This window comes from Solanum dulcamara, chromosome 1, assembly GCF_947179165.1.
Source record: "Solanum dulcamara chromosome 1, daSolDulc1.2, whole genome shotgun sequence".
Classification (NCBI taxonomy): Eukaryota; Viridiplantae; Streptophyta; class Magnoliopsida; order Solanales; family Solanaceae; genus Solanum; species Solanum dulcamara.
Window position 1 is genome coordinate 73,164,157 of NC_077237.1, and position 60,948 is coordinate 73,225,104.

At 34.0% G+C, this 60,948-nt stretch overlaps 2 protein-coding genes and 1 pseudogene across 2 annotated transcripts; 1 reads left to right on the forward strand and 2 right to left on the reverse strand.

Annotated features, from left to right (window-relative positions):
• Nucleotides 1-2,631: 2,631 nt before the first annotated feature.
• On the reverse strand, nt 2,632-3,470 carry LOC129888797 (fructose-1,6-bisphosphatase, chloroplastic-like; annotated as a pseudogene).
• A 36,088-nt stretch (nt 3,471-39,558) lies between these two features.
• On the forward strand, nt 39,559-40,509 carry LOC129888807 (dehydration-responsive element-binding protein 3-like). Its single transcript, XM_055963826.1, has one exon. The coding sequence runs from the start codon at nt 39,721-39,723 to the stop codon at nt 40,372-40,374; it is 654 nt and encodes a 217-aa protein (XP_055819801.1). The 5' UTR covers nt 39,559-39,720; the 3' UTR covers nt 40,375-40,509.
• A 17,636-nt stretch (nt 40,510-58,145) lies between these two features.
• On the reverse strand, nt 58,146-58,978 carry LOC129894046 (uncharacterized). The gene is made up of 2 exons (XM_055969543.1): nt 58,295-58,978; nt 58,146-58,232 (listed from the first exon to the last, which is right to left on the reverse strand). Exons 1-2 carry the CDS (start codon nt 58,976-58,978, stop codon nt 58,146-58,148), a joined length of 771 nt encoding a protein of 256 aa, XP_055825518.1.
• Nucleotides 58,979-60,948: the final 1,970 nt, after the last annotated feature.

The following is a 60,948-nucleotide window of genomic DNA, read 5'->3' on the forward strand; positions in this document are numbered from 1 at the left end:
AATTTCAAGATTGATAGACATAGGGTTATGTATAAAAAATAACCCTAAGTTTGTGAATGATCCTAGTTGAATGTATCTAGTACCAAATTTTACTTTAATTTGAAGAATATGTATCTAGTATAGAATCATACCCATGATACATGAAAATTTATGATTCAAAAGCTTAAAATTATGTATCAAAAATAATATTTGAACACGATCCATTATATTATAAGTTGTAATGTATCATAACGCTAAAAAGTACAGATTATACATGATTTAAAAAGTAAGAAATCACTAGATACATTAGAAATCAAAACCTTTGGTGACTCCAACTTTTCTAACCTTTTTTTTTCCACATTAAGTTTAGAAGAAGAAGATACATCCTTCTTCGACTTCTCCTTATCAACATTCAGATTCGCCATTGCCAATTGATGTGATTTATCATGCACTTGTTTGGATCTATTTTCTGCCCAACTATCGTCATTAGAATCATAAACACGATCAATGTTAGCTACGTTTAACTGGGTAATACCAATGCTAAAAGGAACATCATCCATATGTATCATGACTTTGAATATGCCAAAAAAAAAAAAACCATAAGTTGAAGAAAATGAAAAACTACCTATTGAGAAAGTTGATATAGATTGATTGGAGAGAATACTAATTTGAATTTCAAACTTGTAATTAACTGCTAAGATTGTGGGAGTGAAAATAGGAAGAAATTGGAGGAGTGGAATGGAATTGGATTTTGAATTAAAAGGAGTGATTTTTGAAATATTTTGATATGGTAAGAAATAGTAAAAAATATGATAAATAAAGATGTGAACATAGGTAATTTTTCCTTAAAATTAATTATACTATATGTCCGTATTAATATAAATATGAAATATAAATAGGATAAGTTTCATTAAAATCACATACATACGTCTAATATTAATTGTCTTATTTTGGTACCAAAATAGCATCCCTGTGCCTTTTTAGTAAATTTAATTTACAGAACATATAGAAACAAACTTAGTCCACGCCGATTTGCCATTATTTTGGTTGAAAATTTTATTTTCATAAGGTAAATTAAATACACTTCTTATCTGAAACATGTTACGTTATTTCTCTAAAAGTTTGTACTTAATAATCTATCTATATGAGAGTTAAAAACGCTTATGTCTCAATACTACAAAAAACAGAATCTATGAATTATTAAAATTAATTTAAATTTTTTTTAAAAAAATTGCAAACACTATAAAAAAAACTAAAAAAATTGAACTATTTTGTTCCTAATAAAATGCTAATTGTCTTCTGTTTTTAAACTTGAAACCAAAAAAACTGAAATTAGAAAATATTAAAAATAAAAAATAAAAATCACACACGTTGCTACACCTAAAATCAGTTCCAGGGACAAATTTTGTGAAACTGTCAAGTGTCATCCTTTTTAATATCTTAATAGTAATTTTTCATACTTTTTAATTTTTTTCTATTTTTTCATCTCTTTTTGTATTTTTATTTTTTAAAATTATCAATACAATGATAATAGTATGTTGGATGTGGATAAAGATAAAAATTAAAAAGATATTTACTTTTGAATTATTAAGGATAACGTTTAGAAGTTATAACTATTTTGAACTAGAGATTTTCCAGTCGAAATTAACATGGACTTGTATTACTCGTCAATCTTCTATTACAAGGAGGGCCTTGTTCCACTTCCAACATTATCAATCTACATTACTCAAGAAATAAGAAAATTCTCAGATCTTTGATATTTAGAAATTACTGATTGATTGATCTTTTTTTTACTTATTGGCAATAGGTTGTATTAGTTCAAATTATTATTTTTCACCATTTTCTTTTGTTTGTGGGATCTTCTTTTAATGAATCAGGGAGTAGATATTGTAATTTAATAAGAGCTGTAGAATTTCTAGGTTTAGCCACATATTTTTCCTTCCTAATTCTCAATCCACAATTTCTTTTGAGACCTCTGATCTTTGTCTTCTCTAGTCTTTATGCAACCAAAAATAGTCTCATCTTCCATTACAAGTTAAGTCTTTGTTCCACTTCCCCATACCATCAACAATGTATGTTCTAATAAATATTGCTCTTTTTAAACATCAATCCACACTACTCAAGCGATCGATCAATTATTAGCAGATAATTAGTTATCTTGGATGTCAAACTCCATCATCTCATCCTGATGATGATGAATTATAGCTCTATCCACCCTGCTTGTTTAACATATGTACTTAATTAAGCAAAAGATCCAAGGTACTATTGTGTATACTCATCATTAGCAGTAAAGAACATATTGATTGCACATAACATTGTGATAAGCAAACCTGAGGATGAAAAATCAGTAGATGCTTAGTCCTGTTTAGTTGTAATTTTATTGGATGTTTACACATAAATTTATGCTCAACATCAAAAGTATTAGTGAATCCACCATCTCATACCTTCATTCACCCTGCTTGTTTAGCATGTGTTACACTTTCACATGCAACCTCTGAACTACGGTAAATTTATAAATGTTTAAGGTGCTCTGAAGATGTGTACGAAGTTCATATTTACTAGCTAAGAACTGCTTCAAGCAAAAATTTACATGTTAAAGACAGATGAGTTGAACAAAATTAAGTCCAAATTGTATGAAAGAGGACGAAGGCATTAAAGATCGTAACCAGGGTTTACTTTCTACTAAACATCTCCATAACTCTGTAATTCTTCTATATCCTCCAGACTACCCAAAAATAGAGGAAGTCTTTGGTGTAGCTTGATAGGCTGAATGGATAAAATTTGATTTTTACCATCTGAACCTCTACCTCCAGACTTTTCCACCAAAAAACTCAAGGAATTTGCTGCATAAACAAGTCGAAGGTGTTCCCTTGGATTCATTGCTACCCCACCATATAACAGAGTCCAATGAAAATCTGCCACTAGAGAACATATATATCGGGCTGAGTACTTCTTAGGATGTTTCCCCTTCCCTTGTCTTATGGTGTTAATAAACTACCTTAATCTTTCAGGCCAGTCAAAATACCGAGCATCATTAACTGAATAAATTTGCCCTACCATAAAATGTTGACGATGTAATTATCAGTTTAGAATGTGTAATATGCAACGGATTTTGAGGAAGGAACTTATGAAATAACAATACCTCGAGAAGGAATATTGATGCTAGGATGTGTCATGAGGAAATCTCCGGTTGTATGATCCAATGTGAATGCATGTGTTCCAGAACCAAAACTAGCACAGAGTATTGTGGCTGACGAATAGAGAAAATAAGTTGCATCAACAAGCTTTGATACACCCTGAAGTTAATTTAGCAAAGCCTTTTCCTCCACTAGCAGATGATCAATTTCCACAAAACGTCTGTAAATCCCAAATATCATCCCTGTGGGTATTGAGGCGTGAATATTTTGGGAAACATCTAAGGGATCCATGACTACCAAAAATGGGCCATCATCATTTATCCACATAGCTCCATCATCTTCTTCCGAGGCCATTACAACATCTTTTCCGAGACCATCCTCAGAAAAAGATGATGGTCCTGTGTGGATAACTGATGATGGCCGTTTGTGGTAGTCATAGACCCCTTAGATGGTTCCTGAAATATTGACACCTCAATACCCACAGGGACGATATTTGGGATTTACAGACGTCTTGTGGAAATTGATCATCTTCCAGTGGAGGAAAAGGCTTTGCTAAATTTCCTTTAGAGCGGATCAAAGCTTGTTGCTGCACCTTATGCTCTCTATCCGCCAGCCTTAATACTCTTTGCTAGTTTTGGTTCTGGAACATATGCATTCACGTTGGATCATACAACCGGAGATTTCCTCATGGCACATCCTAACATCAACATTCCCCCTCAAGGTATAGCTATTTCATAAGTTCCTTCCTCAAAATCTGTTGCATATTACACATTCTAAGTTGATAATTACATCGTCAACTTTTTATGATAGGGAAAATTTATTCAGTTAATGATGATCGGTATTTTGATTGGCCTGAAGGATTAAGGCAGTGTTATACCCCAAAAAAATTCAAGCTAAGATCCGAGCCATTCATCTTATGCGTATAGGCCCGATCTCGATGACTCCTAATTGTATATATGTTTTAGGATCAATTTCTAAGTATTTGAATTGTATTAGAGGTAAATTAAGTTCATGGGGAACCTCTAGTACTAAGTCGAGTTCAAAGATCCCTTACTGATTGAGTTTTCATATAAGATTATATAAGGATCAACTTCAAACCACCATAACTTTCATAACATTATCAAATTAAAGGTCTTTGATTCCTCTTTCTAATGCCACCAAGTTTGCCTTATTTCGAGTTAGGAGTAAAACGTTATGACCATTTTACCAAAGACTAGTGCTGCAGTAGTTTCGGGTCTGGCGCGGCGTGCCAGTAGTGCGCCCAAAGCATGTTGTAGTAGTTTGGGGGCAGGGGCGGCGCGCCAGCAGTGCGCCCAATCCTGTTTTTCAGATATTTTCTTAATAAGGGCATTCCGGACCTTTTTCCACCCCTCCTATACCTAACCCACGTCCTTTTGGATCTAAAATCCTCCCATATTAATTTTTAATGTTAGTTTTCTCTCATTAACGCTTAAAAACTTTTGAGAAAAGAGATTAGAAAGAAGGAGAAACGCTAGGGTTCAAGATTTTCAAGCGAGATCTTTGATTTTTGGCGAGATATTCTTCATTTCAGGTATCTATGGCTAACCTAAAACATGGATTGAGTTCTTTCATATGCCCCATAGATGTGATAGGTTGAATTGTGAATTGATTGGAGCCTTCTATAAATGTTTTCTTTGAATTTTTCCTAAACCCTTGAATAATTTCACATGTTATTAAATGATTGAAGGTTTTCATGATTTAGTTTCTTGAACAAATGATTTACATATTTTATTTCATAAACCGTAGTTATATATTGACTGTGAATGATTATGTATATGTATTGATTAGAATGAAAAGAATAAAATTGGATAGATATGAATGTGAATGACATGAAATATGAACGAAACCTAGGTGGAACTAGAATGTCCTTTGTGTCTTCATAAATTGAACCCAAATAATTGAGCATAACTGATTGTTGTCATAAAAATATATCTAAACTACTCTTGAAAAATGTGATTTGGGGTTTGATTGGATAGTATGATTGGTTGAGAGGTTTGACTGTGATAGAATTGATGAATTGATAAGGGTCCAAATGAGACTTGTCAAAATGAATAGATTGAGCTGATTGGAAAGAGTTTTATGAGCATTGAGTCTTGGGAGGAGTATTGAGCACCGATTTGGTTAAGAGTATAGTTACAACTCAAATTCCATGAACCACGTAGCCAGCATAGGATGGAGGGTTAAACCTCTTAAGTTCCAAAACGATGGACCTTGATTGATTATGGATCCAATGATAATAATTTGTCCCTTACCCTAGCAAAGTATTGGATGGGTGTGGCAACGACACCGCTTCGTTGTACATCACCGGCTCATAGGTGATGGTTGTCGGTTAGAGAAACTCCCAAGTAGGATATGATCTTGCCTGATCGGATTGTTTGATTGATGTTGTGGGTGATTGAGTCGATTTTGAAAAACTTCGCAATATTATAAATTTGCATATCTTTTGAGTTGAGTCCTTTGAGTTGATTGATGAGATTGAGATAAGTGTTCTTGATTGTTTCTCCTTGCCCTTTTACATACTCGTACTTCCACGACTCAAAATGGGCCATGAGTGGCACCACACTTAACCTCCTAGGTGGGAGAACCAATGTCACAAACCCCAACTTACATTAGCTATTCAACTTATGAAATACGATAATAAATGCGGACGATCAAACTTATAAAAATAAGAAATAACACAATCCACCAAAGTCTATTACATAGCATTACCCAAAATCTGAAAGTCATTTCTTCAAGGACATCTAATTCTAAAATACTAAGTCGGAAAATATCAAATACCAGAATAAATAATAACATAATTTGTTTGAAGACTAAGGACATCATGCCATGCCCGAGAGAATCCAACATGAGCTAGAAGGTATAGCTCACACTGGAACCTGATGTGCTGGACATTGGCTAGAGCTGAGGTCGAGTTGAAGTTGATGGAACACTCGCTGCACTCCACAAAATAAAAATAAAAAATATAAGTAGGGGTCAGTACAGGACAATATGTATTGAGTAGGTATCATCGGTTGACTCAAAATAGAAATCAATATGCATAATCAGTTAACAATATCAAGATCACACATAAGGACTCACACCTCCATATCAAGCTTTTTTGGAAAATGAGTTATTTGAGATTGGGTAGCATTAAGTCATTTAATTTGTTTTTCTTTAATATTATTGTGCCGAAACGTGACACCCGATCCAAATATATTGTATCGACTTGTGAAACCTGATCCAAATATATCATGTTAGCTTGTGGCACCCGATTCAAATATACTTTGTCAAAATATGACACCCGATCCAATAATACTGTGTCAAAATATGACACCCAATCCAAATATATTAAGTCGGAACGTGACATCCAATCTAAATATACCGTGTTAAAACGTAACATTTGATCCAAATATAATTAATTTATCATTCTTTATTATCACATTATACTTCATTAATAATATTTCGTCAAACTTTCTTTATTCAGTGCATGATTTTTGATAGGGAAAGTTCAAGATTATGAATTTCACGGTTTTGTGATTACAGACCAATCACAACAACATATCAACCATCCAAACCACAATAATTAAACGCATAGTAAACTTCACACATTACTCAATGACAATCATTCACTATTAAGAGTCTATCTATGATATAAAATAAATCATAACCTACCTCAACCGAGGAACTAAAATCAAGTAAGCTAATTCACCGATAATTTTCCTTTCTTCGATGCCTCAGAACATTTCCAATCCAACAAGTATACAATATTCGTAAGTAAACGAGTCCATAGACACTCATATTACTATATATCTAGCTTAGACCCAAAAACTCACCTAAATCTATAATTAATTTCCTAAATTTCATGCCTAGAGTTAAGTCTTAATTCCTCCAAATAACCTAAATCTAATGATATTCATATAATAAAATAAAAAGATTACAGGTAATATTACTTCAAAAATATAAATATATACAAATTTTTTTGTATAAAACTAACTACACTGAATTCAACCTATTGTCCTTAATGATTAACTAAAAGGCACCTTTACATATAAGACAAATTTAGAACTTACAGAAAATAAGAGATTACCAAAAATACACAGTTTAGAAATATTATTGGTTGATGGAAAGTGTATCTCTATGTAAAGCTTGTAGAATCAGTAGTACTAGTCTACTGTATCATCATCTAGAAACTAAAGGTGAATCTCCTTTACATATTTTCTTAATAACAAGATTGGTCACTGCCTTATAGTTTAGAAGGAAAAGATATAGCATCTGACACATACACTAACAAGATCAAATTGCTGCAATTGTTTATGAACCTATCAAACTAATACACATTCAGATGATAAAAACAATTTGAAGCACTTACCTCACGCACCGTGCTCGCGTCTCAAAGTCGCAGGTAAGTTTCTATCTCTCTTTGTTTTTTTTAATTAAGTAGGACAACTAATCATGAATTAATTAATAAATAAAAGTTAAATCCCACTAATATATTCTTATATGTATTGAACAAGTGATATAGGATATTAAATAAATTACCACTTTAGCCCATTAACTAAATTATTTATCTAAAGTTATTCCTCAAGTAGATAACTATAGTTATCGAATAGTCAAAATACCCATCAAAATTTTATGAGATGAGTCTTTTATGAAATAAAATAGTTGTAGTACTCAAAATAACATAATAGGTCGTTATAACAGATATCAATTTACCCACCGTTCGTACTTGAATGGTCAAAAGAAGAGCGACTATAGAAAATGATACCTGACTTGACGAACAAATGTGCATAGGTTCCACGCATATCCTCAATAGGACGATTCCTCCATTGGACCTTCACAGATTCAATCTCCCTTGACCTCAACTTGCGGACCTCTCTATTAAGAATAGCTACAGGCTCCTCCTCATAAGATAAATTCTCATCAAGCAATACCAAATCCCAGTGAATAATGTAGTTTTTATCACCATGATATTTCTTTAGCATAGAAACATGAAAGGCTGGGTGCACTCCGGACAAACCTGGGGGTAAGGCCGATTCATAGGACACCTTTCCAACACGCTTAAGAACTTCAAACGGCTTAATATACCTCACACTAAGCTTACCTCTCTTACTAAATCTCACTGCACCTTTCATGGGTGAAATCTTCAATAACACTTGCTCTCCCTCTATAAACTCCATGTCCCTAGCATTTCGGTCTGCATACTCCTTCTGCCTGCTTTGAGCTTCTAAAAGCTTCTCCTGAATGAATTTCACTTTATCTAATGATTCCCACAAAAAATCAGTACCCCAAGGTCTCACATCAAATGCATCAAATGAACTAAGAGGAGACCTACAGCTCCTCCCATTCAATACCTTAAATGAAGCCTTATCAATACTTGAGTGATAGCTATTATTGTACGAAGATTCTACCAAAGGTAGGAACTGATCCCAATGATCACCAAAATCTATCACGCATGGATGAAACATATCCTCCGGCACTTGAATTATCCTATCAGATTGCCTATCGATTTGAGGGTGAAATGTAGTACTAAGATCCAATCTAGTACTTAATTCAGCATGCAAGATCCTTCAAAAGTTAGAAGTAAATTGCGTACCTCTATCTGATATGATGGAAATAGGAATTCCATGCAATTGAACAATCTCGCGGGTATAGAGTTTGGCTAAATTCTCTATATCATAAGTCACCTTGACCAGAATGAAGTGAGCAGACTTAGTTAACCTATCAAGAATCACCCATATCAAATGAAACTTACCAATTATCTTTGGAAGACCAACCACAAAATTCATTGCAATTTTTTCCCACTTCCATTTTGGAATGAACATTTTTTGAAGTGTCCCTCCAGGCCTTCGATGCTCATATTTTACCTGCTGACAATTTGAACAATGGGCAACAAAATCAACAATGTCACGCTTCAGTCTACACTACCAATAATGTTTTCTCAGATCACGATACATCTTGATTGCACCATGATGTATAAAGTATCTAGAACTGTAAGCCTCTACAAGAATAGTCTGAATCAAATTATCAATACGGGGCACACATACCCCCCTTTAATACTCAAGACACCTTCCTCATCGATCACAACCTCCTTGGCCTCTCCCTGCAAGACGATATCACGAATTTGACTTATCTTCTCATCATCAATCTGCTTTTCTTTAATCTTGTCAAGGAAATAAGGTCTTACCTCTACACAGGTCAAGAATCCTCCTTTCTCAGTTACTTCCAGCCTTATAAAATCATGAGCTAGATTTTGAACCTCTCTAGACAATGGGTGTCTAGAAACATGCAAATAAGCTAAACTTTCCATGCTCTTTGATTTTCTGCTCAAGGCATCAGCCACTAGATTAGCTTTTCCCGGGTGATAAAGAATAATGATATCATAGTCCTTTAGCAATTCCATCCACATCCTCTACCTCAAATTCAAATCTCTCTGAGTGAACACATGTCGTAAACTGCAATGATATGTATACATTTTACACCTAACCCCATATAAATAATGCCTTCACTACTTCAATGCAAATACAACTGCAACCAACTCCAAATCATGAGTGAGATAGTTACGTTCATGTACCTTCAATTGCCTTGAAGCATAGGCAATTACATTCCTTTCCTACATTAGCATTGCACCTAAACCAGAATAAGATACATCACAATAAACAATAAAATTCTTACTTTCTACTAGCAAGGCAAAAATTGGTACAGTAGTCAATAGGGTCTTAAGTTTAAGAAAACTCTGTTCACACTTATCTGACTATAGAAATGGAATATTCTATTCAGTCAAGTTGGTAAGATGGAAAGCAATAGAAGCAAACCCCTTGAAGAATCGACGGTAGTAGCTAGCTAAACCAATAAAGCTCTTTACCTCTAAGATATTAGTGGGCCTTATCCAACTCTTCATTGCTTCAATCTTCTAGGGATCCACTGTCACTCCATCCTTAGAAACCACGTGCCCCAAAAAGGAAATTTAATCGAGCTTGAACTCACACTTGGAGAATTTGGCATAAAGCCTCACTCCTTTAACAACCCCAAAACAATTCTCAGATGCTATTCATGTTCTTTTCTACTCTTTGAGTAGATCAATATATCATCAATAAAGACAATAACAAATATATCCAAATATGGCTTAAAAATTCCATTAATCAGGCTTATAAAAGTAGTAGGCGCATTTGTAAGCCTAAAAGACATTAACAAAAACTCATAGTGCGCACACCTGGTTAAATAAGCATTCTTTGGCACATCACTGCCTGTATTTTCATTTGGTGGTAACCGGACCTCAAATTAATTTTTGAGAAAATACAAGCAACCTACAACTGATCAAATAAGTTATAAATGTGAAGAAGGGGATACCTATTTTTAATAGCCACCTTGTTCAGCTGCCTGTAGTCTATGCATATATGAAGGCTACCATCCTTCTTCTTTATAAATAAAATTGTATCACCCCAAGGAGAAGTACTTGGTCTAATAAAACCTTTACCTAATAACTCCTAAAGTTGGGCCTTCAACTCCCTTAACTCAGCCATGGCCATTCTATAAGGTGGAATGAAAATGGGAAGAGTGCCTGACTCTAGGTCGATACAAAAATAAATATCCCTATCTAGTGATATAAAAGGAAAGTCTGCGGGGAAAACATCTATAAACTCATGCACTATTAAAATAAATCAATCAAAGGCACTTTACAACTATCATTCCTGAGATGTGCTAGGAAGGCTAAACAACCCTTACTCACCAACCTCTTAGCACGAAGAAAAGCGATAATATTAACTGGTGAGTGAAGATAATCACCCTCCCACACCAACTAATCCATCCCAGGCTTGGCTAATGTCATAGTCTTAGCATTACAATCTAAGATAGCAAAATTTGGATAGAGATAAGTCATATCTAGGATTATATCAAAGTCAACTATCTCCAGAATAATCAAATCTACATAAGTTCTGCTCCCCACAAAAGTTACAAGGCAAGACTTATACACTTTCTACACTAGCACAGACTCACCAATAGGAGTAGAAAAATGAATAGCCATGTCAAGTAAGTCACAATATAAATCAAGTCCATCAGCAAATGCGGAAGATACATAAGAAAAGGTGGATCCAGGATCAAACGATATGAAAGCCATGCAGTCATAGACTAGAAGAGTACCTATGATAACAGCATCGGATGCCTCTACCTATGACCTCCTAGGAAAAGTATAACAATGGGCTTTGTCGCCCGTCTGAGCACTGTCCTTGATGGGGTGTACTCCATTAGTTTGAACTTGCATGCCACCCCGGCTAGATTGGCGACCACCACAACCTTGGCCACCATTTCCTCCAGAATGATGACCCCTACAATAGTTGCCTCCACCTCTAGCTGCTAGGCTCTATATCCCTGATCATGCCAAGTCTGACTCTGCCTCGGACAATATTTTCTGATATGTTCAGGCTCGCCATAACTGTAACAAGTCCTGGGATTAAGAGAGGGTCTTTGTGAAGACAAAAAAGGTTAAAGATAACCTCCAAAATTAGAAAAGGATTGGCTAGCCTTTAATAGACCCCAATCTGAAACCTGCAATGAAGACTGAATTGGACGGGCCAAATAAACTCCAGAACTCTTCCCTCTGGAGTAAGAACTACTAAACTCACATCCCTTATGGAACTTCTTGAATGTTGTCTCTTTAGCGAAGTTATTTGGCTTTACCTCCTTCATTTCTATCACAAAATCAACCACCTCCTGAAAAGATTTTGAAGCAGCCACCTATAAAGTTGGAATCTATAAATATGACCTCAATCATTTAACAAAGTGGTGGATCAGCTCTTCTAGATTGAAGCAAAGCTAGCATATCTGGCTAATGCACGAAACTTGGCCTTATAGGCTGCAACAGACATCCTCCCTTGTTCTATATTAAAGAACTCATCTCTCGTCTTATCCCTCAAGGTCCGAGGAATATACTTCTCCATGTAAAAGTCAGAAAAATCTGCCCAAGTCATAGGTGGTGCCTTTGTTGGTCAGCACACAATATAAGACCGTCACCATATTTTGGCGTCTCTTTGAAACTGTTATGTCACAAACTCAACAACAAATCGCTCTATTATATCCATCTTAAGAAGTATCTCATGACAATCTACAAGGAAATCATAAGCATCCTCATATTCAATACCCCTGAAGATTGGGGGTTTTAACTTCAAGAAATTAACAAAGAGGTTATGCTGGTCACTAGTCATTACCGACCCTATAGTTACTCGAGAATGCATTCATGCGGGGAGCTACAATAGCTGGATGTTGTACTCCCAAAATATGAGGTGCTGGGGGAGCTTATCCCTAATTGGATAACCCACTGAGATAGGTGAGAACCTGGTGGATCATCTCTGGCGTAGGCTGGGGTGGTGCTTCTTTCTCGTGAACATACTCATCTTCTACCTCAATATCCTCTCTAGGTACCTAATCATCTGGTGGAGGGGTCGTTGCTCTTACCCTGGCTGGCCCAGCTATCTAACCTTTGCCTCTAGCGAAAATTCTCCCGTGACCTCTACCATGATCCCTCGTTGCTACTCCTCCTCTGGCTACATCCCCAATGACTAGCTCAAGTGTTGTTGTTGTTATTGTTCTAACCATCTACAAAAATAGAGTGAAGAAGGCCAGATACCAATTTATATCACCTAGATACCACTTGGATTCAAGTAATAATACGAAAAAAGGAAGAAATAGAGTTTCCTAAGGTCCTGTAGCCTCTCAAAGAAAAGTAAAGATGATCCCGTACCATTTTGCAAGACTCTACTAGATTTGTCCATTGTGATGAGATCACTGAATCTAATGCTCTGATACCAAGTTTGTCACGATCCAAAATGAGTCATGAGTTTCATCCACACTTAACCTCCTAAGTGAGAGAACCAATGTCACAAACCCCAACTTACATTATCTATTCAACTTATGAAATACGATAATAAATACAAAAGCTTAAAATTATAAAAGTAAGAAATGACACAATCCACCAAAGTCTATTACATAGCATTCCCCAAACTCTGAACAACATCACTTCAAGGACATCTAATTCTAAAATACTAAGTATGAAAATATCAAATGCCATAATAAATAATAACATAATGTGTCCAAAAACTAAGGACATCATGCCCGATAGAATCTAACGCGAGCTAAAGGAATAGCTCACCCTAGAGGCTGATGTGTTGGACACTAGCTAGAGCTGAGGTCGAGTCAAAGTTGATGAAACACTTGCTGCACTCCACAAAATAAAATAAAGAAAAATACAAGTAGGGTTAGTACAGGATAACATGTATTGAGTAGATATCATCGGCTGACTCAAAATAAAAATCAATATGCATAAAGTAATAGTGAAAAATCAACCATAATACTTCAGGTGACAACCACAAGATCAAGATCAAGTGACAACATAATGAACAATTACATAATCAGTCAACAATATCAAGATCAAACATGAGGACTCAAACCTCCGCATCACGCTCTTTTAGAAAATTAGTTATTTGAGATTGCGTAGTATTAAGTCATTTAATTTGTTTTCCTTTAATATTATCATATGAAGTATGATACCTGATCCAATAATATTATGTCAACTCATGATATCCGATCTAAATATATCATGTTGGCTCGTAACACCCAATCCAAATATACCATATTGGAATGTGACACCCAATCCAATAATACTGTGTTAGAACGTGACACTCAATCCAAATATACCATGTCGGAATGTTACACCCGATTGAAATATATTAATTTATCATTCTTTAATATCACATTCCACTTTATTAATAATATTTCTTCATACTTTCTTTATTCAAGGCATCACATTTGATAGGGCAAGTTCAAGATTATAGATTTCACGGTTTTGAGATTGCAGACCAATCACACCAACATATCAACCATCCAAAACACAACAATAAAATGCATAGTGAACTTCACATATTACTCAATGACTATCAATCACTATTAAGAGTCTATCTATGATATAGAACAAACCATAACCTACCTCAACCAAAGAACCAAAGTCAAGCAAGCTAATTCACTGGTGATTTTCCTTTCTTCAATTCCTCAGAACATTCCCAATCTAACAAGTATACAATATCCATAAGTAAACAAGTCTGTAGACACCCATATAACTATATGTCTAGCTTAGACCCAAAAACTCACCTAAATCTACAATTAATTTCTTAAATTTCATGCCTAGAGTTAAGTCTTAATTCTTCAAAATAACATAAATTTAATGATATTCGTAATAAAATACAAAGATTACAGGTAATATTACTTTAAAATATAAATATATACAAACATTTTTGTATAAAACTAACTATACTGAATTCAACCTATTGTCCTTAATGATTAACTAAATCGTACTTTTATATATAAGACAAATTTAGAACTTACTGAAAATAAGAGATTACCAAAAATACAAAGTTTAGAACTGTTATTGGTTGATGGAAAGTGTATCTCTATTTAAATCTTGTAGAATCAGTAGTACTAGCCTAATGTATCATCATCTAGAAACTAAAGGCAAATCTCCTTTACATATTTTCTTACTAACAATTTTGGTCACTGCCTTGTCATTTAGAAGGAAAAGAATATAGCATCTGACACATACACTAACAAGATCAAATTGCTGTAATAATTGGTAGAATTATCCTGGAGCTACAAAGATGAAGTTAGAAGAGTAGAAACCAAATAGTGAGAAGGGTGGTTAGAATTATCCTGGAGCTAGAAAGATCAAATTGTGATTTAAGGTATTATAAGCTATAACTGGTAGAATTATCCTGGAGCTAGAAAGATGAAGTTAGAAGAGTAGAAACCAAATAGTGAGAAGGGTGGTTAGTTGAGGCATGTAACTAGAATTATGTATCTATAAGGTGAGTGATGGGTTCATAACTGAAGTCCCTTTTGCTTTTGACTAAAGAGTAGTAAGTATTTTCTAGCCTTCATGATAGAAGGTAGAGGAATAGTTGTTGGTTAGAATAAGTTAGAGTATACTTGAACCTAGAAAGGAGTTATATTGATGTGTCAGTGTGTTACTATAGCGTGGACCGAAGGAAGGAATAATCATGAATTGGTAGATCTAAATTAGACTTATGATGTCGTAGGAAGATCCCCATAATATTTATAAAGTTATGAACATAGCTAGGCAATGAGATGTAATGAATGGTTAAATAGTACTTAAGTTATGAAAGGAGATAAGGTGATAAATTATAATTAGACAGATAGTGAGACGAGGATCGATTACTTATCATAAGGTCTTAGTAGGAGAGTATTTCTTAATTTCACTTAATAGTTGTAAGTTAGTATAGTATGCGAGCAGTGTGTGATGTGTGTGTTAGTACTAGACCTTAAGCTTGAATTTAAGATGAGTGGTGTGAAGAAAGAAGGGATATTATTATGAGTATGATAGTGCTAGTTTTAAGATTTGATTTAGTAGGCTTGACATGGCATATGCGAGAGATTAAGATATTAACTTGCGAGAAGAGTGTGTTACGAAAGAGGGGTATGTGACCCTCAGATGTAAATAGTGAATTGAGGCTAAGTCATTTGGTAAGAAGAGGCTTAAGATGTGTATCCGAGATAATATAAAGTTGTATGAGGCTCTAATTTTATGAGTTGCTTTAGGTCACTAGTTAGTATCCTTTAGCTGTTAATATGGAGAAGGATGGATGTGATTTTTTCTTTATATCTAGTATCCATAAGAATTGGATTGAAGGGAGTTGTATATAGATAATGATGAGTCTCCTATTATAGTTCAAGTTTCCTTCAACTAAGTTAGGAATATGTGAACCTAGAAGATGAGTGTTAGTAGGCTGAAGAAAAGAGGTTAGATCATAAGAGTTAGAGAAAGTGGGTGTGTACGCCAATAAGAGCAGTAAGTATAGAAGGATGCCTAAAAGATAGAAGGAAGTTAAGGGGAAGTATCTTATAAAGAGGCCCCAATAGCAATTTGGTATCTTCAGGTATAGTATAACAAGAGAGTTAAAGTGTTCATATGAATAGTAATACTCTGTCGCATGGAATAATGTGCTTATAACTAAGTGTAGAGAATCGGTTCGCAGACTTAAGGAGGTGGCCTTTGAGCTAAGGGGGAGATGTTAAGGTAATGAACCAAAATAATTATTGATCTTTCGATAGTGTTGAGTTGATCAAGATAAGACATCGATATTTTTCCATCTCGCATATTTCTAACACTTCAATCGAGGTGATACTCTATTCTTGTCATGTATATGAGCACCATGCCCATGGCCTAGACCCATGCACCCCCATGTTGATACATATCCATTATGAGTTCGAGGATGAGAATTGATAATTTCATTCAGCAATCCTAATTTTGTCTCATGAATCTAAGAGCTTTTAGCCCTATGTTACACGAGACATGACTTGAGTTTTATAATATGTATAGTTCCATGAACTCATGATAGGCCCTAAAAGACTAAAGAGACTATATTAGTTATGGATGTTCCTAGATAAGACTTTCTTGAATGAATTGTGCTTATGACTTTTGCTCTAAACTTTTCCAGTGATTCTTTCTTTCTAGTCCTGATAGCGATGTTGATAATAGTAGACTGAGTTGAGTGAGAGTATATGGAGGAGAGTGAGTGTTTCCTGATTATGATAGTTGTGTTGTACTTGTCTAGTTAAGGATAGAGGTATAGAAGAGGAATGAGATGAGACCCTATGATGTTCAATAGATAGGTATGAGTATGTTAGTGTGTCTCTAGGTAAGAGTTCATGCAATAATGAAGGTAGAAGTGTTAAAGTATGACAATTCTTAGATGTGGTTGAGGTGGTTAGAGTGATAGTCTTGAGTGTGTGATTGTCACTATGAGAGTGATGGTAGTAGGCTATTGATGACTTTGGGTGATGATTGTGAGTGTTTGTATGAAATAGTGAGGAGGAGTAGTATTTTATAAGTAAAAAGTCCCTATGGAGGTATAGAGTATGAATTCGAAGGTTAGATTTGTATAAGTATGATCATCTTAGGACTAGCACCTTGGGACTTAGATCTAGGCTTGAACTTGGTAAGAGAAATGTTGAGAGGAGACTTCGAGGTTGTAGCTATTTTCTCATCTCTGGTATGATGTATTATAAAGAGTGAGTTCCCTATGTTTGAGTGAGTTAGAACAGACTTAGTTCACCAAGTTATGGAGGAAGTGAAAACCATTTTGGAGAGTGTGAAAATTGAGGTGAGAGGAAAAGACTTGGAGTTTGAGATGAATGATTGGATGTACGTGAAGGGTGTTATGAGGCTTGGAAAGAAGGAAAAGTTTGGGCACCGATATATTAACCTTACCAAAGTGTGAAGAGGATTGGAGATGTCACTCATGAATTGGAGTTACCTTCTGAGTTAATCGTCATTCGTCCGGTGCTTCATGTCTTGCTTGAAGTGTAGTGGTATTTTTTATCAAATATGTGAAAAGTCTTAGTGTCGTTCATTATTTCCAAGTAGTTTTCTTTGAAGATATAGATTTTTATGTTTCCAATTTCTTCTTTTATCATCAGTTAGATAATAAATACATGCTTAAGTTGCTTGTTAATTAGAACTGTCATGGCTTAATTGATTTAAATTTTGCTTTAAGATTTGAGTTAGTATAATGTATATGTTAATACCATGCCATTTATTTACTCGGATATAAATCTATATTCCCTTTTTTTCCTCTTTTTTCTAGATATATGCATGTTGTTAGTCACTATGTTATTTTATTATGTTCATATGTAATCCTTTTAAGTGTTATGCATATATACATATGTGTGTTTTGATATTTCATTCTTATGCCTCAAGTACTCGCCATACCAAGTTCAATTTAGTGGTAATTTGATCATGAGTTGTGTTGTCCTTATTCATTTACCTATAGCCCTTGTAATTAGATTAGTAATCTAATCATTGGTACCAAAAATATTATTTCTAGTGGCATCATTTAAGTTTTTCCAAAATCTTAGCACACTATTTAATAGACTTCGTTCTATAAAATGTTTAGTTGTGTCATAATCCATTTTGTTTACTGTTACTTCTATCCTTAAAGAAGTTTTCCATTTATCTATAGCTTCTTCAGTATTATTGATACAATCTAAATCTAGATATATTCCAAACAGATTAATCACTTCACTTTTCATTGATCCTATGTGTGTATGACTATCTTTTGATCTTAACGCAGAGTTTATACCTGCATAAGCCCTGGTGAGTTTATTAAAATTTGTTCAGCTAGTTTCAGCCAGAGTAGGGAGTTCAGTAATATTAGGATTAAAATCTACTTCTTCTAGTTTGATAGTATCCATTTTTAAGTTTATCATATCACCTTCATTTTTTGTATTTTCTTTATTTGTTCAATCTTTGTAGTGTCTAATTTTTTTAAATATCTTTGATAAGATTCTTCTTTTATCTTAGCTATTTTTAAATTTTTCTGAAAGATCCAATATAACGATAATCTAATCTTATGTCAGAAAAAGAAGATAATCTTTTCATTATCCAAAGCTAGAGAGATGGGTATCGGTTTTAGCTTTGATTCTTTGAATATTATTAGTTAATCCTTCTATTATTATATCATAATCTGATAATATTTGTTCAGTTCTAGATATGGCAGTTTTATCTGTATTATCTTGTTTGAGTGACACTAATTTTTTTTTACATTTCTCTCTGCCTACTTGGATATCATGTAGATGTTTTTTAAATTACCATAAAAAATTATTATCTATTTTTATTTCAGCAAAAGAAGGATGTCTTTTCATGCTATATCCTTAATGTTTTCATTGCATCTAAATGCTTCAGTTATTTTATCAAATTTATCTTCACTACTTTCTTGTCTAATCTTGATATCTAAAGTTTACATATTTTGTGTAATATCTACTTCTATGTCTTTTACATCTATCATGGCTTTGATATCAACTGGGTGTGGGGGTCCAAAAAATCGTTGGTTCGATAAACCTATAATCTACGTGGGTATATTTTCATATCTAATAACATAATTATCTTGTTTAACAAGTAAAATTAATCCTTCTAAAGAAAAATATGTTATGTCTAAAATAAACATAATAAATAAAATAGAGTAAATTTCCTGAGCAGCATAATATTATAACAGTTTAATTTCATAACTTACATAAAAAGTTAAGGGTCCAACACGCTTTCATACCTCCATAAGTACTTCGGGTATCCGTTGAGACTTTTACCGGATATTACAGTCTTAACCTGTTTTCAGGTAACTTTCCTGATGTTCCTTCAGAATAACACAACACAACCTAGATTCACTTTCTACTTCTAGGCTTAAGGGTAGTATGAAAGGGGAGTACTTTCTTTTTATAAAAGGAATGAAATTATAAAGGAATAATATTGATGCTCAAGAAATATACTCACAAACTTAGTTTTATTCATATATTAAAGGGGTTTTTACAAGGGTAGAAAGATTATTTTTCGATCAAGTTCTGATCGATGCCCTCTTTATTTACAAACTGTCGCCTTTTATAGACGAAGAAGACGGACTTCAAACTACGGATTTCAAACATTAAAATAGAAATGAAAATGACTTGACAATGACCTTCCATCTATTAGTAAAAAGAAGAAAAAAGAAACGACTATAAATGACTTTTCTTTCTTCATTTTTTCAAAGTAAACCAACTAGTGGGACTATCTATCTACAAAATGACAAAATGGTCTTTATCATACTATGTGTATCATTATCTTCTTTGCATCCTTATCTTCTATCTTCTTATTATTATAAAATGACAAAAGGGTCGCTATCATATCCTTATCTTCTTGCCTTCATACGTATCTTCTAGTCTTGACTTCATGCTTATCCTTTACCATATCTACCTTGTGGACTTCATGCTTATCTTTTACCATAACTACCTTGTGTCTATTTTGAAGATGTTGACATGGCATCTTCTATCATTTTCTCCTTTTTTGGATAACAAAATTCGCATGTGCTTTTAGCGTGCTTCCTCATTTCGCACGATCATTGCTGAGCTTGAGGGTTGGACTTAATAATACTTTTATTTATTACATCTATCTTTATCTCCATATATCGTTTAGCTATTGGCAGAGTATTTTTTGTCGGGGCAATCAGGATCGAGGAATGTATTTTTATTCCTCCATAAATCCTAAATCCTTTTTTAAAGTTGTGCTCCATATTTTATAGTACAATTCTTAATCCAATAGCACATCGGTAATGAGTATATTTTTTGGTAAATCTTTGAAAAGATTTTTCTTGAAAATTGTTTATAATATTAAAATCGTCAGCCTTTCTAATTTGTATAAAATGATAGGCATGGTATCTTTCATCTTTGAAAAAATTTGGTCTGGCAGAAATAAATTTAAGGACCAAAATATCCTTTACGGTAATCGTTGGGTTATTGAGATAACAATGTTTTACTCCGTCTTGTGCCCATGACGGTAACCTACTAATTTCTGGAAAATTTGGAGAAGTAAGATAAATAGAATTTATGGCTCCAAAATCGTACCAGTATCTGATTTCTTGTAAAGATGAATCGTGTAGGTAATTAATTTGAGAATATATCTCCGTAAAATCAATGTATCTATTTGGAGTAATTTTAAGAGAAAATAAATCTCTCATTATCTGTTCTTGATCTCCGATGGCTTGAAGTAGCTTATCGATTTTTTCTTTAGATCACAAAGTAACTCTTTTTTGAGGTAATTGGGGTCTAAAAGATAATTTTTTGTACTTATCTTGTCCTTCCGTAGTTGTCGAGGTATTATCATCCTTTTACGCTTTTATCAAGCTATTAATAATATCATAAGAATTACTGCACTATCCAATTTTGGACGTTAACTGGGCACATATGCTAATTAATTTGTCAACAATCAGTTAGTCACAATCGAAATTAGCTATTTCGATAATATCAAAAACTGCCATTTGAATATCTTTGAAACCTTTATCGATATCTTGCAGATGGTTTTTAATTTCTTTCTTCTCTGGTGATAAAATCTGCGGCAAAATTTTTGTTAGTTCGAACAATTTTGATATTGAAGGAATATTCGGATAATAACATTTGTCATCTAATAAATCGTTTATATTCTAATTTTGACGGAAGATTATTATGAACAAAAGTCTTTACTTGCGTATTATCAGTTATAAGAGTAAATCACTTTGGTGGTAAGAAGTAATATAATTTTTGATAATTTTTTACTATTGCTAGTAATTCTTTTTCATTAATATGATATCGAGTTTGGGTGTACGAAAATATTCCAAAACAATATCAACATAGGCTTTCTCCAATCTTAGTTTTATTAAGATCATAATCTATTCTTTTTAATACACCGCTCCAAGAATGTTCTGAAGCGTTTGTTTCTAGGATTAAATCATCACTATCCTTTGGTAATTGTAATTATGGTAGCTCTTTGCAAATAGATTTAATATCTTTTACTTTTTTCATTAAGACTTCATTGAATTCAAAACTTTTATCGTTTTTTAATAATTCTTGAAATGACTTTCTTAGTTCAGCAAAATTCTGAATATATTTTGACGCGTAGTTAAGAATTTCTAAAAAACTTTGTACTTGCTTTTTATCAGTTAATTTATCTGAAAAAACATATATCTTTTCGACTATATGATTTTGTAGCTTTATGCCATTTTCATCAATTATCATACCCAAAAATTCTATTTCATTTTTTATTAGGTTTGCTTTCTTTTTAGAAAGTGTCAATCCATTTTCTAAATATAAGTTTGTAAACTTATTTAGGTGTGTCAAGTGTTCTTCAAGACTATCGGAAAAAACTAAAATATCATCAACGTAGACAAATATATAGTCATAATTTTTAAAGATATTATCCATTTTTCTTTGGAATATCTGTGGTGTATTTTTTAATCCAAATGGCATGACTAACCATTCATATTGCCCTTGAGGGATAGAAAATGCAGTATAGTAATGACCCAGAAGGTCATTATTTAATTTTTTGTAAAATGACCATTTAACCCCTCCCTTTAGTTGCCCTGGATCATTTTTGATAGGTACCGGCTGTTTATTTTTAGAAAATCCTATGAAAAGCTAAGTCTTTGAAAATTTTGAGTTTCATAAGCTTTAAGTATTAAAAAGTGGTATTTGGGATCAATCACACATCCATTTATATCAATCAATCAGCGGAAAGTTTAAAATAAAGAAATAATTTAGTGGGCAACTCAAATAATCAATCTAACTCAAATAATAAAGGCCATGGGCCAATAAATTGAACTCCAATCTATGTTGTTAAATAGTTTTACAAGAATAATTCAAGAAATAAAATACTCAATCGACCCATCACTATCTAGTCTATGAAGTCTCTATCACTACTATCTAATTGGTGTCAATGAAAGATTCATGACTACCTCAAATCAAAATGAAAAGACTAACTCGACGCAAGAATAACTTAAGTGGTATCCTCCGAATGTAGGGGAGGACTCACCAATAAGCTGAGTGTGAACAGATCCTCAACGGTGCGCCTATTGATGATCTCTTAAACCTGTCTCTGCATCATGAAATGATGCAGGTCCAAATGGACGTCAATACATGAAATGTACGAGTATGTAATATGGCAGAATGAAGCAATACCGGTTCAAATATCTCAAGTCATAAAGATAAGAGACACTCAATCAAGGTGCCATAGGTCTAAAGTAGGAATATGGTTTAGACAGAGACTACTTATATACAATCCAATCCAATCACATACAATCCAATTCAATTTAATCACATACCATCCAATCCAATCCAATCATATATAATTCAATCCAATCCAATCATATACAATCCGATCCAATCCAATTATATACAATCCGATCCAATCCAATCGCATATAATCCGATCCAATCCAATCATGTACAATCCAATTCAATCCATTAATTTACAATTGAATCGCATACCATCCAATCCAATCCAATCATATTCAATCCAATCCAATCTAGTATAATCCAATTCAATCCTATCTAATCGTTTACAATCCAATCACATACCATCCAATCCAATCCAATCATATACAATCAACTCAACAACAAAGTCAAAGGACTCAATTCAATAGATATGCAAATTAGAATTTAGCAATACCTTAAAAATAAACTCCATCAGATACAATCTCAATCAAACCAATCATATCAAGTACAATCCACTCAATTGAGAGTTTCTCTAACCGACAACTATCACCATATGAGCAAGCGAAAGTACAACAAGCCGACGTTGTTGCTACATCCGTTCATACCTTGCCAGAGTAAGAATGAATGAACAATCATTGATCCATAACCAATCAAGTCCTATCATGTCAGGACAATAATTTAGGAAACATCCGACTTTAACGGTCCAATCCTCTCCTACATTTGGCGATGTAGTTATTAGTTCGAGTATGAACTATACTCTTACCCAATTCGATGCTCGATACTCCTCCTAAGACTCAATATGCTCATATCTATCAAGTGAGTAAAATAATCAAAATACTCATTTAGTCTCTTAAGACTTATTTTTTCAAATTAACTCATTTAGTCTCATTGGACTCTTTTCAAAACTCAATCAAATCTGGCCTCATTGGACCTTCTTTCAAATCAACTCATCTCAAACCATCAAACTCTTCTCTTTAAAATTGATACAATCTCAACTCAATGAATGCATTTAAAATATAGTTTTTAACTACTCAACTCAATCTCAAAATAGATGTTTTAATATAAAAATTATCAAGTCGTTTATACTCCAAATACTCATACTCAAAATAATAATTAAGAGACTTTTCAAACTCAAATCATGCTTAAACTCTTTCTAAATCAAAGATGAAAATAATTATTCTTTAAACTCAAAATAGTGTATAAATAGCTTATGCAAAAATATTCACAAATCAAATATATAAAATTCCTTCTCAAAAATCATTTATACTCATATGACGCCAATCAAATCAAATTATCCAAATCACATATCATATAGTCACATTGGACTCCAATCCATTTCATATCAAAACGTCATCATCAACATAACCTCTTCATCAATTATTTTCCTTAATTAAATAAACATCATTCACCACATCATCAAACCTCATCATTCACATCATCATCAAACATCTTTCTCCAAAATCTCCATTTACCTCTATATTCAATTTCATTCACACTCATTAACAAAAATACATCATCTCCCTTTGAAAGCAATATTTACATAAAAACTATCAATCTCAACCTCAAGATAAATTTATAACAAAGAGAAATCTCATCTTAGTTTCATGTGGATAAAAACATGAATCCATAATCTCAACAAACTCAACTCAAGGACATCATTAACACATATTAATAATATTCTAGGGTTTAGGAAAAATCCAAGAAAACATTCATAGAAAGTTTAAGTCTTTCACAATTTTCATTCAACACATCTATGGGCATATGGAAGAACTCAATCCATATTTTAGGTTAGCCTTACATACCTGGAAATGAAGAATATCTCACTGAAAATCAAAGCCATGACTTGAAGATCTTGAATCATTGAGCTTTTGAGAGAATTTTGTTGGAGATGATTTGGAAGATAAGAGGGGATGAAGTTTAGGATTCTTTGGAAGTGAGAAGACTGAAAAAATTGATTCCAAAACATTCCAAGTTAGTGTATATATGTTTAGAGAAAAAGTCCAAGTTGCCCTTCATCAGAATCCGGAAAAATGGGCTAAAACCCTATTGGCGCTATAGTGGCGCGTCGCGCCACTGCAGTGCCAATCCTGAAATTTTTGAAATCTGAAAAATGGGCTTAAAAACCCTGCAAGTGCTTTAGTGGCGCGTCGCGCCATGGGCCAAACTACTGAGGCTAGTTTCTGGCGCTATAGTGGCGTCGGGCGCCACTCCAGCGCCAAGCCTAAAATTTCTACAATTATAGTCTGTCATAAAATGGTCATAACTTTTGACTCAGAATTCCGAGAAATGCAATCTTGGTAGCGTTAGAAAGAAGACTCGAAGACCTTTAATTTGATGGTTCATGGTCCACCCAATACATATTATTCTAGTAGATATGGTTGTTTGAAGTTGACCCTTATACTAGCTCATCCAAAAACTTAATCGATTGGAGTTCTTTAGACTCGGCTTGGTGTTAGAGATCCCTTATGACCATAAATCACATCTAATACTCTTCAAATACTTAGGAATTGATCCTAAGTCATATATAAAATTACAAGTCCTTCGGTTCGAGTCTACACACACGTAAAGAAGTGTTTGAGTCTTTGCAAAAAAAATGTGGAGAGTTAGATTATCTCCCCCTTGGGATCATTCATTCTCGAATGAAGGTCAACCAGAGCTGGACTCAAGGAATAAATAACAATTGAGACTCAATCAAATCAACCAATCGACCATATCAAACAATCTAGACAATCAACTATTCTGACTCAAGAATAGGAAAATATGTTCAAGTCAAGAGTAGGGACATTACCTTCATCGTTCTCATCATTAGGAATGAATAGAACATCAAAACTCTATCAATTGAATCATTCAAACATCTAGATCATCAACCATCGAACTCTAATTCATGACAAATATCCCTAATTCTCTTCACAATTTTGTAAGGCCAATATATCGGTGCCCAAACTTCCCCTTCCTTCTGAGCCTCATAAAAACCTTCATGTACATCCAATCATTCCCCCAAAATTCATCAATATCCTACTACCATCACTCTCATAGTGAAAACCGCACACTCAAGCCTATCACTCTAACTACCTCAACAACATCTAAGAATTCTCAAGCCTACTTTAACACTTCTACCTCCATTATTGCATGAACTCTTACCCAGAGACATACTAACATATTCTTACCTATATATTTCATATCACAGGGCCTCATCTTGCTCCTCTTCCACACCTCTATCCTCAACTAGTCAAGGATAACACAACTATCATAATCAGGAAACACTCACACTCTCTCATCTACTCTTGCTCAACTCAGTTTACTATCATCAACATGGGGGGCGCATCGGTCTAGGCCATGGGCATAGTTCTCATACACACGAAAGGAATAGAGTATCACTTCAACTGAAGTGTTAGGAAAATGTGAGATTGAAAAACATCGATGTCTCATCCTAATCAACTTATCACTATCGAAAGCTCAAGACTTAGTTTGGTTCATTACCCTATCATCTCTCCCTTAGCTCAAAGGCATCAACTAAATGATACTAACTAGTCACCCAAAGCAACTCATAAAATTAGAACCTCATACAACTCTATACTATCTCATATACACATTTTAAGTCTCTTCTTACCAAATGACTTAGCCTTAATTTACTATTTACATCTGAGGGTCACATACCCATCTATTCATAACACGTACTCCTTACAAGTTAATATCTTATTCTCTCGCATATGTCATGTCAAGCCTACTAAATTAAATCTTAAAAGTAGCACTATCACAATCATTCATTACACCTTATTACTCATCTTATAGATACTTTACTCTAGTTAAGGGCCTCAATCAACCACCATTTTCACTATTTGAGTTCTACTCCTCTAACTCCCTCTTTCTAACTCTAAGATCATTCTACGAATCATAGCTCACCATGCCTCACATCACATTCCATCGGATGGTGATACTTATCACTTAGATACACAACTTCCCCCTCGAAGATAATATTTGAATCAAGATTTAGAGATGAGATTCTAGGATACACCTTGCTCTGGCTCAATGCACGATCCATATAAATGAGAGTGCATTCTTTCAAATCAACAGACTTAAGCACATTAATCGGCTCCTCTCACGCCTTGTGCAGCCTCTTCACATTCTCAAGATAAAGTAACTTATTAATAAGGATATGAGCTTTATTGTTCCAACCATCTTGAGTATGAGGGGTAGTTGAATGGATATGAGCAACGCACGAATTAGAAGGGAACTTTCATATAGTTAAACTCTATCGCACGAACTCAGAATATGAAAGAAGTGAAACTATTCCTAATGTCCTATAACCTTCTGATTATAAGTGTGGTGCACAACACACCCATAAGCAAGACTCTACTAGACATGGCTTCATAGACTCCCTAGGACTCTTGAACTCTGTGCTCTGATGCCAAGTTTGTCACACCCCGGGAGGGCCCTAGATGTGGCCGGCACTCGAAGACCATTGCTGGTCCCCAAGCAAATCACTTGATCCAATCACACATCCATTCATATCAATCAATCAACGGAAAGTTTAAAATAAAGAAATAATTTAGTGGGCAATTCAAATCATCAATTTAACTCAAATAATAAAGGCCATGGGATAATAAATCGAACTCCAATCTATGTCATTAAATAGTTTGACAAGAATAATTCAAGAAATAAAATACCCAATCGACCCATCATTATCTAGTCTATGAAGCCCCTATCACTACTATCTAATTGGTGCTAATGACAGGTTCATGGCTACCTCAAATCAGAATGAAAAGACTAACTCAACGCAAGAATAACTTAAGTGGTATCCTCCAAATGTAGGGGAGGACTCACCAATAAGCTGAGTGTGAACAGATCCTCAATGGTGCACCTATTAATGATCTCTTAAACCTGTCTCTACATCATGAAATGATACAGGTCCAAATGAACGTCAGTACGTGGAATGTATGAGTATGTAATATGGCAGAATGAAACAATACCAGTTCAAATATCTCAAGTCATAAAGATAAGAGACACTCAATCAAGGTGTCATAGGTCTAAAGTAGAAATACGGTTTAGACAGAGACTACTTATATACAATCCAATCCAATCATATATAATCCAATTCAATTTAATCACATACCATCCAATCCAATCCAATCATATACAATTCAATCCAATCCAATCATATACAATCTGATCCAATCCAATCATATACAATCTGATCCAATCCAATCGCATACAATCCGATCCAATCCAATCATGTACAATCCAATTCAATCCATTAATTTACAATTGAATCGCATACCATCCAATCCAATCCAATCATATTCAATCCAATCCAATCTTGTATAATCCAATTCAATCCTATCTAATTGTTTACAATCCAATCACATACCATCCAATCCAATCCAATCATATATAATCAACTCAACAACAAAGTCAAAGGACTCAATTCAATAGATAGATAAATTAGAATTTAGCAATAATTTACAAATCAACTCCATCAGACACAATCTTAATCAAACCAATAATATCAAGCACAATCCACTCAATTAGGAGTTTGTTTAATCGACAACTATCACCATATGAGCAAGCGATAGTACAACAAGCCAACGTTGTTGCCACGTCTATTCATACCTTGCCAGAGTAAGAATGAATCAACAATCATGGATCCATAACCAATCAAGTCCTATCATGTCAGGACAGTAATTTAGGAAACATCCGACTTTAACGGTCTAATCCTCTCCTACATTTGGCGACGTAGTTATTAGTACGAGTATGGACTATATTCTTACCCAATCCGCTGCTCGATAATCCTCCCTAGACTCAATATGCTCATATCTATAAAGTGAGTAAAATAATCAAAATACTCATTTAGTCTCTTAGGACTTATTTTTTCAAATCAACTCATTTAGTCTCATTGGACTCTTTTCAAAACTCAATCAAATCTGGCCTCATTTGGACTCAGAACTCCAAAAAATAGTCATAACTTTTGACTCAGAATTCCGAGAAATGCAATCTTGGTAGCGTTAGAAAGAAGACTCGAAGACCTTTAATTTGATGGTTCATGGTCCACCCAATACATATTATTCTAGTAGATATGGTTGTTTGAAGTTGACCCTTATACTAGCTCATCCAAAAACTTAATCGATTAGAGTTCTTTAGACTCGGCTTGGTGTTAGAGATCCCTTATGACCATAAATCACATCTAATACTCTTCAAATACTTAGGAATTGATCCTAAGTCATATATAAAATTACAAGTCCTTCGGTTCGAGTCTACACACACGTAAAGAAGTGTTCGAGTCTTTGCAAAAATAATCCGGGGTGTTACAGATGCCTACTGGGTACCTATTGTCTTGGTACTCATACTAGACTCTGCATCTACTTTCGTGATGCAGGACTGAGCACTAGCTACTGTTGTGGATAGATCAAGCCTATTGCAGCCAGCTTCGGAGACTAGGATAAGTACTTAGCATTTTTGGATCATTCGTGTCTCCTTCAGTATGGATGGCCTGTCTTTTACTTTTTGAGACTAGCCAGTTATTATATATATTTTTGGTCCACATTCATGACTTGTACTCATCTTTTATTTTGTAGCAGCAAGAATAGTATCAGTACAAACAACAAATACTGATAGGAATCATCAATCAACCTACTAACCGCCGCATAATATACATCAATCAACATGAAGAAGGATGCATTTAAGAAATATACCGCCCAACCTTTATTCACAAATTCTACCATCCTCAATCACCTCATTAATTTCATTCAAGCCTAGTACTTATCCCTTCTAATTGGTTCACTGTCAACCCTAATACAGATCAAGGTCTAGTCCTTCTATCAAACATGGAGGGTTTCCAACTACATATCACCCAAAATTATCAAGTCCACTTACTATATTTTAAATAGGTTCCCACTACAACAATCCGGTCATTGACCACACTGTATACCATAGCAAGGCTTACAAACCACCCCGGACTAGACTTTCTTCATAAAGTTTAACCTAGTCACTTTATTCCCATGTCGACCATTCTGATTCTTACTTGTACTCTCCTATATCTGAAATATTGGAACATATCTAACCACCACAACATGACACAACAAGCATATGCGGGAATTACATCACTAACTACCATGTCAGGAGCAACATACAGTTTTACAGTGTCAATTCTACTGCAATGTAATAACACAGATAATATTTAAACTTTTGGTTATCTCACATTAACTATTACATAGGATGGGTCTTCTTAATTACAGTTGTGCCAATTTCAAGTACAACAGTCCTCACACATAAACTCATAGTCAATAACAACTATTCAATCAATAATGGTTCTCTCATGGAACTCATACCCAAACTATTGGTTTTTACCGGTGGAATCTGATCCAATATGTGTTGGCATGAAACCCAATTAAATATGTACTAATATGGTACCCGATCCAAATATGTATCGATGTGACACCCAATCTAATATATACTAGTGTAGTACTCAATCCAAATATCATAATCACAATCACAAATAACAAAGAATAGTTCACAATTTGCACAATCAAGTATCCTTTTTATTATATGCAATTGATCACAATAGTCATTTCATTAAGTTTATTACATTTTTTCCTAGTCTCATACATGCAGGCAATATTATCAATTGCAGTAACAAGCATATATAACCCAGACAGGAAGTAACCATCACCTATAATTATACATACAGCTTATCCCTTGGTATAAATCAATAAATAGTACTGAACCTCCCCCTCTGATTAACACAAGCCTTAGAATCTCTTAACAGACTGGCCATTACCCGACACTTAATCTCACAAAGAGTCATTAGCCCTCTCAATGGGTATTACCAAGGTTTACATTCAAGTGTGTGACTTCTATCACTAGTCACAAGCTAATCATGATACTTATACACATAAAATCCTGTCCTACATAGTAATACCATCTTTTAGCCATCCAAACTCCGTGCCCGATGCCTTAAGCATGAAATATCTCGTCAATTTATGATAGAGTATGAATGGGAACAGATTTACAACTACTCAATTAATAAAAACTTAGCCTACCTGGGCACCAAGAAGCTGTAGAAGGACTATCACATGATTTCTGACTTCCGAAAAGAGAAACAATAGAGACGTCATGAAATCTATGGTGTGTAGCCTCCCTTATGCTAGAATTCTCTTCCTCCCTTCTCTCTAAGCTAAGAGAAGCTTTTTGAAGGTTTCTAGAGTTACCCTCACCTATTTTGACACTTAAGAAAAGAAGGATGAAATAAAAATTTACGTCTTTTAATTCTGTCCCCGACTATCCCACTATGGCGGGTTCTATACCGCCATGGTGGCATTGCTGTGGCGGAATACTCCTGCTATAGAGGAATGGTACAATTTCAGTCAACTTAGTTCACAAAATACTTGGTCTCACCTAAATAATGACGGTTTGAATCGTTATAGAAGGTAATTGCAACTACTTTGTCAACAAAGAAATGATCGAAAAATACATATACTTACTCCCCAATTTCTCGCAAAACATTTTAGCCTCTCTATTTCTTCTTCCCTTATTATAGTATGATTTTTTATATAATGATCCCTCTTTAATTATGACGTTTGAATTCAAAAGTAGGTATTTGAAAGTTCTAAAATAATTAGAAAAAATGGTATTAATTATATATGAGCGGAAGAAATGGTGTTAATTATATATGAGCGGAAGAAAAAGCGCAAAAGAGTGGGAGGTTCTTGTTTGTGAAAGAGAGGCAAGTTTTAGATGGATCTTTGAAAATATTGTCTAATGCTATCAAAATTGAAGGCAATTTATCTATAGAATTTTCGATGATTTTCATTGTAGTCTCCCTTCTTTTCTTTCTCTCATTCCTCATTTTAGTCACGTTCTCTAATTTCCTCTTCAACACAAAAAAATTATAAGGAAAGAAAAAAAGGGAGGGTGCAGAAGAAGAAGATAAAATGGAAGTCTTAAAAATTATTCTAGTTAATTGAAGAAATCAAGAAAGAAAAGGGAGAGAATCACCATTAACAAGCTATTTTAGGAGATGAGTTTGAGAATATTTTTTTAAAAATAAAATAAAATTTGTAATGATGAAAATAATGTTGTAATTTATAAATGATGTGACAATTTTATCTGGCGTGGATAGCGAAATGATATCCACATCAGCACGATTGAAAGACACATTAAAAGGTGGTTTAAAATAATGTGTTTTAATAACTTTAAGTGTTCAGTTCTCAAAATCGTGAGTAGAAAAATCCAGGTGACAAACAGATCCAAGCACATGAGTCTCTCAGGTCATTCCGCCTTAAAACAAACATAACTAGTACTATCATGTATGGTAGCATTTTAATTTCTATGTTAATCTTATTTTTATAAGAAAAAAATAAACTTTGATATTATTAACACACTTAATATTAAAGGTGGGTATGGTGGTAGTCCCTTAGTTTGATGGTTTGAGTGGCTCGGTCTTGAATAGGGATTTACATGGTGAATCTAGCCAAGGCTCAATGACTTCGGTCAATATCAAGACCAATTAAGGCAAGACATCAGGAGCATTAGAACTAATTAACATGGAATTCATCAGTTCTTTCAAAATTCTATTTTTCCTTTCAGCTACTCCATTTGACTCAAGCGAATAAGGCAAAGTTACTTCATGAATAATTTCTTCTTTTTCACAAAATCATTTAAAGAAATATATTATCCACCTCTATCCGATCTAATTCTCTTAATTTTTCTACTAAGCTGATTTTCAACTTCAGTCTTATCAGATATAAAAGCATCAAATGCATCATCCTTATTTCTAAGAAAATACAACTTTGTAAATCTAGAAAAATCATCAATAAAAATCACATAATATCTTTTATCACCTCTAGTCATAGTCTGTTTCAAGTCACCCAAATCAGTGTGAATTAAAGATAACAATTCAGTTTCTCTATTCACTGAAAAATATGATTTTTTTAGTAATTTTAGTTTCAGCACATATTTTACATTTATCAAAATTATTTGAATCTAAATTAGATATTAAACCAAGAGACTGCGTATTCTTTATATATGAAAAATTAACATGTCATAATCTAGCATGCCATAAAAAAAATAGAATCAACCAACCATGTAAGCAGAAGTAGATACATTGTTATTGAAAACATTGAGTACAAAAAGTCCCTTATTACAATAGCCTTTTTTCCACAAACACATTATTTTTTGTTAGTATGATCTTATTAGATTCAAATGAAACTTTGATTCCAGCTTTGTTTAGAAAAACTACAGAAACCAGACTTGCTCGCATTATAGGAATATGTAGCACATCCATGAGGGCTAAGGTTTTCCCTAAAGTGAGTTTCAGGAGCACTTTATCTTTACCCAATCTTTAGCAATTCTTGAGTCTCCAAGGTAGACTACTTCATTGTCATCTCCTATTGGTATATAGGAGGTATATGCTTCTCGATTTGCATATCTGTGCAAAGTAGCCCAGAGTCTACCGCCCATTCTTTTATATGTGCTACAAGATTCACTTGAGAAATGACAGTTGTAATAATATCATCTCCTTCAGCTAAGTTGTTTTGGAAGGGTAATCTTTTTCTTTATTTTTAACTCTTTTCCTACATTGAACTGCATGATGACCTGATTTTCCACAAGTAAAACAACAACTTTTCTTTTTCTTAAAATTGAGGTTATTAGGCTTGTAATCATGAGACTTATTATCATACTTGTTATTATTGTTGCCTTGATCTTGCACTAAATTTGCCTTGAGAGCTAGTTGTTTAGTTAAAAGACTCCTTTCTGTTAGTATATTCAATTAAAATGTGAGTCACTATTTCTTCTATAGTGAAATTTGTTTGCTTGTGTTTCAGGTTATTTTTATAATCATTCCATGATTCAGGCAATTTTTCTATCAACACTTTAGTAGCAAATTTTTCTGGTAGAGAAATTCCTTCGCCTTTAAGTCCTCAAGCAATTTTTGATATTCATTGATTTAAATTTTCTTCTCCTTCACGTCACTCATTTGCCATTGATAATATCTTCCAATTACAAACTTTTGTTTGGAAGCATCTTCAGCGGTGAATTTCTTAATTAAGGTTTCTCAAATAACTTTTGCTTCGATACACATCAAAAAAGTTCGTTAGAAATAGTTTGCAATATAGTATGTCGACATACCTTATTGGCATGTTGCCATGACTCCATAATTTTGTTATCAACATTTGCATCTGGATGAGGATGTATTAAAGCATGTGCGACACCATGAACATCGAGTAAAGAGAAAACACGTTCTTACCATCTTTTAAAATTTTCGTTAGCAAAAATTTTAATATTTGACACGTCCAAAAATGGCTTAGCATATGGTAGAACAATCGGAGTTGGAGTAGCGGCGTTAGTACCAACATTTGTAGTATCAGAAATAGTTTCCGGAGTAGAATTTGCTGCCATAGTTTCTTAGATTGTTGGGGAACAATTAAATATCACAATAATATAACTTAGTATTTAGCAAAACAATAGTATTGAAAATTAGATGGATATTACTACTATAAGATTTTGAAGTAGAACACAATTAATACTTGAGTCTGGACAATGTCCTAAAAAACTAATAAACAATGTGAAATGTTTCTCCAGTATTAAACAAGTCTTCTCTATTTAAATAAAGATATAAGAATCAATAAATTAATTAATATTATTCATTTCAAAGGATAAATGCCATTTTTATAGGCCAAAGAGAAGCTTAATCAAGTGACAAGTGTCCATAAAGCTTCATGCAAGAAGCCATTTGTTATTATGTGTCAATACTTCATTTTTCTTTGCCAACTTTCCAAAAAATACATAGCTTTTCCATTACACTTTTAAAACCTTTTTAATTTAAAAATAATAATTCTTTTGAAATAACCATTTTACTTACAAAATTTATGTTGAACTCTTCACTGCTAAATGAATTGTTCATATAATATGTTTTTGTTTCTTTCAAGATAAAAAGCCTAAGAATATAATTTTGAAAATTAGATATTTTAAGAGAAAAATTGATAATGAGATATTTATATTTATACCTTGAATAACACATTAAAGATTTTATATTATAATTTCTCTAAATAAGAATTAATAGTATATAATCAGTAACTTCGATAATATTACTGAAGAGGATATTTCAAAATAAAATTAAAAGATCATTCAATATAAAATAATATTTAAAACAAATATACTTTATGTAACATATTAGAATGTATTTATTTTTTCTTTAAATATGACTAAGTGAATAAAATTACGTTTAGTTCTTCAATGGTTAATTGACCGTTTTCAAGAAGAAAATATAAGATTTTCTGGAATTAGATGTTATAAATAAGATTTTTTTTTCTATAATGTGATACTTATAAGAATACCTTGAATAACACAATAAATATTTTATATTATAACTGCTCTAAATAAGAATTGATAGTACAAGTGATATGTAAAATTATTTCACTGATTCGGACCATGAATAGAAGATCCAGTTACTTAAATATATTTAATTAAGAGGATGTTCCAAAATAAAATTAAAAATAAATATCCACGTAATTCTCCAGGTATGAAAATCCTCACGTAAATTCCCATGAAACAAATCCCCAACTAAATCTGCAATAACATTATTCCTATGTAAATCTCCATATAACAAGTTCCCAAGTAAATCCTCATGAAATAAATCCCCAACTAAATTCATAGAATTAAAATCTCAGGTAATTACAAGCATTTTCTTGAAAAGCGAATTCAATTCTATAATTATTTTTTTTCGGAGAAAGCACAGTGAAAAGAAATGTTAGTCAACTGCAAGTGGGCGATTTAGAAGTTTAACCTATTTTTTTGGTGTCGTTGGGGACAAATTGACCTTTGTAACGGGTATTCAGTCGTTCCCCAACTAATAAAATTTCTAGGTAAATATCCCCAACTAAGTCTGCGGTAGCTTTACCTGGGGATTTTGCTCCAATGTACCAAAGGAATTTACTTTTGTTTGATTACTTGCGAATTTACTTATGAAAGGGTTCAGGGGCAACTCAACAGTATTTAAAAAAAAGGCATGTGTCTAAGGCCTCCAAATTTGAGAGCCCTCATTTTTTAGCAATAATAGATTATAAATTATTAATTTTAACAAATATTAAATATTATTTGTAAAAAAGTTAAACTTTTTTCTGGAAAAATAATTTTCACAGGTAATATATTCTATAACCTACGAATTTTAAATATCTGCATGTAAATCCGTAGGAAATTCTTGCAAAATTAATCCTCGTGTAAAACTCGCCATGTAAATCACATTTTTCTAGTAGTTAATTAATCAGTTATAATAACTGCTTTGTGTAGATGTACGCTACCAAAATGATAATAATCTACTAGTCATCGTAAAGAAAATATATGTTGATCAAATTTATGTATAATTTTTGCAAAATATTATTTTCATTTGACAAAAACTTCTTTATACTACAATTTTTTAGAAAAAGGACAAAAACTTTAAAATATGAAATATTTTGCAACCATAATAGACATATGAATTTTGTGTTGTGACATATTAAAATAAACTTTTTCAAGTAGAATATAATGTAATATAAAAATTGCATAATTAAAGTTGTTTGAATATTACTTTTGAAATTCATTCGATAGCAATAATTCAGTATAATGTGTCTTGCAATAATAATAATAATAACATCGATTGAATAAACTCACTATCCATTAGAGCTTATATCTTTTCTCTTCAATTTCTGTGCAATTCATTCCACACTTACAATAATATTTTAAACGGAAAAAGGCCAAAATTACCCCTGAACTTTGAAAAATAGTTTATTTATGCCCTTCGTTCTACTTTAGGGCCAATTATACCCCTACCGTTATACTATTGGCCAAATATGCCCTTGAGTATAATAGAATGCCACATGTCAGTTTCTCATTGGTCAACTTATTTCCCCTTTTAAATATGTTTTTTAATTTTTTTTAAATCTGTTTTTAAAATAATTTTTTTAAAATAATTTTTTTAAAAAAATCTATTTCGTTTTTTTTTATCTATTTTTAAATCTGCCTTTTAATTTATTTTTTTAAAATCAGTTTTTTATGTATTTTTTACAATATGTTTATTTTATTTTATTTTAAATTTGTTTTTAAAATAAATTTGCATTCACAGATTTAAAAATATATATTTAAAAAGCAGATTTTAAAAAATAAATTAAAAATCAGATTTAAAAATAGATAAAAAAACGAAATAGATTTTTTTAAAAAAATTATTTTAAAAAAATGGTTTTAAAAACAGATTTAAAAAAAATTAAAAAAATATATTTAAAAGGGGAAATAAGTTGACCACTGAGAAACTGACACGTGGCATTCTGTTATACTCAAGGGCATATTTGGCCCAAAGTATAACGGTAGGGGTATAATTGGCCCTAAAGTAGAACGAAGGGCATAAATAAACTATTTTTCAAAGTTCGGGGGTAATTTTGGCCCTTTTCCGTATTTTAAAATAGTTAAATTAATTAGTATGGAATACACATGCAACACACATACTCAAAAATTAGTACTATTAAATAAGGAGAAACAAGAAAATAAGAGATTTTTCCATACCTCACCCACATAAAAGTATAACAACATTTGGCTACAAACTACTATTTTTATCCTCGCCTTCAAACCTTCCTGTGTAGGATCATATCCTCAGTTTACTGAAGATGTATCATCGTGTTTAATCATCTCTCCTCAGTTCTTATTTGGCCTATCCCTACCTCACCTGAAACTTATTATAACTAACCTTTCACATCTACTTAATTAATCGTGCATCCACACACCTACTATTCACATGATCAGATCATCTCAACCTCACTTTCCTCAATTCATCCGCCACAGAGGCCATCCCATGCCTTATCATGTATAATCACTCTATAAAATTTACACTCGGACGCGAACCTTCATTTGACCTATCCCGCTTCATTATGATGTGCAACATCATCTTCAATCTCCACATTTCTTAAATTATTGACCCAATTTATTTTTTTAAAAAAAAAAATTCTTAAATATAACTTGTGTATATCTTCACTTCTACAACTTCTTCACACGTCACATCACTAATATACAGACATCACTAATAATACGTGGATGATTATGATGTTGCGCTGCAAAAGCCCACAGTACACGTTTGTGTTCATCAATAGAACACCTTTTCAATTAGCTAAATCAACCATTATTTGTTAGTAATTTAAATTGGAAATATTATTGTACTCATTAATCTCTCGATATTGAAATATAACGGTACTTGATAAAATTTATTTTGTGCAGCGTGATGTCTGACTTAATGTCACAATTTAGCTTATGAATAAATTTAAGTTTGAGACGTATCATTTTAAAGCTTTAATTTCTATTCCAAAATTAATTTTCACTTTATGTTGTTTTCAAGCAACGTAAGCTTATTAAATATACTTTTTGTTGTTTTTTTAAAAAGTTACGTACTATTTTTACACATAAGAAAGAAACTTTTATGTGAATAGGTGTCCAATTACACTCTCCTGACGTATTTATATGGGAAATTTACATATACTACATTAAGAAAATATTTATCATTTATAGCAATAATTTTTTTCCCACTAAACACTTATAATACAATTTTAATACATATTAGCGAAAATAATTTATAAAACTCATATAATACAATTTTTATTTGTGGATAATTTATTTATCACATACTTTAATACACTTATAATACATTGTGTCAATTTCTTACCAAACAAGTATAATATATTTTAAAACACTTATAATACATTTATATTGCATAATTCACTTTTAATACATAGTAAATATATCATAATATTGCTATATATTGCTATAAATGGTAATAAATAAAAAATATTGCTAAAATCAGTAATTATTTATTAAAAAATATTTTTCCTAGTAATTTTTCCTATTTATATCGCCACTTCGTTAGTGAAAGTGGTAATGTGAAATTTCCTCTCTTGAATATCACTGGTGTAATCTTTAATTCCAACTTGTTTGAATGGTTGTTAGGTATGATTTCATAATATATCATATCGTATTATAATTGTGTTATATTATATTATACTGTATTATTTTAATGAATATAATGTTTGAATAGATTATATCATTTTTCGTCATTACATAGTGTCACGCATTAACAATTTGAATGAAAAACCTATAAGAAAAGTAAGAGACGGAGTAAAGCTATTATAAAAATACAGAATAAAGATAAAATACGACTATTAAATAATAAATAAAGATAAAATAAGTAAATAATATTAAGATAACGTGTGATCACACAAAATAAGACTTTTCGTCGATCTAACAATAAATTAAACAATACAATATAATAAAATTCAAATAACAATCAAAACAAACATTACCAACAATACAATATATATACAATACATCAGGTAACAACCATCCAAACAAGGTATTACGTATTGTGTGATTGGGTAGAAAAATTTTATTACGTGTCTCATGACATGATTGATAATTACTGATTTTTTGTGAGACAATATTTTCTTGATTGAACTTAACACTTTTCAATTAAAAATTTCAAATTTAAACTTTTTGTTCCTTCCTTCACTTAATCTGGATTAATAGGAGCTTAAAAACTTGTATCAAATAGGAGATGAGGAAAAAAGACGCTCGTTCCTTCTGTCACTCTCTTTCTCCCTCTGTAGTGGATAGATAGAAATCTGATAAAAAGTATGTAAATTTTTATAATAATTATTTTCGCGGTAGTTTTTTTGAAATTTATGATTTAAATTAAATCATAAATATTTGTGTGATTTTACGTCATTTTGTTAAAAGTAAAATAACATCTTAAAATTAAATTATTAATAAATATAAAAAATTGTAATTTCTTTTTAAACCAGAAAGCAAAATGAATTTATATAAATTGAAACACAATAATTTTTCAATAAGGGTATACACACGACACTATTCACCTAAAGTGTCTCTCTCTTTCATTCTCATTATTATGGTAAGTTGAATTATACTCTAATTTCTTTCTCTCACTCCTTGTCTGTTCATATAATATGTATGTCCTACTTTTTTGGCATTCGATACATACTCTAAGCAGCTGTGCAATGCAGTAACTGCGGATTTCAATCACCATTTTATTAATGGCTAAAGTTGTAGAATCATCCTCCATTTCTATGTCAAAAACAGAAGAGAAACACATGGCGAAGCGGAGAAGAGATCATAATGATTACTCCAACAGAACTTACCCAGTTTACAGAGGAGTTCGAATGCGAAGTTGGGGAAAATGGGTTTCTGAAATTCGACAACCGCGTAAGAAATCGCGAATTTGGCTCGGCACTTATCCGACCCCTGAAATGGCTGCAAGAGCACATGACGTAGCTGCGCTTAGTATCAAAGGGAATTCAGCGATTCTAAACTTTCCTCAACTCGTTGAATCACTGCCTCGTCCAGCTTCAATTTCACCTAGAGATGTTCAAGCTGCCGCTGCAAAAGCAGCTGCTATGGATGAACTAAACTCCTCTGTTTCTTCTTCTTCTTCATTGAGTGCGTCGTCGATAGAGGAGACAACAACAGCAGAAGCATCGGAAGATCAACTAGGTCAGATTATAGAGTTACCAAGTTTGGAGGGGATTTTTGATTCGGAAGAGTTGAAGTTGAATGACTCGGCTGATGGATGGCTGTATCCACCGCCGTCTGAATTCGACGGCGAATTTTGTGGGTATTTATTTGAGCATACAACCATGGGAGAGACTCTAATTCCTACTAGCAGATTCGAGACGATGAAATGGACTTGATTACATTTGGATTATTATTTTTTTACTCTTTATTTATTTTTTCTTCACATTTGGATTACTTCATATGGTATGCTCTGTTCATATTTACAATTCTTCTTCTTTCATGTTTATGAATAAAACAACTTTTGCTTTCTATACATATTTTTCTATATAGGATCATATCCAATGTCATGTAACAATCACATCTTTCAAATTTCTTAGTCCTACATTGGTTGACAACCCAATAATCCATACATTAAAAATTCAAAGGTCGATTTGAATCTAAAAATATTCCGTTTTAGATTGGTTCAAGTTCACAATATCTTTCTTTTTTAAAAAAAAGTTTATAAATAAAACTAATATGATTTTATAAGTTATATCACTTTAGCTTTAATTATATATATTTTTTAAAATGTTACTGCTTAATCATTAGGATTTTCATTACCAGCTACGGTTTGGATGTATAAAATATTCTCTCTCACCCTCCATATCCGTCGTTTAATTAATTATTGGTCATTAAGTGAGAAAAAATTAAGTGCAAATACATATGATTACTCGACCCTTCAAATTTTTAACGTGGGGTTGAATTATTGGGTTGTCGGAGTTGGAGATCAATGTAGAGCTATGAAATTTGAGGAAAAAAGTGAAAAGTTTGATAAAGTAAATTTTTTTTATAAAGTGAAAGAATTTCTTTCGTTTTATAAAGTAGAAGAAAAGTTTTATTTTATATCAAAATTAGACGTTAACAGCTTTAATGTCTGCCGTTTGAAAATTTTATATACTAAGCCTATTTTAAGTTTATTTTTAAAATATGACTTATTTGTATCAATTATGTATCTTTATAGCTCAAATAGGTTTCGGACTCGTGGTTGGGCATTGTGCTAAACTGTTTCGTCCTGGGAAAACTTGCACAGCTACTGGTCCCGTACGCGCTACAGCCAGGGAGTTAAAAAGTGATGTTTACATTTGACAGTTGGTTATAATTTGTCTAGCTAGTCACATTTCTCTTCTAAGAGAATCTATGATTCTTTCTTTCTATAAATAGATAACTAGCACCAGCAAAAGAAGAGAAGAGAATAGAAGAGAAGTGGGTAGGGGCTACCTATACAATGATCAAATTCCATAGGCCTCTTACCATGTCATTTTCACACTTCAATTTAATACTTGAACCAGTGACTCCATGAGTAGTATTCACTATGGTGTTTACTTCTCAACAACCTCTTTTTTTTTTTATCGAGTTTTTGCCTTTTTTGCTATTTTGATAATTCAAACCCACAATTTACATAGAGTTGAAGGTTGAGAATGTTTACCCTTTGAACAACCTCCATCTCTTATCCTTCCAAACAACTACCCTTGTTAGTTTTTTGTTTTTTTTTTAAAAAAGGTAATTACTAGTCTCCTACTTATCTTTGTTTTAATTTGAATGAATTGGGTGATACTGGGGAGTGTGGAGGTATCTTAAATGGAAAATGATTGTGCAACCCCATTGACATTGAATCTTGATCAGCCACGTATTGGATTGTCAACTTGATCTCTGATTGTAGTGGATGCTCTCATTAATCTAGTTGAACATATGTTTCCCTCTTATTCGTCCATTTTAGGCCTTTTTGTATTGTCAACACTCACACAAAAATTGTGTGCCAACCCATCCCTTAAACGTTGATGCTCTCATCCACTAACACCACACCCCCCAATTTTGTAAATGAAATAGTCATCATGAGAGATTTTCTCTAAAAAAAATTAGATGTATGTTATCTTTTAGTGCCTATATATAAGACAATAACTTGCAACTTTTTATCATAAATATAAGTTGATCCTAATCAAGTTGTGTTTTTATTAGGTACGTGAATAAAATTTTATATTGACAGTTAAAATAATATAATTGAGATTTTTTAGAAAAAATCGTGTGAGTTTGACTCGATAGATAATATCATAGTATCATATTAAGCACTTGTGTATTTGAACTGCTTTAGCTAATAATTGGTGTCAAATTAAAGCTAATGGTTCAATGAGTTGAGTACAAACGATGTGGATAGCACAAAGTAAATATCCAAATAAGCCTATGAGGCGATGATCAAACATATACGTGATTTAGTTCGTGAGGTGTGATGATGGACCATGTGGAATTTAATTAGTTTCAAAAGAAGATATGCGAACCTTAGTTTTCACATTGATAATTAAAAGAAAAAAACTGCATAAATATAAAATATTCTTAATAATGTCAAATTTTGTTCAAAATATTAAACGGAAAATGTTTACGATGTGTGTTACGAGTAATTTTTTGTTGTCTTAGATCTACAATTTAGTATTGGAGCTAATGGTTTAAAGAGATTAATATGAAAATGTCGGAGTGATGACGTGAGGCTTTACTCACTACTTTATCCATTGGAGATTCACAACAAACTAAAAGCTTGTGTTAATATGGTTTTGGTGACCATAAATACTTTGGTCATATGGGTACATGACACATAATTAATACATGAATACATAGGTAAGCCCATAAAGTAATGACGATATAAATTTAGTTACGTTTGAAGGGTTTGATGATGAATTATGTGAAACTTAATTTGAAGAGTAGATTAATAAATGTGCAATCAAAATTTCATATTAATAATTGAGAAAATATAATTACTTATAAAATTTAGGAATATGAAAAAAAAGAAAGAAAACGGATTGAGCTACTAATGGAAAAAGGCATAAATTTCTTTATGAACTTGTCGTGAAAAGTAAGTTACATACTTAAATTATCATGACGACCTATTACACGCATTTACTACTTAGAAGTGAATTTAATACTACCTTAAGAGGTGTAACAAAACTCTCACAATATGTCGTGTGTTAAACTCCCTGCCACATTAACGTCACATCAACGCCACGTCAAAAATTATAATTTTTTATATTTTTTTTGTTTTTATCTTTATTAATTAATTTTTCTTTTGTTAACTCTGTTTCACACTAATTAATTTCTAAATTAATTACTAAAATTCTCTAATACTTATATATTCTTTGTCACTAAATTCCACCCACTTTATCTTTCATCTCATCGAAAAAATTATGTACGGACACCTTCACTATCGATTCTTTATTCTTCACTATCACTATATCACCTTCAATTATTTAACCCCATTGAATTAAAGTTCAATTCTTTATGAATTTCAACTATATTTCTTCTTCTCTTTGGGTTTTAAAGAAAATCATAATTCAAAATGGGGAGTAAATGAAGAAAATCACGATGGTAGCGGTGGTGGTCAAAGGTAGGTTTTTCGATATTGTTTCGTTGTCTCCCACAATCCAAAATATAAATTTTGATTGTCATATTGATATGCCCACCACACCACCCCCTCATCTTCTGGAGTTCGTATGTGTAACGACTTGTCTCCGTTGTTATGAATAGGCCAATGGAAAAGGAATTTGAGCTAGAATATTTTGGATAGTAACTTCGAAAAATTTGAGTCTAAGCTAGATTTGGATGAATTTTGAGTCAGGCGAGGTCTGGGATGACCTTGTGATAGGTGGAGGATCAAATCAGTAATCTGATTTAGTTAGCTGATATCCAAGACGATACAGAGCATTTACGGCTTCGCAAAATTGCATTCGGGTAAGTAAAACTCTCAAAATTGGACTTGGCGTGAAAGGTATGATTTAAGATGCCATGGGATAGGACTATGTTGTAAAATGGGAGTTTGGAGCTCAAGTCCCGAGCTCACTATCTCCACCTATTCCACCAGAGTGGGGCCGCCAGAGCGAGATGATCCCGCTGTGGCAGGATAGTCGCGACTTAAAATGGAAAAAAACCTCCAAAACGGTTATTTTGACTCCCACTTCGTTATTAAGAGATCAGAAGCAACCTAGGGCGATTTTTTGCTGATTTCCACCATGTTTGCATCTAACGTAAGTAAATCACTCTCTTACTTCATAATTTAATTCCTAGAAACTATGGTTGGTAATCATTGGGGGAGGGTTTGAACTGAAACTAATGGTGGGAAATAGCCCTAGGGTGGGATTAGGATCATAGGTTTTGGCCTAGGAGGGTAATTATGTTATAATGCATGTGAATTAGGCCATTATATTTATCCTTTGTGTATATGTGACATGTTTTAGACCAAGAACAAGGAGAACGAATCCAGAAAGGGAAAGTTTTTGCATCTTAAGTGGTTAAAGCTCGAATTCGAATTAAGTGATGGTTTTGTTTCCTGTATAGGTTTCATGTACTTGCTAAATTACTTCATGGTATGCATGTGTGTATATGAATAAGGAAGCATGTTGAATTTATATGAAATAACCATTAGCTGGCCTGCGTTGTGATGAACTTGTTCTTGGTAATATAATGTTGATTTTTGAATGTAATTGTGTTTTCTTGTATAATAGGATCAGGTGTCACATTTTGACACATAATTGGATCAGATGTCATATTTTGATATATAATTGGATCGGGTGTCACATTCCCACAAATATTTAAATTGGGTGTTATATACCGACATAAATCTTGGATCGGTTGTCCTGTTCCGACACAAATTAAGTATTTGCAGGTCCCATGATTGGACCCTTATATGAAATTTCATGATATTAGGATGGAAGAACTGTGATCTAGTTGAGTACTGTTTGAGATGACAATGGTTAAGTTATTCTTTATTTATGTGCTTATTATGTTGGGTTTAGTTGTCCAACATTTGCTTACTGACTAGCCGCGTTGTTACACCGCGCACTCTTGAGCTCGGAACGTCTTCTTAAGTTCCTTAGACACTATCATGTAAGACGGATAAGCTACGACACTATCAAACAACTCTAAGGAAAGAAGATTGTGATACCTCGCGAGAAGGGAGGTTGGAGATAGAGTCATAAGAATCTGGAAAGAGTTGGAGGCTAAGAAATGAGTCGTAGGACTCGATTTACCTATGTAAGACACTAATTTAAGAGTCTTATACACTTAAGTTTCTTAAGGATATACCAAGCTTACATAGTTCGGATTACATGAGCTCTTAAAGTAAGACGAAATTACGAACCCGCGAGGAAGGGAAAAAGATGATGTGTGGAAGCCAATGGAGGAGCGACACGTGGCAGCACCTCAAGCAAGCAGGTGATGCACCTACTTAGGGTCAAGTAGGTGATGCAGCTGCTTGGGGGAGGTGGACCCCGCTGCCATGTGGCAGCCCCTAATTGGTAGCATGACACGGTGGCCAATCATGGCTTGACACGTGTCATCCTTAGGGGATGACACGCGTCACCCCTTGGGACCACCTATATAAGTTGATATGTATCCTAATTACTTCAGTTCATTAACAAATTTCCAGCAGCAACGTGAGAAAACAAACCCTAAGAGCTAAGGAGAAAATTTCGACGGCTTGGGAGAAAAAAATAGGTAAGTCCCATTTTCATTCCGTAAATTAATTAATTAGCATATACTACGATGATATGGAAGTATTAGTAGTACAAAATTAGGATTTGGTGCAGCAAAAATCGTACAGGAAGCTGCCACAATGATTCAGCACGTGAAAACAATTCCGAGACGCGATTTCGGCGAGTTCTAGCCAATTTCGGGAAAGGTAAGTTCTTCCCCTCTAATTTGAAGTTTATGATGTTAAATTATGGTGTATTACACACCTTAGGGGCTGCTGGAATTTGGGGAAAAGGGTTGAAAAGTTCAGCGTTCGGAATAAACTAAACTGGAGTCGCTAGAAGTGAATTGTTGTCGAAATAAGGTGTTGTGCGCGTGGGAGATGTTGTTGGTTGTGTTGTGGTGTGTTGCAGGGTCTAAAAGTTCTCTAAATGAGGTGTGGGAGATGCTGGTTTCAGCCACATGACCCTCCGCTTTGCAATTAAAGAATTCGCGAAAGAAAGATTAAAAACTCTAGTTTTGGTATCTTAGTTTCGAGTTAATTGTCGGGGGTTTATATTGTGTATTTTTGGTCGTAATATGTATATGTATGGGATTCTGGTTCTATTTTTGGTAGGCTTCAGGTTCTAAGGTCATGGTTGGGATTTCGGATAGGGCACATTATAGGGGAGGTGCTGCCCGATTTTCGTTAACATCCTAACTAGTTAAGGAACTAGCCGAGAAGGCAAGCGAAGGGATGAATGTTATGAATACTCGTGGGTAGTCTAAGTTGCTGAAAAGTCCAAGGTTGTTAATACTTACATTACTTCCAGGTTAAATAGGTTTCGAGGACAACGATGTGGACGTGATTAAGAGAAGTCCATACAAGGTATGTGAAGCTTTCCTTTGGCGTGTTTTTGGAATAGATATGTAGAACTATTCTTCTTTTCTTTTGGCATGTATTAGATATAAGTTATGAATGATATGTATACGATATTTGGGATTCAATCCATTCGTAAAGCCCTGAGTATGAGTCGAGACTCTTGTTTACTTCTTGGTATTAGAACTTCTGCAATAGCTGAGCCATTGCCTTTTTGTCTTCTATGTGATGAAAACTAGTACATGTAAAGCCTATTTCTTCTTCCTTTGGAATGGCTTAACTTTAAGTGAAATGGTATATGATATAGGTTTAGAGGTAATTCCATTTATGAGCTCTGATTGTAACTCGTGACTTGTAGTCACTCCTGAACATTAAGAGTCTGAAAGTAGTCAAACTACTATTCTCGAGCCTGCTATATAATGAATAGAAAGTAGAGGTACCAGCTCCTCTTTTTAGAGGCTCTGAAATGATAAATGCCGTTGATTGCATGAGTTGAGTCTTTGACTAGATAAATTGTGTTTCTGATTGCATAGACTATATTTCTGATTGCATGAATTATATGGCATTATTTTGATGCATGTTTGTGATCCCTGAAGACCCAACTGATATAAGCCCTAATGACATCTAAAGGGATACCTCGGATAATTACTCCCCCAATCTTCAGGTGACGGTTCACTTGACTGTTTCATCGAGTCTTAGATAATAACTTAGTTGCATATAGTTTCTCACTACTCTACTCGTGCATACTATAACCCATCCTTCCTCGAGTGCCATGATGGGCCGGGATATGTTATCGTGCACAGTGTTACTGTTTCTTTCACTGCGTCCCGGGCCGGATGTGTATAGTTCCACGCATGAGGAGACGATGCCGTATGTGAGGTGTGATATATGTTATATGTTATGACGATACGATTATTCACCGAGTCCCAGGCCGACAGTAATATGATAGTATATGTGGTAAAATAAGGAAGGAACACCGAGTCCCTCCTTAGAGGGCCGGGTACATATGTATATTATGATGGTATGCTATAGACGTACACCACTCCATTCACCGAGTCCCTCACTAAAGGGCCAAATACTTTATGTAGGCATGCATATGAGATTAAAACAATACATTGTGACCCTGAGCCCCGTAGTGAACCGGGTATAATATGATGATATACATGATAAGATGATACCGTATACGATGGTATGATACCGTATACGATGATATGATGAAATGAAATGCATTATGACACGATGATTTGTGATTATGAAGTAATGATAATGACACTGAGTTCACTAGAGGGCCGGGCACAGTATATGATGGTGTATAGGATCACATGTCCTAAGGTGCAGGTAAAGTAAATTGTTAATTATTATACTTATCCCCTGCATCCCTATTTCAGTTATGATCTCAGTTACGATGTGCTATGCTTTACATACTCAGTACATATGTCGTACTGACCCCCCTTTTCTCGGAGGGGCTGCGTTTCATGCCCGCAGGTACAGATGTTTATTCTGGAGATCCATCAGCGTAGGAGTTCCTCTCAGCTGTGTCGGAAGTGCTTCACTATTCTGGAGCCTAAATTTTGATGTTGGTCACTTAATATATATATTTGTACATTCAGGGGTACGGCGGGGGTCTTGTCCCACCATATGTTGTTGTTACTATTCTTAGAGGTCTGTAGACATATGTATATGTGGGTTGTTTGTGAGTTAGTTTCGATGTTTCCTATTTGATATGTTGGGAATGTTTTTGTTATAGCAGCCTTGTCGGCTCGCGTGCCCTTTCATGATATGATACAAATAAAAGAGGTTATATGTACATGAAATAGTTTTAAACTTTTGGGGTTTTTGTATATAGTATCACATCACACACGGTCCAACTTAAGTGTAGTCGATAAATATGCATGAGAGGGTCCAGGTCGGAACCCAGTTGCGGCCTACGGGGTTGGGTCGTGACACGCGTGATCCTACCAGTACATTATTAATTTTGTATACTGATACTATACTTGCTCTGTCTTTGTTGAGTACAGGACATATTCAGTCGATTATGGAGAGACCTCGCCTAGAGGAGTGATAGTGTTCAAGTTCAAGGGTGAGCTACTCTTTCAGAATGCCGTAGACTCTCTCTTTTATTCTAGTCCTTCTTTTGGGACTTAGATGTTCAGACACTAATGTTAGTTTAATGTCTTTCTTTGGGAATTGTATTCCCTTTCTAGACTTGTTAGTTGTTATAGTTTTGGTACGATCGACTTTCAATTTCTAGGATGATTTTCCGCATATTTGGGTTGCTAACTAGGTATTTTTGAGTTTTAAGGAATTATGCCTATGTTTTGTTGATTAAACCTGCTTCCGTATCTTTAAAATTATTTTTATCTTGAGATTGTTGTTAGTTGGGCCGTAGTAACGATTCTCCCACTAGAGGGTTAGTGTGGGTATCAGTCACGGTGGTTCGGTATCGTAACAAAGTTGGTATCATAGCCCTAGGATTGTTGATCTCGTCATATAAAAATGAGCCTTGTAAAGTCTTGCCGAATGGTACAGAGACATTTGTACTTTTATACGAGAGGATACAAGACTTTATGAAAAGTTTCTCTATCTTCTTTCCTTCGCACTATAACTTGATTTCAATTGGTATATGGTGACCCAAATTGATATCTAACTTCTTTCACTCTCTTTTCCGCAGATGATTAATACTCGCTATAATGGTGTACGGGTCGCATCTCTAGTGGAGCCAGAGGAAGAGCCAATCGTTCGAGGGAGAGCAGTATCCACTAGGGTAGAGGTTCCAGTTGAAGAGGTGCTCCTAGGTGAGTCCCCTCCCGCTCCTCAGAATAAGTTAGAGGAGAACCCAGAGGTTAGAGAAGAGAAAAGAGTTGTTGAACAGGAGGAAGACACCCAAGCTGGGGCTGCCAGTCTTTCCCCTATGGAACCTATTTTAGCACAGCAGATCATGGCCATTTTGAGTGGATTGGCTGGCACTGGAGCCATTCCTACCATGCCCGCAGCACCATCCACTGTTGCTTGATCTTTTGCTGATGCAGCTCCGCTAGTAGATGAGGTGGTAGAAAATGATGGCCTTCTCCAAACCACTTATGGGTCCTGTTATGACGGGCACTGGGTATGAAATGCTCACTAAGTTTCTAAAGTTCAAGCCTCTAGTCTTCCATAGTACTAAGAATAAGGATGCCTATGAGTTTATTCTTGACTGCTACGAGAGGTTACATATGTTGGGAATAGTGCACCAGCACGAAGTGGAGTTTGTGATATTTCAACTGCAGGGAGAGGCCAAGCAGTGGTGGAGGGCTTATTTAGAGTGTCATTCACCAGTGTTGCCTCCACTTACTTATGTTTAGTTTCATGCTTTGTTCCTGAAAAAATATGTGCCACGTACCTTAAGGGACCGCAAAAAAGATGAATTCATAGCACTAGAGAAGGGAGGTTTGTTAGTGGCCTCTTATGAGGATAAATTTCATGCATTGTCCAGATATGTTACTCAGCTGGTAACTATAGAGGAAGAAAGGATTCGGTTATTTGTGAAGGTGGTGAACCCTGAATTGCAGGTGATGTCAGTTCACATAACTTTATCAGGCAGGAGTTTCAACGAAGTCATTAACTTTGTGAAAAAGGTAAAAGGTATGAAGAGAGACGAGCAGGACAAAGCTTTGGCTAAGAAGACCAAGAGCAAAGGTAATTTCTAGGGATCCTATTCTAGAAGGTCAAGGAGGACGGTAATTGCAGCTCGGCCAATTCAGTCGGCACCACTCGCTTCTACTGGCAGTTTCTTAGGTACTCTACAGCACCACTAACCTATGAGGGTTAGGGAACATCATTTCTAGGTAGAAGGCCATTTTTTGATCGCGACTTTTTCAATTATGGAGAACAGGGGCATATACGGAGAGAATGTCCTCACCCTCACATGACAATTTTAGCACCCCAACAGGCCAGAGCAGTAGCACCCATGACTAGGGGAGGCAATGGTAGAGGACATCCACAGGGTTGGTGAGGAAGAAATCAGGGAGGTCATGGAGGCCGAGGTAATGGTAGTACAGGTTGAGGAGCAGCCCAGCCAAGTAAAGAGGCGGCCCATCAGGATGATCAGGCTCAGTTTTGGTACATATTTGGGCAAGACCGAGGCAGAGGCATCTGATGCAGTGATCACAGGTACTATTCTTATCTGTGACCGGATGGCTACTGCTTTATTTGATCCAAGGTCTACTTACTCTTATGTATCCTTGAAATATGCCTTGGGTTTTGATGCACTGTGTGATATACTAGATGTCTTTGTTCATGTTTCTACCCCTGTTGGAGAGTTAGTCATAGTCATCCATGTTTATTATGCTTTTTTGTGATGTTTATGAGATTTTAAACTTGGGTTGACTTAGTGATTTTAGACATAACCGATTTTGATGTAATCTTAGGCATGACTTGGTTGTCCCTCTATTTTATTGTACTTAATTGTAATGCAAAAACTGTGGCTCTAGAGATATCAGAGAGGGAAAGGTTAGAGTGTGAAGGGGTGTACAAGCCTAAGCCAACTAAGATCATGTCTTTTCTCCATGCTAGAAAAATGGTGGGGCCGGGTTGTTTGGCCTATCTGGCCTATATTCGGAATGTGGAGGTAGAGTCTCATTCTATTCAGTCTATTCCGGTAGTGCATGAATTTCTAGAAGTATTTTATTCAGACTTGCCTGGTATGCCTCCTGACAAGGACATAAATGTCTGCATTGACTTAGAGCTGGGCACTCGTCCAATTTCTATTTCTCCCTATCGTATGGCTCTAATAGAGTTGATAGAGCTTAAAGCTCAAATTCAAGAACTCTTTGATAAGGGATTCATCCATTCTAGTGCTTCTCCGTGGGGTTCTCCAGTGTTGTTTGTTAAAAAAAAAATGGTAGTATGAGAATGTGCATTGACTACCGGCAACTGAATAAGGTTACCATCCAAAATAAATATCTCTTGCCATGTATTTATGACCTCTTTAATCAGTTTCAAGGTGCATCAGTATTCTCAAAGATTGATCTCAAGTCTGGTACCATAAATTGAAGATTAGGCCAGAGGATGTGCCCAAAACAGCTTTTAAAACCAGATATGGACACTATGAATTTTTGGTGATGTCTTTTGGGCTGACCAATGCACCTGCAGCCTTCATGAGTCACATGAATGGAGTGTTCAAGCCATTCCTAGATACTTTTGTGATGGTGTTTATAGATTATATTTTGGTGTATCCAAAGAGAGAATAGGAACATGCAGACCATCTCCAAATTCTCTTAGATTGTTTGGGAAAATAGAAGTTGTATGCAAAACTATCTAAGTGTGAATTCTGGTTGCCTTCAGTTGCCTTTTTAGGACATGTTGTTTCAAAGGAAGGATTAATGGTGGACCCAAAAAATATTGAGGCAGTTAAGAACTGGGATCGGCCAAGTTATGTGATCGAGGTTAGAAGTTTTGTGGGACTAGCCAGTTATTACCGCATGTTCGTGAAGAACTTTTCTTCTATCGCTACTCATTTGACCAGACTAACTAAAAGGAGGTTCTATTCAAGTGGACAGTCAAATACAAAGAGAGATTCCAAAGAATTAAGACTCTTCTGACCACAATACTTATTTTGACCCTACCGATCGAAGGTAAAGACTTCATTATTTATTGTGATGTTTCACATTCAAGTTTGGGTGATATGTTGATGCAGGATAAGAACGTCGTAGCTTATGCTTCGCGGCAGTTGAAGGTGCATGAGAGGAACTACTCGACTCATGATTTAGAGTTGGTAGTGATAGTGTTTGCATTGAACATCTGGAGGCATTATCTGTATGGTGTCAAGTGTGAGGTATTTACTGATTACCGCAGCTTACAGCATGTGTTCAGCCAGAAAGACTTAAATTTGAGACAGCGGAGGTGGATGGAGTTGCTCAAAGACTATGATGTCACTATCCAGTATCATCTAGGTAAGGTTAATGTGGTAGCAGATGCATTAAGTCAAAAATTGATTAGCATGGGAAGACTAGCTTGTTTGGGAACCCGCAATGGCCCCTGACTAGATAAATTCAGGCCATGGAGGCCAGGCTCATGAGACTAGGCATCTCAGAGAAAGGTGGGGTGATGGCCAGTGTTGATCTAAGGACCACTTTTATAGAGAAGGTTAAGGTCAAGCAGTTTGAAGATGTAAATTTGAATAAAATTAGAGAAAAGGTGTTGATGGACAAGGTCCAAGATTCAGCACTTGATGCAGGTGGAGTGCTCCACTTTAAGGAGAGGATTTTTGTTCCTCGGGTGGATGGCATAATTCAGAAAATTTTGTCTGAATCACATGGTTCGCGATACTCTACTCGTCCTAGAATAACAAAGATGTATCAAGACTTGAAACGTCTATATTGGTGGCCGGGTATGAAGAAAGACATAGCTGAATATGTAGCCAAGTGCTAGAGCTTCTAACATGTTAATTATGAGCATCAAATACCAGTAGGTTTACTTCAAATAATTCTCATTCCAAAATGGAAGTGGGAGAGAGTAGCTATGGACTTTAAGGTGGGACTTCCCAAAACCTTGGGAAAGTATGATTCCATATGGGTAGTGGTTGACAGGTTGACAAAGTCAGCACTTTTATTTCAGTTAGAGTGGACTATAATGCACAATAGTTGTCAAGGATTTATGTGAAAGAGCTATTAATGCTACATGAGGTGCCTCTCTCCATCATTTAAGACCTTGGTACACAGTTCACCTCTAAATTTTGAGAAAAGTTGCATGAAGAGTTGGACACTCAACTCACTTTTAGCACAACATTCCATCCACAGACAGATGGTCAATTAGAGAGGATTATCCAAGTGCTGAAAGATATATTGAGGACACGTGTGATCGTCTTTGGGGGATATTAGGACAAGTTCTTGCCTTTGTGTGAGTTCTCCTACAATAATAGTTACCGCTCCAGTATTGAGATGGCACTATTCGAAGCACTTTATGGGAGGGGATACAAGCCTCTCATAGGGTGGTTTGAAGCTGGAGAAGTGGAGTCATTGGGGGTAGACTTAGTGAGGGATGTCAGGATAAGGTAAGGAGCATCCGAGCTAAACTTCTAATAGCTCAAAGTCATCAAAAAGAGTATGTTAATCGTAAGGTGAGGGATATGACATTTCAGGCTAATGAGAAAGTGATTCTAAAAGTGTCACCCACTAAAAGGGTAATGAGGTTTGATAAAAAGGACAAGTTCAGCCCTTGCTATATTAGCCCTTTTGAGATTCTTGACTGTGTAGGGCCAGTGGCGTAAAGGTTGGCCTTACCAACTAACTTGTCAGGGGTACATTTGGTGTTTTATATGTCAATGTTGAAGAAGTACCATGGAGATGGGGACTATATCATTAAATTGGATTTGGTATTGCTAAATAAGGATCTTTAGTATGAGGAAGAGCTAGTTGCAATCCTTGATCGTGATATCCGGAAGTTGAAGACTAAAGACATCAACATGGTTAAAGTGCAATTAAAGCCTCATTTGGTAGAGGAATCTACTTGGGAGACCAATAAAGACATGCGGAACAAGTATCATTAGCTGTTTATCAAAACAAGTACTACTATATCTCTATTCTAGCCCTATTTTCCCTAGTTAGTCACTCGGAGGATGAGTAATGGATAAATTGGTATCTATTATAACAACCTATCTCCGTCGTTATGAATAAGCCAATAGAGAATGAACAATTTCAGAAAATTTGAGCCTAAGCCAGACTTGGATGAGTGTTGAGTCAGGCGAGGTCCGAGGTGACCTTATGATAGGTGGAGGATCGAATCAGTAATCTTATTTAGTTAGCTGATATCCAAGATGATGCGGAGTATTTATGGCTTCATCAAATCACATTCAGGTCAGTAAAACTCTTAAAATTAGACTTGGCGTGAAAGGTATGATTTAAGATACCATGAGATAGAAGTGTGTTGTAAAATGAGAGTTTGAAGCTCAAATTCCGAGCTCACAATCTCCGCTTATCCTGCCAGAGCGGGATTATTTCTGCCAAAGCAGGGCCGCTAGAGTGGGATGGTCCCATTGTGGCGAGACAGACGCAACTTAAAGATGGAGAAAAATCCCAAAATGGTTATTTTGACTCCCACTTCGTTTTAAGAGACCAAAAGCAACCTAGAGTGAATTCTTGCTGATTTCCACCATATTTTGTGTCTAAGATAAGTAAATTACTCTCTTACTTCATAATTTGATTCCTAGAACCTAGAAACTATGGTTGGTAATCATTGGGGGAGGATTTGAACTGAAACTAATGGTGTAAAAAAAACTAGGATGGGGTTAAGATCATGGGTTTTGGCCTAAGAGGGGAATTATGTTATAATGCATGTGAATTAGGCCACTGTATTGATCCTTTGTGTATATGTGACTTGTTTTAGACCAAGAACAAGCATAACAAACCCAGAAAGCGAAAGCTCTTGCATCTTAGAGTGGTTAAAGCTCGAATTCAAGGTATGTGATGATTTTGTTTCTTGTATGGATTTTATGTACTTGCTAAATTACTTTATGGTATGCATGTGTGTATATGAACAGGAAAGCATGCTAGAATTTATGTGAAATTATCATTGACTAGCCTGTGTTGTGATGAATATGTTCTTTGTGACATAATGTTGATTCCTAAATATAATTGTGGTTGCTTGTATGTTGGGATCAGATTCACATTTTGACATATAATTGGATTGAGTGTCTTTCGATACATATTTTGATCAGGTGTCACATGCTGACATAAACTTTGAACTGGGTGTCATGTTTTGACACAAATTAAGTGTTTGCAGGTCCCAGGAGTGGACCCTAATATGAAATTTCATGATATTAGAATTGATGAACTTTGATCTAGTTGAGTACTGTTTGAGATAAAAATGATTAAGTTATTCTGTATATATGTACTTATTATGTTGGGTTTACTTGTCCATGACTCGCTTACTGGCTGGCCGCGTGATCCTACCAGTACACTGTTGATTTTGTGTACTGATACTACGTTTGCTCTGTCTTTGTTGAGTATAGGGCATATTCATATGGATGCGGAGAGACCTTGCCTAGAAGAGTGATAGTGTTCGAGTTCAAGGTGAGCTACTCTTTCAAGATGTCGTGGACTCTCTCTTTTTTATAGTCCTTCTTTTGAAACTTCGATGCTCAGACACTAGTGTTATTTTAATGTCTTTCTTTGGGAATTGTATTCCCTTTCTCGACTTGTTAGTTGTTTAGAGTTTTGGTACGATCCACTTTCAGTTCCTAGAATTAGGGTTGTTCACTGTTTTGTTTAAAACCAAAACCAAACTGAAAATTTTACCAAATCGAATAAAAAAACCGACATTTGATTTGGTTTGATTTGGTTTGGTTTTAAATTTGAAAAACCGATAATATTTTATTTGGTTATGGTTATAGTAAAAAATAACCGAACCAAACCGATAATTATATACATAAAATTTATAATTATTTATATGTATAATATTAGCTTTTCATAAATAATTAAAGATATTTTATACCTTTTAATTATTAATTTTCATAATTTAATTAAAGATAAAATTAATTATATTATGGATTCTCTAGTTAGTTTAGTTTAAATATGTAATTTTTTCATTTTAATGGACAAAGTTGTTTGTAGTTTGGAACCTCTGTTTGACTTGTTTTTTTAAATCTAAACTGCATTGCAAGTTTGGTCCACTTGATTTGCCATCAGCATGTCTTTCCCACAATATGCAGCAAAGTTCGCCCTTGTGGGCCGTGAGGAAAAAAGAGTTTCATAAGAAATTTGAATAATGTGGAGAGAGAATATTTGAATTTTTTCGGCTAGTCATAAACCGAAAAATTGAACCAAACCGATAATAACCAAACCGGTGGTTATTATTTTACTTGATTTGGTTATGATTTTAGACATTTAAAAACCGATTAAATTGGTTTGGTTATGATTTTAATCAATAACCGACCCAAACCGAACCATGAACACCCCTACCTAGGATGATATTTCGCATATTTGGGTTGCTAACTAGGTATTTCTGAGTTTATGGGAACTCAGCCTATGTTTTGTTGATTAAACTTGCTTCCACATCTTTAACATTGTTTTTATTTTTCGATTGTTGTTATTTGGACTGTAGAAATGGTTCTCCTACCTGAGGGTTAGTATGGGTGTCAGTTACGGCGGTCCGAGGTCATGACAATATGCCTAAATATCATATCTCCAAATCTTCCAAGGTTAGCAAAAAAAAGATTGAATTATTATTATTATTTTTAAATTTATTTGAATTAATCTTTTACAAAATTAACCTAATTGTGAATCAAAAAAATTGTGCTTTGAAGTTGTGATGAAAAATAAAATATTATGATGAAAAATTAAAGAATGAAGAAGAAGAAGAAGAAGAAGATAATTGGTGGGGTGTGAATAAGTAGAAGAAGATAATGTGAAGAAGAAGAGGTGTGGGTGGTGGAGTGTATGGAAGATTTTGAATTTTTTTTTACACTTTAACACGCATGTTTTTTTGTCACGTTATTTTAGAAAGTAAATAAATTTACTTTTAAATAGTAAATATATATAATAAACCGTCCTAATAATTTGAACATGTAACTAATATTTCAAGATAAATTCAATCTATGCCTTTTTTCTATACTAATTGAGTTTTTCTATGCATGATGACATGTTGACTCGAAACATTAAAGATATTGTTCAATGTCATAAAAAATGACAGTGGCACCCTCGTCATCGACTGGTATTTTATATCTTTCAACTCTATTTTCAATCCACTTCTTTTTGAGTAAGATAAAATCTTGTTATAATAGACATTTATTATAATAATATAATATTTTAATGATCTAAATTTTTTGAAATCAATATTTCATGTTATATATATTTGCTTATTTATAATAATATTCTATTTATAACAATAGTATTATGTATTATAGCGGTACATTTTTTTATAAAATTATCCTTTATAACAATTATTCAAATATTGTATAACAATATTTCGTAAGAAATAAATTACAACAACAAAAAAAATAACATACTCAGTGAAATACTACAAGTGGGGTTTGGAGAGGGTAGAGTATATGCAGACCTTACCATCGCCTCATGGAGATAGAGATGTTGTTTTCTAAAGACCATCGGCTCGAATATTGTATCTACCCCAAGTAGGAGAAAATAACAGTAGACATAGCATAGTGGCTAAAACTAAGAGCAATGTAAATTCTACGAGATAAAAAATAATATTAACAGTAGCAAAATAATGTGATAATCGAAAAGCAATAACAACACAACTATAATGGTACAACTAGTCCTATGACCAACTAAAACCGTCACAGTCCAGGTAACACTCTATCTCTACTAGCCTTCTACCGTAATACATGACCTTCACATCTTTCTATCTAAGGTCATATCCTCAGTGATATGAAGTTGCTCAATATCTTGTCTAATTTCCTCTCCTCAATACTTTTTTGGTCTATCCCTATCCTTACCCCTCCGCGTAACCTCTAAATCCAATTGTTCGCACCTTTTAACTGAGGCGTCGAAGCACCTCCTCTGCACATACCCAAACCATCTCAGTCTCACTTCTCTCATTTTGTCTTCCATAAAGGTCACTCCCACCTTCTCCCAAATAACCTCATTTCTAATCTTATCATTCCTACTATGTCCACACATCCATCTCAACATCCTCATCTCTGCAACTTGGATCTTTTGAACATGTGAGTTCTTGACTGGCCAGCACTTCACCCTATATAACAAAGATGGTCTAACCACCATTCTGTAGAACTTACCTTTAAGTTTAGGTGGTACCTTCTTATCACATAGCACTTTAGAGGCAAGCCTCAATTTCATCCATGCTGCCCCAATGCGATGTGTGACATCGTCGTTGATATCTCCACTACTCTCGATGATGGACCCAATATATTGAAAGCTTTCTCTCTTGAGAATAGGATGAGTGGAAAGCCTTACTTCCATGCCATCTTCATCCATCGCAACACTAAATTTGCATTTCAAGTATTCGGTATTGGTCCTGCTCAATTTGAACCCGTTGAACTCTAGAGTTTGTCTCGAAACCTCCAATCTATCATTAACTCTATCCCGAGTCTCATCAATAAGTACTATGTCATTCGTAAATAGCATACACCATGGAACCTGTTCCTGAATAGACTGTGTCATCTCATCCATCACGAAGGCAAAAAGAAAAGGGCTCGGCATAGATCCCTGATGTAGTCCCATTTCAACAGGAAAATACTTTGTGTCTCCTCCTATCATCTTAATCCAAGTGTTGTCTTCATCATACATGTCATTTATCGCCCTAATATACACCATCGAGACACCATTAGCCCCCGACACCTTCAAAAAATCCCTCAAAACTTTGTCATAGGCATTTTCAAGATCAATAAAAACCATATGAAGATCCCTCTTTATTTTTCTATATTTCTCCACCAGTCTCCGGCTAAGATGAATTACTTCAGTAGTCGACTGTCCTGGCATGAATCTGAACTAATTCTCTGAAATGGATACTCTTCTCCTCACCCTCATCTCCACCACTCTCTCCCAGATCTTCATAACGTGGCTCATTAATTTGATACCCCTATAATTATTACAGTTTTGGATATCACCCTTGTTCTGTACAATGGAACCATTGTACTCTAATATAAAAATATTTATGGTAATTATGATTAATGTCATGCATATAGTAAATTTCAAGTATGAAGAGCATGTTTGGCATTGTTGTTAGAAGGCCATAAACACTTATTTCAAGACAAAAACATTTTTTAAGAAAACTAAGGTGTAATCAGTAAAACTGTTTTTAATTGGAAGCAAAAACGGTTTTTCTACTATTGGTTAGAAGCTAAAAGTATTTGCTTCTTGAAAAATGCTAAAGTAGAAACAGAAAATTATTTTTTCTAAGACCAAACTATGTTTGCTATATATACATATTTATCAATATATCTTGTACAATATTGGTTGAAAATTTGAATATGTGCATTTTAATTTAATAAAAATATAAAATTTAATTAAAATTTTTAGAATAGATATTTAAAATAATTTCTTTTTATAAAATAATCTTAATATTAAAAGTATATTGATACTTGTCCTTTTTCGTAATCTGGCTTTCAAAAGAACATTTTAAAAATAATTAGTCAAACACAACATGCTTATCAAAAATACTTTTCAAATGAATTAGTCAAACACAAATTATTATTTTTTCAAAAGCACTTTTCTGAAAAGCTATTTTAAAAAAATACTTCTAAAAATAAGCAGGTTTTAGCAGTAATGTCAAACATGCTAGAATATCTAAAAGGAAAAAAATTATATTTAAATGGTGACAATCAGTTATGATCATAACTTCACGAAGAAAGACTACTGAAATTTGCTTTTTTACGCTTATACTCTTTCTATTTTCTTGATTAAATTGGTTGATTACATTTTTTTTGGTATACAAAATTATTAAATTAAATTTTTCATACTTTTATTTATAACAACTAAACAAGATCCAAATGTCAATATTAGTATACATAACATTATCTCACTATAATGATCATGAAATTTTCAGGCAGGCACTGTAATCATAAAGAGGATTGTAATCCTATCACTTCTCAACGTTAGTAGAAGTGAACTTCCGATGCTCAAAAATTCAAGATAGAGGATGTAAAAAGAGAAGAGGATTCATATGTTCAAACTTCAAGGAAATACTACTAGGGATGGCAATGGGGCAGGGCGGAACGGGTGCAGAGCGGGTTGAGCTCAATCCGCAAATTTTTTAGTAAACCTTACCTAAATCCCATAATGGAAAAGTCTAATTACTATACATCCCTCATCGTACCAAAATTATCCGATTTATCCTTTTTCAATTTTGCTGATACATTAATTATGTAACTGATACATCAACTTTAGCTATAGAACAGTTAATGCAGATCATCTATTTATGGATAGTATCTTAATATAAGGTATGATTGGTTCTTTAAATCAATTATTGATCTAATTAATGAGATTAATTGGTTAAAAAAGAAACGGTTGTGTACATGAAGATTCAAGCCAAAAATAGAGCATCAATTCAAACCAAAGTCGATTTTAAAATTTTTTCAGTTTTGCTGATACATTAGTTATGTATCTGATACATCATCTTTAGCTGTAGAATAGTTAATGTATATCAGCTATTTATGGATAGTATCTTAATATAAGGTATGATTGGTTCTTTAAATGAATTACTGATCTAATTAATGAGATTAATTTGTTAAAAAAAGCAACGGTTATGTTCATGAAGATTCAAGCCAGAAAACAAAGCATCGTCTCGAATGGAAAAAACAGAGCATCAATTCAAACCAAAGTCGATTTTAATTTTTTCAGTTTTGCTGATACATAAGTTATGTATCTGATACATCAATTTTAGCTGTAGAATAGTTAATGCACATTAGCTATTTATGAATAGTAGATTGAGATAAGGTATGATTGATTCT

Excerpts from the sequence above, each read along its gene's own strand:
- LOC129888807 (XM_055963826.1), top strand. The coding sequence starts at position 39,721 with ATGGCTAAAGTTGTAGAATCATCCTCCATTTCTATGTCAAAAACAGAA.
- LOC129894046 (XM_055969543.1), bottom strand. The coding sequence starts at position 58,978 with ATGCCAGGACAGTCGACTACTGAAGTAATTCATCTTAGCCGGAGACTG. Across the intron at positions 58,233-58,294 it reads AAGTGCTATGTGATAAGAAG|GGTGAAGTGCTGGCCAGTCA; the intron begins GTACCACCTAAA and ends TTTGTTATATAG.